The sequence below is a fragment of the Sinocyclocheilus grahami genome, unplaced genomic scaffold (genome assembly GCF_001515645.1).
Source record: "Sinocyclocheilus grahami isolate Dianchi unplaced genomic scaffold, SAMN03320097.WGS_v1.1 scaffold45.1, whole genome shotgun sequence".
Taxonomy (NCBI): Eukaryota; Metazoa; Chordata; class Actinopteri; order Cypriniformes; family Cyprinidae; genus Sinocyclocheilus; species Sinocyclocheilus grahami.
The window spans coordinates 2,219,362-2,290,341 of record NW_015505224.1 but is presented as its reverse complement, the minus strand read 5'-3'; the positions used below and the strand labels follow the sequence as shown (position 1 = coordinate 2,290,341).

The 70,980-nt window shown below is 37.9% G+C and overlaps 5 protein-coding genes across 7 annotated transcripts in view; 3 read left to right on the top strand and 2 right to left on the bottom strand.

The window, feature by feature from the left end:
- Nucleotides 1-12,034: 12,034 nt before the first annotated feature.
- LOC107582557 (sideroflexin-5-like) lies at nt 12,035-20,954 on the bottom strand. Its single transcript, XM_016268450.1, has 7 exons — nt 20,802-20,954; nt 18,687-18,713; nt 18,373-18,435; nt 16,275-16,365; nt 13,280-13,410; nt 12,360-12,485; nt 12,035-12,256 (listed from the first exon to the last, which is right to left on the bottom strand). Exons 1-6 carry the CDS (start codon nt 20,856-20,858, stop codon nt 12,408-12,410), a joined length of 447 nt encoding a protein of 148 aa, XP_016123936.1. The 5' UTR covers nt 20,859-20,954; the 3' UTR covers nt 12,035-12,256; nt 12,360-12,407.
- A 1,090-nt stretch (nt 20,955-22,044) lies between these two features.
- LOC107582533 (uncharacterized) lies at nt 22,045-44,318 on the bottom strand. Its single transcript, XM_016268427.1, has 6 exons — nt 43,888-44,318; nt 36,311-36,822; nt 31,564-32,299; nt 26,181-29,114; nt 25,012-25,132; nt 22,045-24,233 (listed from the first exon to the last, which is right to left on the bottom strand). Exons 1-6 carry the CDS (start codon nt 44,262-44,264, stop codon nt 23,976-23,978), a joined length of 4,938 nt encoding a protein of 1,645 aa, XP_016123913.1. The 5' UTR covers nt 44,265-44,318; the 3' UTR covers nt 22,045-23,975.
- Nucleotides 44,319-57,472: 13,154 nt separating this feature from the next.
- Nucleotides 57,473-58,671, top strand: LOC107582566 (probable G-protein coupled receptor 151 protein). Its single transcript, XM_016268459.1, has one exon. The coding sequence runs from the start codon at nt 57,493-57,495 to the stop codon at nt 58,669-58,671; it is 1,179 nt and encodes a 392-aa protein (XP_016123945.1). The 5' UTR covers nt 57,473-57,492.
- A 2,468-nt stretch (nt 58,672-61,139) lies between these two features.
- LOC107582532 (flocculation protein FLO11-like) lies at nt 61,140-68,205 on the top strand. Of its 2 annotated transcripts, XM_016268424.1 has the most exons (6): nt 61,140-61,655; nt 64,535-64,599; nt 65,348-65,478; nt 65,593-65,773; nt 65,859-66,541; nt 66,695-68,205. In XM_016268424.1, exons 3-6 carry the CDS (start codon nt 65,356-65,358, stop codon nt 67,466-67,468), a joined length of 1,761 nt encoding a protein of 586 aa, XP_016123910.1. In that variant the 5' UTR covers nt 61,140-61,655; nt 64,535-64,599; nt 65,348-65,355; the 3' UTR covers nt 67,469-68,205. The 2 variants fall into 2 exon arrangements, with proteins under 2 accessions (XP_016123910.1, XP_016123912.1); XM_016268426.1 differs by lacking the exons at nt 61,140-61,655; nt 64,535-64,599 and adding an exon at nt 64,966-65,049.
- Nucleotides 68,206-69,064: 859 nt separating this feature from the next.
- The window catches only part of LOC107582531 (pantothenate kinase 3-like), a 5,458-nt gene continuing 3,542 nt past the window's right edge, over nt 69,065-70,980 (top strand). Inside the window, exons 1-2 of one of the 2 annotated variants that reach the window (XM_016268423.1) lie at nt 69,065-69,146; nt 69,291-69,524. In XM_016268423.1, coding sequence (XP_016123909.1) covers nt 69,296-69,524 — 229 coding nt within the window. In that variant the 5' untranslated portion in view covers nt 69,065-69,146; nt 69,291-69,295. Of the gene's footprint in view, nt 69,147-69,290; nt 69,525-70,198; nt 70,272-70,415; nt 70,650-70,980 lie in introns of those variants that run through there. The other variant, XM_016268422.1, reaches the window with a different exon arrangement.

Here is a 70,980-nt window from a genome sequence, read left to right as displayed (position 1 = left end):
TATATAATTATTTTTATTTAAATAAGTACATTGCAGGTGTTTCAGTCAACCCATTGCCACAGGTGTATAAGATCAAGTACCTATAAGCAGTCTGCGTTTACAGACATTTGTGAAAAAAGGCATCGTTCTGAAGAGCTCAGTGAACTCAAGCATGGTACTGTGATAGGATGCCAACCTTTACAATAAGTCAGTTCGTGAAATTTCATCCCTTCAATGATCAACTGTAAAGTTGGAAAATGGAAGCATTTAAAAACAGCAGCAACTCCAAGACCACATAAAGTCACAGAGTGGGGTCAGTGAGCTCTGAGGCTGCTGGTGTGTAAACGATGCCAGTGCTTTTTCTGATTCCATAGCTGAGGAGCTCTCGACTTCCACTGGCATTAATATCAGCACAAAAACTGTGCGACAGGAGCTTCATGGAATGGGTTTCCATGGCTGAGCATGCAAGCTTCACATCACCATGTACATGTATCAGATGCAACCCCTGGACTCTGGAGCAGTGGAAACCTGTTCTGTGGAGTTACGCTTCTCTGTTTGTCAGTCTGATGGGAGAGAGTCTGAATTTGGCAGATGCCAGGAGAACATTACCTGCCTGACTGCACTGTGTCAACTGTATAGTGTGGTAGAGAAGGGATAATGGTATGGGGTTGCTTTTCAGGGTTTGGGCCCATTACTTTCTTGTGAAGGGAAATCTTATTGCTTCAGCATACCAAGACATTTATGCTTCCAACTTCATGGGAAGGTGTTTGGGGAAGGCACTTTTTCCAGCATGACTGTGCCCCAGCGCACAAAGCAAGGTCTATAAAGACATGGCTGGATGAATTTGATGTGGAAGAACGTGACTGACCCACACAGAGCCCTGAGCTCAACCCCATCGAACACCTTTGGGATGACCTGGAATGGAGATTGCGAGTCGTATTATATTATGGTAACCATATATTATATATTAAATAGTATATTTTGTAATATATAATACATATTTTAAGTTTAGTCAACCCGTGAATGTAGTTTTGGATGATAAACAAGCTCTTCAACACGTTGTCCAAAATCTTTGCAAATACAGCTCACTTACATAAGGGTTCCATATTTGTGTGTCATAGTGGTTAAGTTCTCTTGGTTTTTGGATGTGTCTTGCTTCACTCAAGATATCCCAGTTAACAAATCAGGGAATGGGAGAGAGAAAGTGAGATCGTGTTTGCCTCCTTTAAAACGAATCCTTTTGGTGAAAGGTTTAAATCTGTCTCTCGTCCTCCCATCTCTCTCTCTCTCTCTCTCTCTCAGCATGGTAGTTTTTAATTCTGTGTTTGTGCAGATGGCTGGTTGCCCCATTAGCATTCATTACAGATTCCTTGAGCACTTAATTATGGAACAAGAGAGAAGAGTGGCAGACGGAAACATTGAGGAGTCTCTCTCTCTCTCTCTCACTCTCTTTCCCTGTCACTTCATTGCACCTTTAGGTCCATGTATGGCACAGATATGAGCGATGAAAATTTTTCTGAATGCCTGTATGAATTACTTATGTTCATGAGAAATTATATAGATATGAAATATAAAAATGTAATTTGTGTGACAGTGCAAATTATGATTTGCTGCTCATTTTATGCAATGCCATGAACATAGCTCTGTCAAAAAGGCTGAGCTAAAATGCCGAGAAGGTTTCTGGTACAGTAAAAACTCAGCAGGCATACGACTCAAGTATAATAATAATAAAAATAATAATAACTAACACTTAAGTAATTGTTATAAATGTGGATACGAATGCTACCACCTTGATTTCAGATGCTGAGTGTATCTTTAAGTCATTACACTAATATTGTACACCGTTTTATGCCTAGCTACAGGATACACTCTTAAAAATAAAGGTGCTTCAAAAGGTTCTTCAAGCGATGCCATAGAAGAACCATTTTTGGTTCCACAAAGAAGCATTCAGTCAAAGGTTCTTTAAAGAACCATCTCTTTCTTACCTTTTTATAATCTGAAGAACCTTCTTTCGCCCCAAAGAACCTTTTGTCAAACAGAAAGGTTCTTCAGATGTTAAAAGTTCTTTATAGAACCATTTAGACAAAAAGGTTCTTCTATGGCATCGTGAAGCACCTTTATTTTTAAGAGTGTACAACTGACAAAAAAAAAGTTTACAACTGCTGCAGCAGAGCTCCATTGTCACTTGTCCAATAAAGATACTAAATGCCTAGAACAATGAAAGTACTGGACTCTTAATTTAGTGTAATTTAGTGCAAGTTATTTAAAGATTAAAATAAACAAATGGTATGTCTGCCTTGAAAACAAAAAGAGTACATTTGATAATACTAGTAGATAATTATTTGTAATAATTTGCTAATATTTAGGCAGCTAGCCAATACATCAATGAAGACTCTGTGCAATATTTATAATTGGCTATAGCTTGTGTTTTGACGTACAAAAGCAATAGCGCGCGCGCACGCACACACACATAACAATATTTACAAGAACCGTTTGGAAGCTATTGTTACTTACTGATATAAAAATGCTATATGATTTCAATATGAAGCGTACAATAATGGTAAGCACGATTTGGGGCAAAATAAATGAAAACACATAAGCACAACTAGCCTTCAATCTTAAATGTATAACCTTGACGCAAACAACAAAGGTTTGAATTATAATAAACAAGTTTAATGCTCTGATAGTGTGTAGAGGTCCGTCTTAAATGAAAGCATGACTGTGCGCATTCACGGGTTTTTGCTTTCTAAATAGGCGCTCAACATGTTGTTCTGCAAACTGTAATTATTTTCTAATGCGCACTGGAGTTAACGAGCCTGTCAAACATTTAGCCTAATCATTAGCTTTAAAACACAACATGAAACGGTTGCTGAACAGCCCCTCAAGATAAATATGCATCGGTCTGTAAATTAATAGCGAGGCAGGAGTTCTTGAGCTATGTAGCTTGAAGCCTTCTTCGCAATGCCAACACATAAAACTCTTATCAAACACTGAGACGGAATATTTTCAATAATTTACCCGCTCAGTCGTGTAGGCTAGACCTCATAATGCCGTCTTGTAGGCCAGTCCGCTGACCGGCTGAGTGATCGGAAACAGGTGCAGCCTGGCCCGCCACGAGATGTTATCGAGGTGCAGTTCTGGAAATTTACGCAGTGAAACAAGTTAATACGTTACTGCGTAAACGGGTCAGCGACTCCTCGTTATAATCGACAGGCACTGCATGGTTAAAGACTAAAAGATGACTGTAGTAGATTACGGTTTGGATAGACAAAAAAAGTCATCACTTTGACGAAATTAGTTGTACTAGGTGTCCGTTTCATTAGGCTATGTTCTGCTGATTGTTTTGTTTTTTTCAAAATAAAGTGAATTGTAAAACTCTATAGTTTTAATTACAAGTAAAAATGACAACAACAACAATAAATATAGGCTCCCATGCGGTCTGGCAGATTATTTTTATTGTTATTAGCCTATTACTATTGTTGCTGTTGTATTAGACCAGTAAAAATAAAAAAAATAATAATTATCTCAAACTAGGCTACTTAATTGTTTATCTAGAAAATAGCCTATTATCGGTGGGTGAAAAATGAAAATAATTACTAGAACTCATTGTAGGCATAACTGTCAGAGAACCAACCAAATGCTTGCTCTACTATACACTCTTAAAAATAAAGGTTCTTTATTGGCATCAATGTTTCCACAAAGAACCTTTACCATCCATGGAACCTTTTCATTGAAGTGAATTGTAAAACTCTATAGTTTTAATTACAAGTAAAAATGACAACAACAACAATAAATATAGGCTCCCATGCGGTCTGGCAGATTATTATTATTGTTATTAGCCTATTACTATTGTTGCTGTTGTATTAGACCAGTAAAAATAAAAAAAATAATAATTATCTAAAACTAGGCTACTTAATTGTTTATCTAGAAAATAGCCTATTATCGGTGGGTGAAAAATGAAAATAATTACTAGAACTCATTGTAGGCATAACTGTCAGAGAACCAACCAAATGCTTGCTCTACTATACACTCTTAAAAATAAAGGTTCTTTATTGGCATCAATGTTTCCACAAAGAACCTTTACCATCCATGGAACCTTTTCATTCCACAAAAGGTTCCTTACAATGGAAAAGGGTTCTTTAGATTATTAAAATGTTCTTCACACTAAGAAAAAAAATGGTTCTTTTAAGAACTGTTCACTGTGAAACCCCTCTTTTGGAAGAGTGTAATGAACTCTAAACGCTAAAATTATGAAGATTTCAAATTTAATACAGAACGTATGTGGGTTTGTGTTACTCAAGAACTCATTTTTGTTTTCTTGGAAATATTCTTGTAATTTGTCTTTGTAATCGATGCCGCAACAAAAACATCCACGTCTTACTAATATTCTCACGATTTATGAATAGCTGAAGAAAAAGTTCAATGAAGAAAAGTTAAAAAGCAAATTCTCCTTCAGCTAGTATTAATAAGGCTGGAATAGACCGCAGATTGTAGTAGCCTACACCCTGAAGGCTTGCGTACTGCTAGACGTGTGACAAGGAAAATCTCCCCCTCTGTTTTTGATTCTCTACAGCGTAGGAACTGACCTGTTGGAGGCAGCCCCGTTGAAGTGAATGATCAAACTAATCGAGTTCATTATCTGACCCAAATGAACGAAGGACCCGCCCACCGCCGGAGCTCTGTGCGCCAAGGGCTTTCATCCAATGAGTGCAAGTCTCAGACGACACTGTGTGGCGCCCCTCAAATCCAACTCCATGGGTCTCGAGTTTATACTCTCACTTTTCCTTTCATGATTTATGGACACTCGTGGATCGATGGATTACTGAGCAATTGGCCAAAGTAGGGAATATTAAGGTGTTTCATATTTAGTTTCTATCTGACTTCTCTACAATGTCTTTCTAAAATAGTGCTGCTGACAGAGGTCACTAACAGGAGTTTATCAACATCATCTGCTGGACTGTACCGCTACCGTCACGGACAATGTTCTCGGCAACGGGAAAGCGTTGTTTTACCATTGAGTCTTTGGTGGCGAAGGAAAGCCCCTTAACACCAGAAGACCCTATTCGCCCTACCGCCCTAAGCTACACGGCGCCTGCTGACTGCTTTCTTAACGGCTATCAAAGCCCCGCAGGCCGCGCGCTCTATCCAAACCCCGAGCTGGTGTTTTCCGAGACTGTGAACCATGCACCTCTCAGCATGCACCCACACCAGCTTGGCAGCACACACCTCCAGCACCCGCACTTCTTTGGCACGCAGCACCGTGAACCACTCAATTTCTATCCGTGGGTCTTAAGGAACAGGTTTTTTGGCCATCGGTTTCAAGGTAAGCATCGAACACGATATTTGCATCCACCGCGCATTAAACAACTTTTTTCACCTAAATAAAAATAATAAAATAGCATGCGTATGTAGGCTGCTTTTCCAAGAGTGTTCAATAAAAGTAGCCCGCGCGTGCTGCTGATGGCGCGTTTCTCTGAACTTATCTGACATATGTCATGAATGCACGCTTGCGGCTACAGGTTACTTACTACTGTGGAGCGGGATAACACTGATGGTTGGAGTTTGTATTGGAAAGTAACGCCGGATAAACTGCAAATGCAAATCACAAATGATATGCTTACAGCTTTGGCCGTGCCCTGGGGCGATACTTAAAGCGGGACACAGATTTAGACCAGGCTGTCCACGCACAAAAGCAGGATTGTAATATATAATAGCAGGATTGGAGAACAGTTCTGATAACAGTAATTGCTTGATCTTGAATTCAGAATTTCCACCGGTTTCATGTAGCCTAGGACAAAATGCAGTTTAAATTTATTCAGCCTTAATGCCGTTTGTGAGTTATTTTTATATGGTAGGCTAAATAGCCTAACGTACTCTCTAAAAAATGCTGGGTTAAATACAACCCAGTGCTGGGTAAAATAGGGACAAACCCAGCAATTGGGTTGTTTTGACCCAGCGGTTGGGTTACTACCCAGAAGGTTGGGTTAAACATTTAACCCATGCGCTGGGTTAAAACAACCCAATTGCTGGGTTTGTCCCTATTTTACCCAGCACTGGGGTTGTATTTAACCCAGCATTTTTTAGAGTGTAAGATTAGGCTAACTCTTTTTTCCGAGTGTCCAAGATTAAATGTAATTGTTTAATATTTTATTCGGCTAGTTGACAGTTACTTCTTAACTTATTACTCTGTTATTAGTAATATATTATTGCACACTAATCACTGTCGAGCTAATGACAGATGACGAATCTACTCTGATGAACTCGTTACAGCTCCTCATTATCACAATGTTATTTTCATAGCTCACTGGATGATTTCTTCTCTTCTGGTGTCGAAGCTTTTGTCTACAGACTATTAAACAAACGCATGAACTGAAAAAAAAATTTAATATAAAAGGTCAAATATTGTTAATTAGCTAAAAGTGCTAATAAATTAGCTAACAGTGATAATGACCTTTAAAGAAGAGTCTAGTTTTATGAGGGTAGTACACTGAAAAAAATGATACTACATTTTTTTTAAGGTAAGTGGTTGCAAAAAATTTATTTCAGCTACATTTAAATAAAAATATGTTGAAAGTTAGTCAACTAAATTTGTTTATATAAATGTAGCTAAATAAATGTTTTGCAATCACTCACCTTAAAAAATTTAGTCAATTCAGTGAATCATTTTTTCAGCGTATATATTCCTAATAATTAAAAGTATAGGCCATTCTTAATAATTAATGCCGGATTTTGTTTGCTGCAACCTTTTTAATTAAGAACATTTAAAATCGACTGACCCTGCGATTTTTTTGTTTTGTTTTATATGCTAGTCAATCATCAGGTTAAAGGTTAGGCTACAATGCGTCGCTTATGCGTAATGGGTGTTAAATGCAAATTACATGGCTATTAATGATAGAAAGTAAAAAAAATAAATAAAAAAACATGCAAACATGTGGCATGGCTATTCATTTCAATTCATTCTTATTTTTTGGACTTTATATTTTCTAGACAAATACATTTAAATAGAAATGACCATGGAAGGGTCATATAGAAATACTGTGATTGCTTTCATAATTTCTCAGCGAGTTATAAATACATCCCTAAAACATTATTCCGTCATAAAGTCAGATAGAGAATACAGAATTACTTCCAAAAATCAAGTTCAAGCGTTTGAAGAGGTGACTCAAAAAGCGCCCAAAACAAGCTGCAGTGCGTTAACAGCTGAAGTTTATTCTAAAGTATTCTACAATTATAAAGCATTAAATAGCATATACTATTCCAACAGATATGTAAATTAAAATAGTCATTAAAGCAGTGCACATTTTCGACACTTTAAAGTGGATAATTGGCGTTGACATCTGTTGAAATCTATAGGCTAAACGAAGAGAGCTTTTAAATGATAGTTTAATTCCTGGGTTTAATGAAGCTGTCCCGTGTCGTCTATATGCAATTTAAACTGCCTATTGTCATTATTATTATTATTTCAGGAAGCGAGGTCTCGCAGGACACGCTGTTATTACACGGACCATTCGCGAGGAAGCCCAAGCGGATATAATAATAATGTAAAATAATATGATTATTAACATCGCTTTATTTGGTAAAATATGGCTAACACATAAAGCCTAGCCATATGTGATTTAAAAAATATTTGTTTTTTTTTTACTTTAATTTCTAAGCGTAGGCCTATGTTTTATGGGAAATGATTCACGATCTCGTGATCCGAGCATCTCGTGAATTTGTTCAGAAGTAAATCAAATAAAAAGTAAAGGTTAATCATCGTTTTTTATTTCACCTTCTGCGGGGTTGTTTTTGGCTATCCGTATGTTTCCCTTAATGCGACTATTTATGGCGGTAAGCATATATTGCTTTCTTGAAATGTGTGAAATGTACAGTTAGGCTAGAAAACATTTTTTTCACTATAGAAGGAGAAACAATGAGAAACATTAAATGGCTACTTCATCTTTGCAAGATCTTTTAGTAAATGTGCTTAAATCCATTTAAAATATATAACGTATTCGTGTTTGTTTGGATTTCATATGCAACAAAGTTCTGAAACAAATTAAAAATGGACAAAAAAAAAATGCAACAGAATCAATCGAACGTCTTGTATGGACCGCGTGTCAGCTGTGGCGTTGAAACGATTCGATTAGAACACACATGCGTTTGAACTGTGCTGCTAGGCTTTAATCACGATCTGTCTCGGTTTATCACTAGCAGTGACAGGCTAAACTTGTCAACCGTATAGACTACTCACCAAAACCTTAATGACACTGGTGTCCTGGTCTTCTGCTCCCCTCAGGTGAAAGTGTGGTTCCAGAACCGCAGGACCAAGTATAAGCGGCAGAAGCTGGAAGAAGAGGGCCCAGAGTGCACACAGAAGAAGAAGGGAAACCAACACATTAACCGCTGGAGGATTGCCACCAAACAGACCGGATCTGAGGACATAGATGTCATGTCTGACGCCTAAGACCAACCTAAACACTGCCCAAATGAACACACAAGACCAAGAAAAGCACTATTTATTTAATGTTATTAGTCATGATATCCTAACTGCAGAGAACCTAACCACGTTGTGAGTTAAGGATGAATTAAACAGGTCTACACCCAGGACTGAACACTATAGTTGTTTAACATACCTCTGCTGGAATTATCCAATGTTTCAGACATGCATCACCTGTAAGAAGAAATCATATTGTGTCTTTCTCTTGTTCTTTTTTTTTTTGGAAGAAATTGTATTTAAATCTTAACAATGAAGTTCATTTTCACAAGTCAATATTTTTCATTCTGATTATTTTGTTGTTTCTTTGTATAGTCGGTTACTAAAATTGACATTTTTATTCATTTCAACATGATGTTGCCTTCATTTATCAAACGAATACGAAGTTCCAAATGCTTTAAGACATGCTGATTAAACTGGTGGCAGATTTAGGTAATTATAGCAACTAGATTGAAATAAGTTAAGTGATGTGAGGAATCAGGTTACCAGCCAGTTTTAACATGAGCCATCCTGTACCCACTGCATAGAGGCAAGGGTGTATGTGTCTGTGTAAATAATGGTCTCTGTATCTAAAGGAGTGTAGGAAATGGTGTTCGAGTGTAACGGGATGAGTGTGTGTGTGTGAGAGTGATTTGCGTGATGTCATTCAGTAGGCCTACTGGTAAATACAGGCTGATGCAGGTTTCTCTGTAACACTCATAAACTAAAGCGAATGTTTGCCAATTTACACATTAGCTTCTTTATAGTGTTCATTCATCTCATTTTCAAGCAAAACGTGATCAAAAATGTCCATAATTAATAAAGATGTTTCAGAGACGAATCTTATTAGCAGCTCACACCTTATTGTCCCCCATGCAAAAATATCACAAAAACTGATTGTAAATGGCCTTTTTTTATCATACGAAAAACAGTTTACCCTTTTAAAATGTTTTCTCACACACACACACACACACACACACACACAAACACACACACACACTCAGACAAAGGGATAACGCCTGCCGGCAATTTTCCTCTCATCTCACCGTGCTAACTTCCTGTCAAAAGAAACCGAGGAAGATTGTGTTAAATGAACCCGCAGGTGACCTTTCACCTCAACATTTGACCCTGAGCCTGCAGTGTGAGCAAGGGTTGTGAGAGTGAAACGCACAGACTGATGACACCCGAGTATCACTGTCAAGTACGACAAGAGTCTATTGAGACTGAGGGAGAAAAAGATTGTTTTGGTGAGTTTGTTTTGAGGCCATCAGATATCCAATCCTCTGCGCAGGTGCACACATCACATCCTCTACAGCTTTACATCACACATTCCATGCATTCCCTAAAAGCACTCTTTCCTCTTTGAGAAAGGAAAGAGATTGAGAAATAGATGGGTGGTTGTTAATGCACGTGAAAGACTAAGAACTGTGTGAATGCACATTTCATTTTGTAAGACTGTACAAACTGTAGCTGCACAGTCTTAGCGAAAATGATTGTCAGTTTAACGGTAAAAGACTAAAAATGCAACAATAAAAACCTGTTAAATGGTAAGTAACTTTGCTATATATGATCTAATGAGAGATTTCATTTCATTTTAAAGTGAAATACGTAAAAGAGAACAAAAGTTAAAAAAGAACAAATCATCTTATATTTTAGTGAGGGAAAAAAACATAAATTGGCATTCCCAGAAATCTCGGTTTACACCTGAAGGTTTTTCATTGAAATGAAATGTTTGTTGAACAATGAACCGTTTATTAGTGTTTTCATATCAGTTATGTACACTAGGGTTTTATTTGACATCTTATGTTGTTAAATTAATATGTATTCTGTTATTTTAGTGTTGTGCCTGGGTTACCATAATGGTGTGCATCTTTCTATATATATTAGTATTTACCTCAGCTTATGGAAAAGCTACTCGTGATGAACTTCATTGATTCATTATGTGGCTAAAAACGCCTCTGTTTTTAATATGTTTGTCAGTTTATTGCAAACAGATTTGAGTAATTTGGTACATAAACATTATTTCAGTGAAATAAATATACATTTTTACTGTTGATTTAAGTTCAATCAATAAAACTTGCTGCTACCAAATTTGTTATGATAAACAACCACATCTTACAGCAATTTATTTTGCAGTGTGAACTGCTTTAAGCATGTAATGGTGTAATGGAGAACCTATGCTAGGTAAACAGAAGCTTGTTGATGTAGAGTGGCACTCTAGTGGAACATACTTGGCTGCTTGTTTTGAAAGGAACCTCAATGACTTCTGGGTTAGGGTACTATTATATTAAGTCATCAGCCATTTTTTGTTGCAAACCTTTGTTTTCATATAAATTAAAGACTTAAAAACAAAATTTTTCTTGATTTCGAAATTAAAGAAAAAGCTGACAGAAAGGAAGGTATAAGCAGTAATGTTACCCTCATTAATGCGGTCATGTGCATGTTGTGCAACAGTGTATGGCAGTCCTGCACGGTTAATGATTCGACATGCGGCTTCATGTCATGTCTCCCCTCACTACTGCCCACTGTGATCTGTTCCCGTGACAACCAGGTAGAAAAACACACAGGTCCACTCCCTCATTCTAGCGATGGATCTAACGATAAAATAGAAGTTTACAGGAATCATTTTACAGTCCTGCCAAAGGAACTCAAACACATCCAAATAAAAGCAGAGATACAATCATCTATAAACAACAGAACAAATGGATGGAAAAAGAAGAAAGCAGGAATTGCACAAATGTGTACATTGTTTCTGTTCATTAATTCATGATAATAATGTTTTAAGGGATTTCTGTGTATTTTCTTGAACAAAGCAAAAGAGAAAAGCATTTGATTTTATCGTATATCTGAGTGTGCGCTTTTTGCAGTGTGCAAATAAAAAAGAAAACCAATGTCAAAAAGGGGAAAAAATCATTGTAGATGAAACTGAGCGAGTCTGATCAATTTTAGTTAATACTGACTTATAATGAATAATTTTTCTGTAACAACAGTGTATGTTATATATATATATAATTTTTATTTTTTTAAAGATTTAATAAGATTTGGATGTAATACATAATAAAATATGTATAATGATAATGACAGTTCTACAAAAATGTAACAAATAAGATTTAAGTAATATAGATTATAACGTATAACATATAGAATATATACTGTAAGTTATACATCTTTTCCACATGGGAATTATAATTTTTTTAAAATTACAATTTAATTTGAGCATTATTTGGGGTTTGCAAGGCATTTAAAGAAAATAATACAAAAGCATTTTAATTCTGTGTAAAAAAAAAAAAAAAACATTACAATTTTTACTGGTAATTCATTATTATTTTTAAATTACTATTTAATTTGAGCATACTTTGGGGTTTGTACAGGCATTATTTGAAAATAACACAAAGGTAGTTTAATCCTGTGTTTAAAACAAACCCAATTACAAATGCTACTGCAATCATTATTTTTTAATTCCTATTCAATTTGAGCACGATTTGGGGTTTGTAAAGCCCTTTAAAGAAAATAACACAAAGGTGATTTAATTATGTGTAAAAAAAAATCAATTACAACTGTTTAAAATATCAAAACTGATTGTTTATTCATTGCTTTAAGACAATTACATTTATTTTTCAGTCTTTTGTAGTCAGATAATACAGAACTGCTTGAATGGGAAGGCTGGTAATTATGTAAATTTAAAGTACATCACAGGGAAATTCAAAAGAATACTTGTTTTCACTGCTGTAAATATCCTGAAATCCTCTATTTCCAACTTCCACGTTCAAGTGCATGGCAAGAGGACGATTAGCGCTGGTGTGAGTCTGTCTCTGTGTGTGGCTGAGAGAGGATTCACATTCACACACAGCAGGAGCAATCCAGTGAGATGCAATCAAAATTTGTAATGACGCTTTGCATTTTTCTGTTCACATTAGAGTTTTACCGTGAGGGACAGCGACATTAGTTGCTGGGTGTCAAGCATTCTGACTGGTTAAAGACCCTTGTTGTAAGTCAGGATCTTGCACTCTGTTGCAGCAGCGATCTCTGGCTCGAGCTCTGACACGTGGATCTGAGAGACAGGAAACAGGTGTGGTCAAAATATGACAAGTACATGCAAACAACCATATACACGGACAGCATTTATAGCTTCATTAACCTCTAACTATTAGGTTCATTTAATTTAGCTTTAGTGGTAACAAACGTGCCAGGAAAAGATTGTAACATAACATTTTCTCATATATGATTCCTCTGCTTTGATTATGGAGTGTTATTTTTATACTGACATTAAGATTCAGATCTTTTGGCTACAGTGAGATAACCATTCACAGCAATCATTAAGTCATTAAGATGTTTAAAATGTTTCACCAAATGAGAATTCAAAGTGTGCCATGTCTTTCCAGGCTCGAGCATTTTTCACAGTCAAAACTGACACTTCAGCCATCATAAAAAGCTCAAATGAAACAGCGAGCACTGGTAAATATCCAAACCAGGGCCAAAACTTGCAATATTTTGCTCAGAAACAGATGGCGATGAGTGTGTGAGTGTGTGAGGCAGAATCTGAAACAGACATCCTGTGGGGTGTGAAAAGGTGGGGGGGGACAGGAGTGGAGTTTTTTGGGAGCGTTCGTCTGGAACCCTCGGAAAAGTGTAAAGAGGGAGCGAGAGAGTGAGAGGAGAGGAGGAGGGGAGGGGTGGGAGAGGAATAGAAGTAGTTGGCAGCACATATGTCTGCAGTTCAGTAACCATATGGATGAACAGCTTAATAAACACCATTTTAAACCATAACCGTCTTCACGGCAGACAAAGAGAAGGGGACGGAGAGAAAGTGCGAGCGGATGGAGGGAGGCGTGTGCGAGTGCTCACCTGACTGTTTTGGGGGAACAGGCTGATGGCAACAGGCAGTGCTAGGCCGAACGTGCAGAGACACACCATGCTGTGAACAGGCAGCCCGAGACGAGGGCACTTCTGCAGCAGAGGGAGCCTAACGTACAAACACCCACAAAAATGCATACGTTATTGGCAAGGCCGTGAGCATTCCCGCCATTTTTGTTATCAGAGGCGCTCGCGGACACTTTCGAAGAACTGCTGTGCGTGATTGCTCCCTGACACCTCCCCCTCCCTCCCTGGCTGCAGTGCGTGTGGGGGGTTGTGGGATAGCGTGCTCTGCAGGAGTCCTCCAGAGTAGTCCTGCTTTAATGAAGGCAGCGACTGCCTAATGATGACTTCATCAACACATACGCATGATGAGCTTTAATTGGCCACCAGAAACTCTCTCTGTGTATATGTGTATGTTTGGGAGAGGAACGGAACAAGGGAAAGGATCAAAGTATGTTAAAGACCTTTTATCGTGTCCGTCAACTGCTCTAACTAAATCAACACACTCATCCGTCACTCTCCCGTGAAGAGGCCAAAGCTGAACTCAAGTGACATGTAGTAAACAACAGTTGCTGCCTTTAAACGAAACGTATCCTATGATATTATGGATGCACAATATTTATTTTCATGTTATGACCAATAACCAATGAAAAAGCAGATATTACAATTCTATAAAAGAATCAAGAAAAATATAAAATCCATTTACATTTAGTTTGTTAAAGATTACATTTAAAAGTGTTATTAAATTATTAGTTTTTTTTATTAACTTTAAGTGGGTGTTAGATGACAAAGGTAGTCTAAATGTAATTTTTTTTAAAGCATTTATGTATAATGCATTATAAAGGCATTCATTATGTAATGCATTATACATATTTTCAAAAATAATTGTAATCAAAGCTAAAACTCATAATATTTGTAGATTCCTTGTTACATCTGAAATTGGTTGTTTGTCATGTATTTTAAAGCATTAAAGATGCAACAATGAACAGATAAGTATAGCGTATCATAACGTATCATTATATGAACAATTATTCATGAATCATACTATACATAATAGGGTGCATTAGAAGGCATAATTTATGCATTAAAACACTTTTAAAATGCACTGTATATAAAGGTTTCAAGCAAAGTGTTACTAATGTTTTATATTACAAAAAAAAAAATCTTGACGGTACAAATCACTACATGACATAATGCCAGTTCCTGTAACAATCCTTATAACAATAACATTTGAAAGAAGTTATTAAATTCATAAACATCCTTTTTTTTATTTGTAAAATTTCAATCAGCAAATAAGCATCATAGTTATATTTGCTTGGTTATGTCTAAAGCTCATTTAAATGTCCTCTAGATCACTTCATGTGACACTGTTGCATCTTGCACGATAGTCTGAAACCATTTTCATACTTTAATGCAAAAACGGCGTCACTGACTGTTCAGCAAAGCAGCTGTCTTCGTTTTCGGACACAGCTAGAGAGACAGGTGAAAGGTTTAAGCACCACACATATATCACACAGACTCCTCTCAGCGCTCTAATTAATCAAGGATAGCCCTGGCCCTCAGCCCCACCCTCAAAGCAGTGACCCTCCTGCAGCCCTGTTCTTGCTCCATTGAGAGCCAGTGAGGGTGAGCTGACAGGCAGCATAGCAGAGGACAACTCACCATTTACTGCCGCTCACACACAGACACACACACACATAGCCACACACACCTGCGAATCAAGAGCAGGAAGAATTTGAGGAGGTTGCGACATAGTCTAGGAGTCATAAAACCCATCGAATTCTGGTGAAGAGTCGATCCCACTCTTCAACAGAAATGTGCATTTTGCATTTTAGAATTTGATATAATGTGTGAAAGAGAGAAAGAGAAATAAAGAGAGCCTGAAGCATTTTTAATTTACAGGCCTTGTGTTGTGAGTTATCAGTGTTCAGTGCTGCAGTGTTGTGGGGATGAGTTAATTGGCTGAGTAAATAGCTATTCACCTCTGAGGGGTTCAGACCCAGGCCAATTAAACACACAGACACACACACACACACACACACACACACACACACACAATCAAAAATGGAGAACAAAGAAACATAAACAAATGCATACTAAATTTTATATTAAGGAGGTCCTGCATTAGGTCATCCATAGAGGCAAAAACCATTATGAAAATCCCTTTATAAAGGTGCTAAATTCAAGATGTCATTTTGAGGTTAACAAAAAAAAAAAAGATTAATTTGCATTTTACTTAAAATGTATATAAAATGCTAATAATGCAAAATAAAATCAAAGGCAAATTTCAAACACTTTGTCTCCACTGCGTTCCATTAGCTACATTTAATTGCCATAACTAAACACTAAAAAACAACAACAACATGGCGGCCTGGAGACAGGGAACTCAGTGCTAACACAGAGAGCACTTTAGGCCTAATTAACCAATTAGAGAGCGGCAGCCGAGAGCTAACAAGGTCCCGTTACCCCTGCCCAGAGAGGTGAGGGGGAACCTGCTGATTTAATTAAAGGGGTGGGGTGGGGGACGAAAACAATTTAATTACAGCCAAGCATCCCCAAGGCATTGTGGGACAGTCTCCCTCAGCCCCTCTGGACCTGTTTGAGCCTCAGAACGCTAATGGAACACTGAGATTACATTTCAGCAGCAGCTCCCTCTGACAACAGGATCAGTCAAAACACAACGCGCTAATACACAACAATAAACAAACGCTTGCGGTTTAATGAAAGTCTGAACAAATGCTCATTTAGAAATTGAGTGTCATTACAAATGCAAAGACGTGAGCTTTCAGACAGCAAAAGAGCGGACTGAAAACTGTAGGCATTAATTAATATCGTGCATTACTCAGTCGTTTTATGCTTTAATAATCAGCAATTTAGCAAGACCACATGACAGGATGCTTGATTTCTGTCATAGACACAACAGGGCAGATTATGCCAGAAAATCACCACATACATAAACATGCTCTCACATACATGCACATACCAACAGCAGGGAACGGGATGAACCTCTGGACCAGGATTCTTGTAGCTGGACTGAAATGCTCAGCTCTTTTAATAAGAAGATTCAGCCCCACCTGTGCACATGTTCAATTACATTTAATTTATTTAAAATAAAGTACAAAAAAAATGTTGTAATGTTTTTGAAATAAACATAAATGTATACACACACACACATATTATATATATATATATATATATATATATATACACATACACACACACACAGTTCAAAAGTTTTTTTCTTTCAAAGATATTAATATTTTTATTCAGAAAGGACACATGAAACTACCAATGTTACAAAAGTTTATAATGTTACAAAATATTTCTATTTCAAATAAATGTTGTTCTTTCAAACTTTCTATTAAAAAATCCTGAAAAAAATATACTGTTTCCACACAAATATTAAGCAGCACAACTGTTTTCAACACTGATAACAAAAAATGTTTCTTGAGCAGAAAATCAGCATATTAGAATCATTTCTGAATGACAGATTAAAGCTACACACACACACACACACACACACACACAGCTTCATTGTTTCATTTTCACATAATTCATAATAAAGACTGGAGTAATGGCTACTGAAAATTCAGCAATATAAATGACATTTTAAAATATATTTAAATAGATATTAGTTATTTTAAATGGTTATATTTCACGCTATTACCGTTTTACTGCATTTTCATCAAATAAATGCAGAATTGGTGAGCATAAGAAACTTTTTACTGACTTCAAACTTTTGAACAGTTGTGTGTGTGTATGTGTTTTATTATAATACTTCATTTTTTAAATTTAATTCATTTTTTCATCATTTCTTTCTTTAATGTATTAGGAAAGCCCAGACAGGAAAATAGGTGAAGAGAGGGAGGAAATTTGAACTGTGTGCCCATGAGCGCAGCAGATTTACACGTGTAGAGCACCCGCTGTGCCACAGCTATGGCTTTTTATTACACCTATCGGTCCTTTATTTAGAGAGTGACATCTCACATAATCATAGAGCATGACAGTTCTAATATAACTGATCTAATATAATAAATATAACCAATGAAGTCAAAAATGTTATGGAGACAATACACATTTGTTTTCATAGTGACCTTAAAAGCACGTAACTCCCAGTGGGCTTCATGACAGGTCATGACAGGCTATGCTAAGTTGTTTCTCATCTTGCCTTGTGGGTCTCTGGTCATCTCTATGAGCTCCAGTTAAAGGCTCGTCTAACAAACATGTGAGAATCAAACCCATTCACATCCCTTCCCTTCCCAGCAGGGGTCTTCAGAGGGATTGTAGTTTTAATTAGTGCCCCCCTCCCATATTTCTCACAGGCATGGGGCCATTTGTAGTTGTCGTCACCATGGTTCTGCTTGTCATGCCCCTGGGCATCAAACTGCCACCCAGCAGGGCAGCTAATTGGCTCTAGAGGGCTCTAGAGGTGACTAGAAGGATATGCAATTCAGCAATGTGAAATACAGCAAAGGGCTCTGTGTGCCTATGTGATGCTATCAGCCTCCATCTGTTCACAGAGCTTATTTTCTGCATTAATCCAAAAGCATATTGGGTTTTTGTTGATGGAACCAGGGTGATGCAAACGTCTGAGTTGGCTTATAAAAATACATCACTGTAGCACTTTTCTTCATTGCTTTTTAATGATAATTTTAGAATATATGTGAACATAAAATATGCCATGCCTTATGCACAGGTCAAAAATTACCCCAGCGACTTAAGACTGGTTTTGTGGTCCAGGGTCACATTTATAAAATCCTTATTACTCATAAAAGATAGCATGGTTCAGAGGCAGCCATCATAATTGTCTATCTGTTCTCTCTTTATCTAGTGGTGTTAAGAGAAGACTAAAATACTATACAATACTATTTCTGAGTGGCCCAACAACACTTCCAGACAGCAGGAGGGAGAGAGGGTTTAATCAGAGCCCAGCTGAGTGTGACCTTTGCCAACAGATCGGTCCAGAGAGACCCCCTACCACCTAACTCCAGTCTCCAGAGCTGGTAACAAGCAGAAAACTGCCTACCACCCATGACACAGACACACACACACACACACACACACACCGAAAACACACTCACACCCTTACCTGACATGCGAAAGGGCATGGGGATCTTCTCTCCTGTGTCTGGATGGATGATGGCCTGAGGACATAATGAATCCACAGACAGCAGACAGGATGACGAGGAGGAAACGAGAGAGAAGAAGAGGTGAGAGCGAGCTGATGGGAGAATTACCATGCTGAGGTTAGCCGTAATTCTCTTCTCATTACACCACTATACAGAACTACAGCTTGTGAGTGCGTGTCACACTGCGCACGAAGATGTTGAGTGATTTAAGCAGGTTCTTTCATCATAGCAACCTGTAAAAGGCTTTCAACGCTGTTCACACTCACCTGTTTAATCTTCTGTGCCTCCCAAAGCTATTGTGAAAAACAGAAACATGCAAAAGAGGGAAATGTTTACGAGTACTTTTTTTTACTTTGTTTACTTTGATTTTGTTGTGTAACTGACGTTACCAAGAAAACTGAAGTTCTTTGCACAACACATGTGAATTTGATTGGCTGATGTTTGTTCCTCTGCTAACATACTACTCACATTACCTTCAATACACTCTTTAAAAAAGGCTCTTTATTGACATCTGTGGTTCCATTTGTTTTCGCACGCCAGGTGTGTCCGCCTCATTATTGGTGCACACCAACTGTCTGCTGGCTGATCTGTAGACCTAAAAAGTTCTTCCAACGCAATTAAAATGTTCAAATGTGTGTGTGCATGCAAGGAGGAATGCAAGATTTTAAAGCAGCACGCAACATATTCTCTGTTTATCACATCTAACAGACGGTCCTTTACATGTATTAAGGACGGTACCGCTGGAGCAATAACAGCAGATGTGAATCATCTGCTTTAAAAAAAATAAATGAATGAATAAATAAATTATCTCTTCCTTTGAGGTTAAAGTTATTGAGTCACTAATGCATACAAAATGGTTTAAATTGTTTTTTTTGTCGCAGTGAATGTTCCCACATGTTTCAATAGGGAACAGTGTTGTTAATGAACTAGCTTTGGCACAAAATAGTTTTAACGACATTTTATCTTGATTCTGAAGCTTGGAAATAATTAATTGAGGGGGTGCTAATTATAGGGGTCTGTAACTGAACCCCTAAAGAATGTCAAAAAATGTTCTCAAAAGGTCTCTAAAGTATGTATTCTTCACATATCCTACAAGTAAATATATGTTTCAACAGATCCACAAAAGTTAGATTGAAAGTAACGTAACGAGGTAACGTTAACCATAACAACAGTACGGCGCTAGTTACATGAAACTATTTATCAACATGTTTTGATCAAATATATGTTAAAATATAGGCCTAACCCGATCTCATGGATGTGTGCGTTAATGGCACGATTTTCTATTTCTATTTGGCGTATTTTTATGCAAAAATGGACTTTGGGGTGTATAAGATATGCAATTGGTAGGTTTAGGGGTGTGGGGTAGGTGCCTATATGTAGGCTACGCCAAAATGCATATTATATGCACGCCAACAAAGTGTGCATGCATACAAAACCCGCGTATTATATGCACGTCAAACACGTGCGTATCGCATGCACGCCAAAGTCGGTTTCTGCGTATAAATAGCACGTAAAATGCCAACAACAAAAAAGTGCTATTGATATGCATTTTCATGAGACCGGGCTCCATATATGACGTTTTGGGTGTAAGTAGCCTTAAGAGAACTCGAACTTTTTACTTTTTTTTTCATTTGAGGATTCCTTTAAAATGCTGACCCACCGGTTTAGGCTATACTATTGTAATGGACTTTGGGGTGTATAAGATACGCAATTGGTAGGTTTAGGGGTGTGGGGTAGGTGCGTATATGTAGGCTACGCCAAAATGCATATTATATGCACGCCAACAAAGTGTGCATGCATACAAAACCCGCGTATCGCATGCACGCCAAAGTCGGTTTCTGCGTATAAATAGCACGTAAAATGCCAACAACAAAAAAGTGCTATTGATATGCATTTTCATGAGACCGGGCTCCATATATGACGTTTTGGGTGTAAGTAGCCTTAAGAGAACTCGAACTTTTTACTTTTTTTTTCATTTGAGGATTCCTTTAAAATGCTGACCCACCGGTTTAGGCTATACTATTGTATTTCTGCCAATAATCTAAATAAAATGTGCTTGATTTATTCTAAGCAACTAGCAACATTAATACTTATCACATTTTACAAAGCAGTTAAGTCACCAACAGAGGTCACTGTTAATGCGACTTAAACAAGGAGTGAGGGCGGAAGAAGCAAACACTGCAGTGAACTGTTTGGTTTTGATTTGGTTTTAGCGAGAAAAGTCAACTGGATCACTTTTGAGCAGCAAAAGGCGATTCCTCTCAAACAATTCAGCTGAAATATTCAGTCTCCAACCCCGTCTGCAGTAAGCCTAGAGAAATCAAGCAGACGCAAAAGCACAAGTCTCATATTCGTATGCACTGGGTCCGGCTGTTGTTTACCTGATCAAACCGAGACTCGCCGAGTCTAAACGGAGGGCACTCAGTCGATGCAGGCATGGCAGGTGTTCCCAGATGCACAGTGCAGTCAGTAAGGCTGTTTTACTGAGATCTCAAAGTTACGCAGAGTTCCCTCAGAGTGGTCGAGTCATCCGTATCGATGCATTTTGGGTAATGTCGTTTTCTAACAGGTCAAAGGATATGTGTGATGAATTAACTTTAAAGAGTAGCTTAAAAAGTTGCCATGAACGTCAGTGAATCCTTTTATTAATAAATTAGGTAATTTCAGCCACCTTAACTATATCATGTGGTTCAGTTTAGTCATTATTATGACCTTGTTGTTACTGTACAGGGTGTGATTTGATTCATACCCTGTAATGTATTTACCCAAGATAGTCATTCCTCAAATAGCTTGTCTACATGCTGTGCAATATTAATTTTGTTGTAAATTATGTTCTCCTATTATATGGTCTAAAAATATCAGAAAGACCTAATTCAGTGTGAGCAAATCTAAATCGTTTTAGCACATTTGACTAATAGTGTGACTGAAAGCTAAATATGTCATCTATTTATTACAGAAGCAAATGCCATTTGGATTTAGGTTGAAGTAAAATCACTAAAACAACTATATTTAATGCTCAATATACTAATGTTGAAATAGTGGTTTAATTTTGAGACGCATGAGAGCTTTGTCTTCACGTCAAATAAGGACAGTCAGAGATGCATCCCAAAGTGAAAAGTTTATTTCATCAACAGAGACCTTTTCTTAGCAGAGATGCTTACCAGCACACCAAAAGTCGACTGAACATCTCTCAGATGAGGTATTTGATAAAAAAAAGAATACACCACAACTTCCAGTGGACACTCATGTTACTACACCCTGAACATCCAATCAAACAGCTCCTCAGGGAAGCACTTGGTATATTTTGCACCTAAAACAAATGGTTCCACTGAACACACCCTTCATGTTCTGTGCTTAAATGCTACTTGATACGTGAGGATAATTTAAGCCATTCTTATTTTGATTGTGACAGGAATCCACTGAAATTTACACCAAAGGAGGAAGAGTTGAGCCTATAGTCTTAAGAATGAGGATTCGGGCATCAAGCCGCTTACCGATGCATTTCTACAACTTTAAAATAAACCCTTTGCAATTCTTTAAAAAAATATCTAGGTTTTAAATTACCTTAAAAGAAAAAAAAAAGACATTCCAGACTTCTAAAAAATAAAATGAAATGTAGTATAGTAAACAAAAGTATTTATTTGCAAGTTCCAGAGTTTGTACTACATAAAATGTAGCTTTGATTATCATCTTCACCATTAAAAGCATACAAATCTTCTTCTACACACACATCTCATGACATCTCATGATAACATTCAGCCAAGGGCACTTGAACACACCTTCTTACTAGGCTGCAGGCTGTGTGTGTGTGTGTTGGTGAATATTTATATAAACTGCTGTTCAACACAGTGCCAACCTAAGCACATATTTCATATTACATTCCATCTGTTTAGACCTAAAAAAGTATGAATCTCTTAATTTCTGCAAAAGCCTGGCCTTCACATCTATTGCTTTCTGTTACTACTGACCTTAATAATCACGAATCAGTGTACACAAACAGCATTTAAAGGAAATGAGAAAATAAATGAACTGATTGTACAGACCTTCAGACCACCCAAAAGAAAAGATGACAAAAGACCTGACCACAAAGCAAAAAAACAAATAGATATTTGTATGATTAAAATGTAACACATTTTTGAAAAATTGTAAACTTTTACATTAAGCCTTAATAAATGAACATTCATTAATCCACCTTCAACAGTCCGAGCACACGAGTCCTTAAGTGCTTCTACTCAGAAATATGTTATTGATAGATCTTGAGCTTTAGGGACTAGCACTGAAACACCATGAATATCCTGTTTTTAGAGGATGATTCGTTTGTGCAGTGAACGTGTGCATTTGACTATGTGCACTTCCTAAGCTGTTGAGAAAGAACGGTTGTAAATGCCTAAGTGTGAGGTTTAAAAGTGCTGCGGCCTATGCCTCTATCACACATCTACATATAGTGCTACATTGTACACAGACTGTGGCAACACTGATAGTGGCGACACCATAGAAACACCAGAATTACATTACAGTAACATTAACAGAGCCGTTGCGGTATTTAGAATACTGTAACGTTAATTTAGAGCAAATCATTTCTGGCATTTGCTGTTTTCATGGCTTTCGTTCTCTCTTCAGATCCATTTGTTCATCTCGATACCTAACAGTCTTGGGAAAGTTTAACTTGAAACACTCCTGCGCCATTAGTTTTGTAATATAATGTGCAATCTAATTAAAAGTGACGAGTTCAGCGAGAACAGAATGGAGAAAATACTGTATGATAAGGCAGCATTTGGCATTTTGTCAGAGTGGCATATATGCAATGAATACAGTATATATCTCATTCATTACACCTGAAAGCACTGGCAGCGATGTACGTGCATTGGCTCAAGCAAAGGAAGGGAGAGGAAGGACACTGATCTACAAACCGAAGCGAGAAGGTCAGTTGGTGTGAGCCCTTAAGCTCTTAAGTAAAGTGCGGAAGACATGTAGGGAGGCACAAGCAGATTCGAAACTGGCTGATTCTGCTCTCTTTCCTGCTTTCTACGTCTCACGCTCCCTCTCGCACACTTTCAAGTGATCTCAAACACCCCAAACTTTTGTTCTCGGTTCAAGCAGCTGAGGGCTACATGTTAGAAAAACGTGATAGAAGAAACAAAAGATAAATCGATGTTTTTCTTCGTGCATTAAAAACCATTCACACGAGCACTAGAAGACTGGCATGTCACAGTCATGCCTTCCTTTCGATTGACAGGTGGTTTTGGTACATAGCTGGACTGGCATGTGTCTTAGTGACATGTCTAGTGAGTGAATATTAGCTGACACATGTCAAAATGGATCCTACCAGCTTTGAAGTTTAGCAGCAGAGTGCCGACCTTTAACCATCAAATGCAACCTGCAGTCCATACGGACCCCAGCATAGACCCAGGTATTTCTGGACACAGTTAAGAACATCAAATCTATACCCTCTCCTCCATGCCCATAGCTCTCTATATTTATATGGTTGCTGTAGCAGTGCAGGGTTGTGACGTCCACCCAGGATTCGTGGAGGGATAGTGGAGGCGTTTGTTGTATCATTTCATCATAGAGCGGACCTGCAGCAGCGTGGGGGTCTGCTCCATGATGCGTACAAGAAGCGTGTCGATGTAATCCTCTAGATCTCTGATCAGGACCTTCATCTTCTTTAGCTCCGTCTCGCGCTTCTCCAGCAGCGCCCCTCGCCTCTCGTACTCCTCCCGCTCCTGCCTGAGCTCAGTATCCCGCTGGATCAGCAAATTCACCAGCTCGCTGTGGTTCAGGTGATAGTACGTGCCTCCTCCCTCCACTAGCTGCTAAAACGAGAAAGACAAAAAAAAGATTTACTTCACAAAAATATTCTGGAGTTGACAAAAAAACAAAAAAAAACAAACAAAAAAAAAACCCTTCTGGATTATGTTTGATTTGTGATCATGTTAATGAAAGAATTATTAGAAGCAGTGCTAGTGCTACTGAAACAGTAGATGCTAGTTTAATTTGATTTATATTTAAACATGGTCATTTTAGTAAATTCATTTACTAAAAATGTTCATCAGTCAAATTTTCATTCCAACAGTAATAAGAAATGCACCAAATCATCATATTAGAATGATTTCTGAAGGATCATGTGACACTGAAGGCTGGAGTAATGATGCTGAAAATTCAGCTTCGCATCGCAGTAATAAATTACATTTAAAAATGTGTAATAATATTTCACATTATTACTCTTTTTGCTTTTTTTATATAAATGCAGCTTTGGCGAGCGTAAGAGACATTTTTCAAATATATATACTGTATTTTTTATTAAAAGCCAACCTCAAACTTTTGAACTGTAGTGTGAATGTGGCAAAATTATATCTAATACTTTTGAGATAAATAGAGCAGTAATATTGCTTTAACTTAAATAATGATCAGAGTCGGAAAAGGTTGTAATTGCACTGTATTTAGAAGCCAATAAGGAGATCAAGTGCATGACAAGTGAAAGCTGACTAAATGATTTCAGGTTCATCAGTGTCAATGAATTAAATGCGATCTGGTTACTCAAATAGCAAATTTATTATCTACAAAGCAGACTGCTTTATACTCATGCAATACCTTCTTGTCAGCATCCTGGCCTGTTCGTCCTGAGTGGATGGTGGATTTAAGCTTCTCTAGTACTGAGCGACCCTCTGACCTTTTCTCATCAGGAGGTGTCAATGGCTTCACTGGGTGTGGACTAAAAGACATAATGGACACAGCAAGATTAGATGGGAAAGAGTGCTATAAACAATGGTGACAGCTTCATATAATGAGTCAATGAATTTATTCACAACAGCACACCAATTAAGACGTTTTCATGAAAAGTCCTTAGTTTTGAGAGAAAGGAGATCTCAAGAATGCAATAAATGCTATCTTCGTTTGCCATCCTATAACCCCTTAGACCAGATGCATTAAGGATAACAGAGACAAAAATATGCAAGAAACCAAGCCAAGTCCCCGAAATCATAGAAACTTAAATTTACTTAGGCAAGCTTCCTGTGTACTCAACAACACACACTCACAGCTCACTAGGTTAACACCTGCTAATTGAAGCGAGGCTCCCCCATCTCTACTGTAGGATCCACAAGAGAGTGTGAGCCTATGTGTGACTGTCCATGGAGAAATCAGGAGACATGCTGCTACCACAAACAAATTAACACAAGAGAGAAGATGTGGACGAAGGGGAAGAGTCACCCTGCAACCCGGGAAAGTGAAGCGCATTGATTGCTGCATATAATAAGACATCCCAAAAGACACCTTGCCCAACCCATAACACCATTTTCACAAGAAACATACAAAAACAGGAAATCTGTAGTTATTGATACTGGCAAGATATCAATGGTAGATGCATGCAGAACCTGATGCAGTTTGAGATGCTGTAGCCCTTGTGTAGTCCAACACCAAAATAATTTATGGACATATATGGACAATATACTGGTGGTCTTATGTGTATCAGCCTATAAATGGTGCTTTTTAATGGTATCGATGCAATACATTTAAACTAAATATAAATAATCAGTTATTAGCACTAGCCAAAAATGTTGGTTCAGCACAAATTTCTAGGAGTTTCAATAATTACAGATTTTACCTTTAAACATCACTGAGTGAAGACAACTGCAAAGCAGAATGAAAGTGACTGGTGAGCCCAAGGAATTATACCAGTGAAAAGTTCAAGTGCAAGATCAAGACCTTGAGGAATCAGCCTCGGTCTCATTTGACATCTACAACAAAGCTGGAGACCTCACCTGCTCTGATGATCAGATGTCTGTGTTTTATCCTGGAGAAAAGGATTGTATGCTGTAGAATTCACAGCCTGCATAGTAGGAAGAAGAGCAGCAGGTTCTGGACGTGGCACCTCTGAGGTACGGGGAATTGTGGGGAAGGGGAATAGCTGGGGCAGCGCATTAGTGTCTACTGCTACATGTGGTGTTGAGGAAGCTACAGGTGAAAGGTCGAACAAAGAAGATGTAAAGTTAAGGCTACGATCATGCCTTGAAGCCAGCGATGGCTGGTCGAAGGGTGAAGGGGCTGATGGCTGGGATAAAGTGGGCCAGTTCACTGGAAATAAGTCAGGTGTCACAGAATTTCGAACAGCTGGAGTTGTCCAAAAATCTATTTTTACGTCTAGACTATCTGTTTGTTTAGGATTTGGTTCCGGGTCATTGTGAGTGTCTGCAGATTCAGGGTTTGCAACCAGACCTTTGCTAATACTAACAAGGTGCATTTCAGTTGGCCGGGGTACAAAGATGTTTTTCAGGTCAGAATCAGTTATGACAAGGTCCTGAGTGATACTGGAGGTTTGTTCTGATGAACAATTGGATACAAACACATTAGAATCAGTCAACTGGACTAAATGCAAGTTGTTCTCTGATACAATTCCAAAAGGTTCTAAATTAAAGGATCCATCTTTTGGGCAGATTTTACTCTCATCTAACAGACATGTGTCTGTATCTAATGGTGCAAGCTGAGCCTCAAGTTCTGCTATCATTTCTGAGGTAACAACAATTGGTGACATATCTTTGGGAAAGTCGGATTTCTCAACAATGTCCCCTGAGGGGTTGCACTGTAGCACTGCTTCATCAAAATCTAACTTTATCATGTTCTCAGAGGAAGTACTGATTGAGGGGGCTGATTTGGGGGAAAAGGTATGCGTTTCTGGCAGGAGGTCCAATAGGGAATTATTTGGTAGAACATCCAGAGGAGATTCTTGTTTTGGTAAGGCTTCTGGAGAAGGATTAATGTTTTCTGCTATGACCTCATCTCGCTTACAACCCATTTCTGGTATGCCTTTTGCAGATATGTCATCTTGTTGCACAACATTAGGGATATGGTTTGGCAAGTATTCAAATTTTGAACTGTCTTCCTCAGAAAGATCATGTCTTGGTTTCACTTCCTTTGTGAGCTCTAAGCTAGGGGAAACTGGGAAATCCTGTTGAGATACACAAGTAAGATAATGGTCTGAATCTGCACTCTTGTACATGCTGTGGAGAAGAACGCTACCAGGTGAGAGCACTGAGTTTAGATCTGATGCATCCTCCTCTGTCCCTGTTCTAATTCCAGTGGTGGGATGGAGATGTTCTACAGGAAGTGTCGGTCCATTAGAAGGCATTACTTCTTCCTCTTCACTGATGGTGCAGAGTTGACTTACCAGGTTATCTTTCTTAAATGGACTAGTTGGCAATTCATTGACTTTCTCTTGTTTGTCCTCCTGCATGTCATTAGATATGGATTTTGAGAGTACTGGAAAGGAAGGGTCATCAATTAGGTTCTCAGGAACAAATTCTTCAATTTCAGAACAGATATCTTTACTACGGACACCCTCTAAGATAACATTTCCCGATTTAATCTGTAGCATGGTGTCCATACCTGCATCCGTTTTCTCTACATTCTTGACTGGCAGAGCAGTTGATACTAGGGAACTCTGTCCTGATTGAACATGGAATACTAAAGGTTCAGTGGCTTCAACTAGGGACTTTCCACTTAACGCCACATTTTGAATGAGTGGGGCATTTGATCCCCAAAATTCTTCATCGGATTGTGTTATATTACTTTGAATGATGTCAGACTGTGGAGAAAGACGGTGCTCAATAGACTGGTGGTCTAGGTCTCCACCTAAGGATTCAGATATCACTGTTGACTGTTCCAGGATGTCACCTAAGTTGTTGTCTCCACAGAATGGCATATGATCTTCATGGACTGTCCCAGATTCAATATCTTTAGCAAACTCTAGCATTTCAGGCCTCTGTGATGTTTCAGGACTCACAGACACCCCCTCTGAGAACTCAAAGGAGATACTAGGAGGAAGTTCAACAGTGTCTGCTTTTGATACTGATGGCTGTGTGACATTTTGTTTGGTCTTTGGGTGGCCTTCAAGAGTTGTGTCATCAGCACTGTCTTCATTGTTGGAGTGAGGTGACAGTGCAGGATAAGGGCATGCAAGTGTATTCAGTTCAGAAAACTCTAAACTGGAATTTTCAGGCAAGGAAATTTCAGATGAATTGAGATCAAATTCTGGGAAGACATGCACCCCATGAGCAGTGAGATCAGGCTTGTTAGAACTAGAGCAAATATAATTAACATCACTTTCTGAAACTTGAGGTGTGTCAGCAGCAGTTTTCTTAGATGTCTCTACAGTACTTGCTGAAGCAGTTCGTTCTAAATCAGTTGGGTAATTTGTATCCGACACCATTAAACCACCCAATGCACCTGAGGGCTCTTGATTATTTGTTTTCATGAAGAGAGCAGGGGGTGTAACCAAATTTGTTGTTTCATTCACCTCCTCGGATTTCAATCTGTCCTTAGCTAAATGTTTAAAGTTATCCTTTTCTGTTGGCCCCTTGAAGTGAGAAATTAAAGGATCAAATGAGATATCCATTTGGGAAGGTCCTTTTTGGTTTCCAGTCCTTAGCAAATCTGGGGTGGCATTACCATCAGACTGCGAGTGGGTTGAGCTAAAGAGAGAGGGCACATCAGGAGTTAAAAAAGCAGAATGACGCTCCTGAATGAATGGATTCTGCTGTGTGTGTGGGAGGAACGGATTGGCATCAAAAAGGGGTAGGGGAGAAGTGAAGGGATTAGAGTTTTTGTCAGCCATACTCTGTGAAGGGTCATTAAAGGTCAAGGGTACAATGGGACAGATTGTACTGGTACTTGAGTCTGACTGAGGAGACACCAGCGGGCTGTGAAAGGAAGGTATATAAAGTACACACCATTAGTGACCGTGGCCTCCATTAAACCCATAATAACGGCGAGAAACATTGATGGCCATAAGCAATGACCAGTGACCTTCACCGTCCAAAATGTGAAATTCTTCAGACAAGAGAGACTAAACAGCACTCCCACAGCACTGCATGAGTACTAAATGTGCACAATGCTATTTTAAACAATAATAATAATAATAAAATAAAATAATATAACCCCAAAACAACCAAAATAAGAAAAACCAAACAAAAAAAAAAAAGACAATTAAAAAAATAGAATGTCTAAATAGAGGCCATGTTGTGGTCGAAATACTATACTATCATATTTAGCAGCGTACATACTCTGGATAATATGCTTTTTTATGTGAAATATGCAGTATAAAATCAGAGCGCACTAGGATCAGGTAGATTCCCCAGAGTGCAATGGCAAACATAGGTCATATGATAACTTCTCAATATACTACAGTTTAATACATTTTGTCTACTGTTTCTTTTGCTGTTCAGAGAAATACCATTGCAGTAGTGCCTTGTCATGTGGCAAGCAGTATGATGTAAGATAATATTTCGAACACAGTGTCTGGCTAGACCTGCTTTACTCTGAGAAACGAAGAAATGCTGAGTTTGAAGGTCATGACAATCACCCAACTATATCAGAGGGAGAGGTGAGAGGCAGAAAAAAGAAAGACCGAGCAAACAAGATAGACTTCTACAGCGTGACATCTATGCCCATATAGTTAAGCTCACAAACAAAATCACTTTTTGCTTTAAGCAAGTAAACATAAGAGCATGTGATTGGTTGGGGTATTTGACATGTTCCAGTAGTTGGAACTTCAATGACATTTCTATGAATTAATTTGAACTGGATGTCGCAGAGATAATAAAAGCATGCTAGAAGCCAGTTGCTTGGGGAAAAAATTTACAATAGTTGTGAGCTAAACGGCATTGTAAATGGTGATTGTCAAAATAACACTGTTTTTATGTTAGGTCAAGGCTTAATCTGTATCCATTTAATAGGTCATTAGTCATAAAGATTTAGCCTGTTATGGGACATTTCAAGGGTGAATAACTCGATCAGTATAGATTATATTCTCTTTGGTCTATTTGTGTAAACACATTTATCTCACTTCCATCAGGATTATGAGGGACACAAATGATTGCATCGCAGAAATAGCACTGCTATTTTCCGAATTATTGTGTTCTGATGTGTAATCCTACCATAAATCATAGTCTAAGCATTTAATTTGAATCTCTAAATTATCAAGAAGCAAATTCCAAAAGGTATTTTTGCGTCTTTGACAGACGCAAATATGGTGCATATTGTAGGGTCATTAGAAACAAATGTAAGCAACTAAATACTGCCAAAAAGAGCCAAGAACTTTGCAGTTTATGATAACATGGTCTTAGAATAGATAATTTTCAAGTCTGAGGTTGTACTAATTTCAAAATCCAAGACACAAAAGGGCAATACTGGAAGCATAAATTGTATTCGCTTGTTTTTTGACTAATAGGATTTAAAATAAAGTGTAAGTGACGTCTTTGCACATGTACCAAATGTGCAGATATGAGCTGTAATGCTGCTCTCTTCTGAGTAATCTCACTTCAAGTGCCCTACAGAGTGAGTACAACATAATGATGCTCACTGTGGAATTTGCTCCAAGACATCAGCAGGAAACTTCAACATGAGATTAATTCGATACGCCTGGAATTCACAGATTTAATTAGCTAAAATCACTTTCTTTTCCCCCCTTCACGTTTACGTTTTTGATGAAAAATTGAAGATGTGACAAAATTGCAAGCTCTCCCAATTAACACAGGGATTTGATGAATTTGCAAAATCCTAGAGGGTCATGTATCTGTTTATGATCACGTGTGTGTACGTATCAGTTGACGCAGCATGAAGAGGTGTTTCCCTGCTTTACAAAAACCCAAATCAAAGCTCTGAAAAAATAGAACAGAGTGTGATCTACCATCACCCATGAAAAAAGAAAATATTTACCAAACAATGGACAGCATACACACCTACAACAGAAACAAGAATGCAGTTATACTGGTTTAGGTCAGTGACAGAATTAAACTGAGTGACTTCTCCCATTCATAGCGAACACAAACACTCCCACACACATACAGATCCATCTGTCTGCAGTGCAAAAATAGCACTTGCCGATTAAAATGGAGAAATCAAATCTTGGTACTGAGGGAGAACAAGTGTGAAAGAGAGAGAGAGAGAAAGAAAGAAAGAAAAAGAAAGTTAAAGGAAACAACTCAAGATTTCAGGTTTCCAGGCAACACCCCCCTCTGCAATGCAGATGCTGAAACTAGATCTATGGCTGCATGTCACAATGTTCACTCTCACTGAACCACAAAAACACACACACACACATGCTTCTATTTAGCATCTCTAACATAAAATCGGCAAAGATAAATTTACCTGGGTTTACTGTGTGAGTCCTTGGAGCTGAACCATCCTTTATGTTTGACTTCTACAAGTGGTTGAGCACGTTCTGCTTCCTCTTTGCTCAAGATTTGTCCTTTCCTAGCCGAATCACCTTTCCCATGTGAGAACAGGCCCCTCCTTTTCTTGCTCTGAGTCTCTGTCTCTCCAGCAGGTATCACTGTTTCCATCTCGACCTCATCTGTAACTCTTCCAGCTTGCTCTAATGCTTGAACGATGGCGGCTTTTTCTTCCTCTCCGGGTTTATCGAAAGACCAGCGACGGCCATCCACAGGGCCGCCGCTCTGCTTGTCTTCCCCACGGCGAGAGAGGTTCTGCAGGGAGAGGGAGAGAGAGGAGCCCTTCTGAAGCACCCCCAGGGCTGGGAGCAGGGGCTCGGGCCTTGGCTTTGACTGGGACTTGGGTAGCTGTGTCTCTTGGGATTTCGGCTGAGCTGACAGGGTTTTCTGGGACTTGGCTGGCAGCGTGGTTGCCTGTGGTTGACCTGACTGAGTTACTGGTTTGGTTGACTCTGGTTGAGGTTGCTGTAGTACGAGTGACGGTGGGTGGTGAGTAAGAGGAGACGTTTCCACCGGATTCCCGTTCACCCACACTGAAGGAAGGAGAATAGGGGTGTCGTTCTCTGACGTCACAGAATGAGGCACTGGTAAGCTGATGTCATACATCACATGTCTGACAGGGGACACCTGTGGTGAGGGAGCCACTGTGTGTTCTGAAAGAGAAAGAGCATTGTTGTTTTCTTAAACTTGTGATGTAATAAAAGAAACAACAGACTTTAGTCCCACTTTATATTAGGTGGCCTTAACTACAATGTACTTAATTAAATAATTTGTTCATATTGTCTTGCAAAACACTTTTGCTGCTATTGAGGCGGGATACAGGTAAGGTTAGGGACAGGTTTGGTGGTAATGGTAGGTTTAAGGGTGGGTTAAGGTGTAAGAGATGGGTCAACAGTGTAATTATAAATGTAATTACAGAAATTTATTACATATGTAATTACATGCAGGTATTAAAGAGTTAGTTCACCCAAAAATGAAAATTCTGTCATTAATTACTCACCCTCATGTCCTTCTAAACCCGTAAGACCTCCGTTCATCTTCGGAATACAATTTAAGATATTTTGTACGCAAAGAAAACAAAAATAATGACAAAAATGCGCCTGACACAGAATAGCATACACTGTTTGTGTTCAGTGGATACTCTCCAAAATGGCACCAAGGTGATGAGGAGGAGACGAATTGTTGAATAAAGTCGTTATTTTTGTTTTCTTTGCGTTCAAAAAGTATTCTCGTAGCTTCGTAAAATTACGGTTGAACCCCTGATGTCACATGGATTATTTTACCGATCTCCTTGCTACGTTTCTGGACCTTGATCGTGGTAATTACATTGCTGTATATGGGAGGATCAGAGAGCTCTCAGAATTCATCAAAAATATCTTAATTTGTGTTCCGAAGATGAACGGAGGTATTACGGATTTAGAATGTAAATTAATGACAAAATTTACCGTTTTCAATTATCTATGCTAAGCTGCAGCTAAAAGTGCTACCACCAGACCCGGAGATCGGCTGAATGGATTCGAAAATGGTAAAACTCAACTGTTTAACTCTAGGGGAGTTGGAAAATGAGCCTATTTTCAAAAAAAGTGGTGCGTTCCTTTAATACTTCGTTTTTACCTTTTTTCCTACACTGCTTTCTCCAATAAATGCTCAGACGATTTCCTGTTTTTATGAAGCCCATCCTTCAGAAATACGCGATGGGCTCAGATTGGCTAGTTGGCCCAGTGTGTTGTGAATTGCTAAACCGCCAGTGCGCATCTAAATGTCAAGCCCCTCACCACGGCATGCGATCCGGTTGTATTGTAAACTATTGTAAACATCGTTATTGCTTATCAATTTGAGTCATATCAAATATGAGATATTAATGAAGAGGATTGCGCAGAACCTGTGCAAGCACACGGCTCTTAAAGGGGTCATATGATGCGATTTCAAGTTTTCCTTTCTCTTTGGAGTGTTACAAGCTGTTTGTGAATAGATAAGATCCTTAAAGTTGCAAAGACTAAAGTCTCAAACCCAAAGAGATATTCTTTATAAAAGTTAAGACTCGCCGCTGTTGTGTCAAAGTCTGTTCCCCCTAGTTTAGTGTTCCCGCTACGCAAACAGTGTAGAGAGCACGTGCGTGTGTTCCTTCCAGGTTGTGGCTAGAAGAGATACAGCAAAAACCGGAAGCTAACAATAAATAAAATTTTCTACCTATTAGATTGTGTTTTATTAACACCTACCCCAACCCTAAACCTACCCCTTACAATAATGCAAAAATAGTAATTACTGTTGTACAGTGTGAGTGTGTATATAAAATATATAATACAATAATATTTTATTCTGTGCTTTTGGAGGTATGTGGTACCTATTTACTGCAAAATTATTCAACTACATCATTAGCTTGCATAATTATTATGTTTTCATATAAAACAATCACTTAAATGATGATCAAATTTAAAATGTAAATTGAGTTGTATCAGTGCACAGGAACAGTGGAACGAGTTCTGTATGCTGTTTGTGTAGCGGGAACGCTAAACTAAGGGGAAACATAGGGGGAACAGACTTCGACACAATGCCGCCGCCATGTCGTGGAGTCGCTGTGTGTTTCGTTGTGAAAGCGAAACTACTTTGTTTGGCCTTCCAAAAGAGGACACAATTAGAAATCAGTGGTTAAGTTGTATTTACAACACTGTTCCAGAACAGTTCAACCCAAATATTCAGATGTGTGCAACGCATTTTACGGAGGACGAGGACTGTTTCCTGGGAGAGTAGCATACAATGCCAGTGTTCGGACAAATAATGCTGACTCACAGCCTGTAAGTACGTTCTCATATTTAAAGGATTTGCCACTGACGATTCAAACGCGAGTTTTGAGCAGTGTAGAGTAGCGCTTGTTGTTTGTCGTTTCTCCAATCACAAATGCAGACATGGTTTTATGTTTACGCGGCTCGATACTCAACGCAACGCATAAAAAGACAGTATAAGTCATTATAATCAGTAATTATGTCCCCACTGGATGCTACAAATGCCTCGTTTGTAATGTAATTGTCTCGTCACACCGGGACACGGCATCACAATATGGTAAGGGACGTAACATTTCCGTCCCACGCTTGAGGTATTCAGCCAATCACAACGCACTGGATAGCTGGCCAATCAGAGCACACCTCACTTTTCAGAACGATGAGCTTTGTAAAAATCAACGTGTTTCAGAAAGGCGGGGCATAGAGGAGAAACAATAGTGTACAGTATGTGGAAAATAATGTGTTTTTTTAACCTTAAACTGCATAAACACATTTCATTACACCAAATACACAAAATAATGTTCTTTTTAGCAACGTCATATGGCCCCTTTAATGGTATGTTTATTGTTTATTGTTGTCTCATACTTTTAGATACGCTGTTATTTGTAAATGCTACTGCTTCGGTTAGCTTTTAATATACGGTTTTATCCTGATTAAAGCTTTAATACAACACGGCAACCGCATGCGTGTCCATGTTTAACGCTTCTCATAGCTATGTGAAAAATATCTGTCTATCTATACACAAAGTGTATAATTGGAACACAGTTTATTGGAGCTGATGATCAGGTGAGAGAGAGAGAGAGAGAGAGAGAGCAGAGCATGTGCAGAGCAGGGGGACGTGAGGAACAGGATTAAGAACCGCTGCTTTAGAACATTGATTTTGAAACTTGTGAATCCATTAGAATCGTAAGAAGACAGAATCATGATTCATATACGAATAGAGTTTTTCGTGCACCCCTAGTTTTGACGGCATGGTAACAACTCTTCTTCTTCTCTAAAGCAGCACAACATGGCCTCGCCCCCTTTCTTGCATGTTCCTGGGGGCGGGGTTTATCAGGGTTTGTGATGTCACAAACCCGGGAAGTAACTCGTTATAGTTCCTACGAGCCGTTTTTGTAGGCATTAAACTGCCATCATTTTAAAAGACGATATCTCTGTTTGCATTGAACTTTCAGCATCGCAACTTTGCAGATATTTGTTTATGCTCAAACAGCATTTTTTAAAAAACATTACACACTAAATAACGCTAAAAAAGTGAAATCGCAATCAACCACCCCTTTAAGCTCAGTCAGCAGCACTTGAGACTTTTTTTTTTTGAAGAAAATGAGGGATCAGTCTAAATTTGTTTTTAATTTGTTTCTTGAACTTTAAATTATGTAAATATGTTCTAGCAGACTCCAGAAATAAAATTATCAACTTGAATAAGCATATTATGGGCACTTTAATATGTGTATTATTTGAAAATGTTTAAAATCAAAATTTTTACAGTCATTTCAGTGTTTTAGGATTTACAACATTACATTGTCATGACAGCAAAGTGGTAAAACTGAACAGGTTAATGAGCAATTTTTTCCACACTAAAATCATGTTAACATAAGTTTTGTTTTGTTCCTCAACTACTGAAACAGAAAGTATTCTAATGTTTATAGATTGACCCCATTCATTTCTATTGCAAAAACCTCACTGTAACCCAGATTTTAGCTTTTTCTATTATTATTTATTTATAGATTTTTTTAAAGAAAAGCAGTTGGAAATTCATTTTTATATCAATTGAGTTTAACTTGTACTGATCATGGAATATATATTATAAAAATATAAATATTTATATATTTAAAAAATATATATTATTTAAAAAGAAAAACACCCAGATTTTGATGTGCATACCTGGACTGTTGTCTGCAGTCAGGTTGCTGCTGTTACTCGGAGAGTTGGACAGATCTGAGACCACCACGCTGATACCTGCCGTCGGGCTGAGGCTGCCGCCCCGTGATGAAGACTCGCTGCTCTCGGAGCCCAGTGACGTGCTTGAACGCGTGTCTGAAGACTTCCTCAACCTCCCACGCAGGAAAAAACTTCTCATCTTACTCCTGCGGGTCTCCCCGCCTTCATCATCCTCGTAGTCTTCCTCGCCGCCCCCATCACTCGGCAGCCGCCCCCGCATGCGTGCCAGTGCTCCGTATTCACCAGGGACGATGGCGGAAGAGGAATCTTCTTCGCTAGAGCGCTTCTTAGCTCTTATGCGTTCTCTGAGCTTATCGAAAGCAGAACGAGGTTTGTCTTTCATGGAAAGGTCATACATGCTGGCTGTCAGGTTGTGCCGAGTGAACTGTACGGTCAACTGAAGCTCCCCTCGTTCTTTCTCCTTTTTGCCAGTTTTAGAATGCAGCCGGTACCACCTATGAACAATAATGAGTTAAGAAAACTGTGTTAAAGGGATGCACAAATTAATGTAAGCGGAACTACATCATCTAACTGTTTAAAGCAGGGGTCAGCAAACTTGGTCCTGGAGGGCTGGTGTCCTGCATAGTTTAGCTCCAACCCTAATCAAACACACCTGAACCTGCTAATCGAGGTCTTGCTAGGAATACTTTAAACTTCCAGGCAGGTGTGTTGAGGCAACTTGGAGCTAAACTCTGCAGGACACAGACCCGCCAGGACAGTGTGGGGTGACCCCTGCATTATAGTAAACAGTATTTTATACAAGAGAAATACAATAAAGGGGATCAACACAATGCATCAAAGTATCAGCCATCAAGAAAAGCATATACATTTAAGCTGCTAAGCTAGATGTCATTTCATCTATGAATGCCGACCTTGCATATCTTTTTTGCTGTATTTTTATTTAATTTGTACATAGTAAAACCTTTCCTTTTTCTATATTCAGAAATTAGCAATTCTTTATACAGTAAATGTTAATGTTTTTAATATATTTCCACTTGAAACCAAAGCTAAACTTAGGAAGACACGTATCTAGATTAAAGTACAAATCCTGGAAAGAATCCGCAAAAAACATTGTAAGGTTTGGTTCAAAGGAGAGCCTCAGGGTATCTACACCAAAATTATATTAACCTTGGCTCTATTTTATGATTAATTTTTTAGCAATGCACAAGAAATGCAGATTTACGATATTGGATATTTAATTTTGAATGCTTATTTCCTCTATTTTTAACATTTAGATTACCTTTGCCATCATCTAATGGTCACAAAGTTAATCTTTAAAAACATAAATAATCTAAGCTAAAATAATCTAATATAAAATGAAATCTTCAAAATCTCAAAATGCTCAAACCTAACAAACAACACTGGACTGGACTACATGGAAAAAATAGCATAGGCCTACACACTCAAAATATATCATCTTCAAATATATATTCATGTTTGAAACAAGGGAAAATTATCCATTTAAAATGAATGATTTAGATTTCTTAAGGTGTTTTATTTTAGACAAAATGCACAGAATTTTAATACCGGCCATTTTTCAGTTATTACAAAAATATGTGCATTTTTTTTATACATTACACCAAAAATGTATCTGTCTTTTGGATTGGTGGAATTGTGAGTGAACCTTTATATTTCTAGCAGTTGGTGAAGGCTGAAGGATAGTGCCCTCTCCTCTACATTCACACTCACACATACACTTCTCATTTTCAAACACAAATACACAAACTTTATGTTTGAACTTAGATCACAATGCAAATGGGCTTCCTGCTAAATTAAATGGAGGATTTCCTGATACTCAATTTTTTTCTGCTTCATGTAAACACACAAACTCACACATGCTGACAAAGGCAGAGCTGGAAGACAAGAAGGTCAGCTTTCCTCCATCAGCATTATTGCTTTTCTAGACACTTCACACGACAGCAAGGCACACACATACACGCACTAATAATGCAATTTTCTTATCGTTAGAAACTTGGCTGTTTAAACAGCTCTTTGACAACACATTAAAAGAAAACAATTAACCAATTAACAGATGAACAGATAGGCAGATCCACCCACACAGGAATGTCTATTAATTATTCACATTTACTAATAAACACATTTGGCATTATTCCAGTGTTGTTGCTATGGCAGCATCACATTGATGAGACACTGGGATATGTTGTTTCACATTGCAATTAGTAAAGGTGATACATGAATTTTTAACATTAAAATAGTTCCTCCTGTTCAAGTTTAATATGCAGACAAAACTATAGGTTTGGTGAACAGGTATCACTTCAGTTTTACTTGGACTATGGGTTGAAATGGGGGTAGTTTATGTTCCAAATCAGATTAAAAAGCCATCCGTGCATCTGGGAAACACACATATTCACACATACACAAACAGAAAAATATATCAGCCTTGTGATCTTCATGGCAAAGTATCAAAGATCATCAGCATCATCACAATCTCTCACAGCAAATCAAACATTCTCCTTCCAGGTTGTACATCTACAGCCCTAAACACAGCGCAAAGTCACTTCATCCAAAAATGAACACCCTTGACAATTATAGATGTGCAAGCATAATTAAGTACCTTCACTTCTCATCTTTTGAATGCCTAATCACTGTTGATGTCATTTCACTTTACAGTCTTTAAAAGTCATATATTTCTCTGTAATTTTCTTAAATTCATGCATAGTTCCATTGACCAATTTATTCGCAAGTGATGAATACTATTATACCCACACTCAAAATATGCCAACAGGACACTCTCAAGGTGCAAGAAGGCCTAAATGATCGGCATGATCAAAACTTTGAAGAACAAACTGTTGTAGACAATTTACTACATACCTTCTATCATCTAATAGTTTATACGTTTAGCATGTAAAAGGCTTTTTAATGTAATTTTGAAAACGTTCACCTTCAGGTTGTGGTACATGTGTCTTTTTGCTGTTAAATCTTTAATTGTCTTAATAAAGTAAACATGGAAAACTTTTATATTTCAAGATAAGCGCTTACTGGACTGAAGTAATTTGATTTTCCATTTCCATATAATTTTTTTTAATCATGTTAAAATGTGGGTATCAAATACTGCATTATGTTTTGTCTCCCACAATAAAACTTGATAAAAATAAGCATTTAAATATTATTGTATTAAGAAATACATTTGGGAGACACATAGTGACAACTAATATTTTTATGCATTTGTAAGTAATCTGTTATGTTGTATTAAAGACCTCCTTGAGTTACATTAAATTTATCAGAATTTCATCTTACTTTTTGGTTGTAAATATCAGCAACTGCACAGCATTGCTTATTTTTGCCCAGTTTCAGCTGCTAAATAAAACTCAGGTGTTTTTCCTCCTTAAGCCCCATATTCTCATTAAATCATAGTATATAGTCTGATAAAAGTCTGATGCATCAAATATGATACAAAAAAAAAATCTTAAAATAATTGTTTAAAATGTTCAATAAACTGAAATTTCAAATAACTTTAGTTTCATGACTATTATTTTATGTCAGAATTTACAGGGTTAAGTGTCTTAGATTAATGTTACATGATGTTTCTAAACAACTAAATAAAACCTCTTATCTCTTTAAGTAACACTTAGTTACAAGAGGTAATCACATGTATTGTAGCAGTATGTATTATGTACAATGGTGTGCTCAAGCAATGCCTAGTCCACTAAGAAACAGAAAAGCAACATAAACCTAGTAAACTAGAAATTAGTAACTGAATATTTTGCCTAAATTTACTCAGAGTTGTGTGGGTGAAAAACGTAATGTGCAAAATGTGACTTTCTGTGTCTTTGAAGAGCTTAAGATTCAAAAGCAATTAGTCAGCAGCAAGTCAAATGAGTCATTTTCACTTTCACTGTTTGTTTTCTTTGTAGCATCTTTTATAATCACCACACCAAACCAATGAGCACAAAACACCCACTAGTTCCAGTATCAATCTAAATAACCCAGATTCAGCACTACAATCATTTCACTTCTATGTGAGGTGAGCAGCAGACTCCTGCCCAGTGTGGTTAGATGTGGGCTGTATTGCTCAGCATCCAGCAGAACAGGCACTTACACAGTGTGGTCCTTTCGAAAAAATTCTGTAAATAGATGGAAACACACATTTCGTGTCAGTATAGAAAAATCTGACAGTTTCCCATGATCTGACTAAATGCTATAATCATGAAGTGCAGAGTCAAGAGTGATCTAATCATTATGTCTTACAATGGTAATTTGCCAACCCACACACTAACTACATGATTCATCTGTCTACCCGATTCACCCCACCTACACAAACAAGGGGATATACCAACACGCAATCTGGAAATCACCAGGTACCAAGAAGTGAGCAACACATTCAGCAAATATCAAACCCTCAGAGCACTTGGTATATGAGGGACTACCTGAGACTGATGGGACCCAGAGAAACGATCAGTTTTGGGCCAGGCTAAAGTGCTTTTCCATGTATAACTTTGGGTTTGTGTCAAATGGGGATTGTAATTAATAAAAAGAATGAATAATCTTCAAATCTTCATTATTTTTTTTTTCTCTTGTATTTACACACAAACTTCAGAATCTGTGCATCAGGGACCAGCTTTACAAGTTATAGCCTATAGTTTTGATATAAAGGGGCAACTTACAAGGTTACAACTTACGCACTACTAAATATTTTTGTGTTGCACCATTAAACATAGCTCTTTATATAAACTAAATATTTACAGAAGTCTCTGACCAGAAGTAATGGTTGGAATAAAACAGCTGCATCAATAAGCTCATTTACCTGACTTCAGTCTTTAGACATATATCATAATGTGAACATTTACTCTTGATTACATTTTACTTTGTTAGCAGTAATTCAACATGAGCCCAACCTACACAACTCGCCTCTGTGAGCATGTCAGTAAAATCAATAATAATAAATAAATGCCATTTTTGTTTTTTTACTTGTGCGTGTGTGTCAGTATTTACTTATTTATCCTTATTCATCTCAAGTTACTGTTATTTTCATATAAAAATTACATATGTTATTCATGATTATGTAGTCATTTTTAAGACTAACTAATGGTATAAGTTAAAATCAAGGATAAACTGAAATTCACAGCACTTCAACTTCTGCTTACGTATTTGAAGGAAGCTATTGGATCATTTAGGGTAAACATCATATTATGCAAATAAACATTATTTTACAGAGAGCATATGGCCTACTAGCTATATGTTCTGCCTTAAAGGCATAGTTCACTCAAAAATTTAAATTTGCTGATTTGGAACACACACAAATGTAGCATTACATCACTTCGAGTGGTTAACTAGGAGACGTCAGAATGGGTGCCGTCAGAATGAAGGCCCAAACAGCTGATAAAAACATCATAATAATCACAAGTAATCCACAAGAGTCCAGTCCATCAATTAGCAGCTTGTGAAGCAAAAAGCTGTGTGTTTGTAATTAACAAATTATAAATTGCTCCAAATCTGTTCTGACGATGAAACAAATTCATCTATAATATCTTCAAAATTTCCAGCACATTTGTATTTTTGGGTGAACAGATGGTGCAATGGATTACTAGTGTACACAAAGAGGAAATATAAAAGAAGGGTGAGCGGTTTAATTTATTTATAGCGATTTATCGTAAAATTTGATAGTACCAGTTGAGTTGAGTTACAGAGTCTCATTTAGGCTACCATTTACTGCCTGTGTGTAGTGCACGCCTCTAATTGGCTGGATTAGGCCTTTCACTGCAGTGTACGGTTGCAAAATAATTGTAACTGTGTCACATTACCAACTCTTGACCCTGTCAGTCTCACTTGTCTCATAAAAAAGGAACTTCTTCACATAAGTTACACACATCAATTCCGGTTCCATCTCTACAGAAGTGATACCAGAAGAGCTAGAGAGCAGCACTGAAGAGCCTCTATATAACACAAATAAATGATTTCTTATTTGCTTGCCTGTTACAGGAAGTGGGGCGTATACAGAGAATAAACCTCTCACAGCTGTAGTGTTAGAGTCTAGATATAGAATCTCTCACACCCACAACTCAGGAAAACGTATTTCCTCAGAGTTAGAGACATAAATGTATGCACAAACACTCTACTAAAATACATCTAGAAACACTTTCCTTTGCATGCTACAATGAAACCGATAAAAATATGTTTTCTTTTGCCCCAGGACGAACGAGAAATTAAGAAGTCGTACTCCACTGGTCTGATCAAACGCCCATCTTGAGCTATTCTGAGCTTCTGATATCTGTTATCTAGCACCACAGCTGCTTCTGGTGTCACTCAAAAACTATTGGCTACTTCTGGAGAACAATATCTTAATATGAACGGCCAACAGATATGACAGCAAACCTGTTTAGGTAGATGATAAATAACATGGACATTACAGTTTTATTCAAAACCAAAATTTTGTATATGTCTATAGGTTCTCTGGTCACCATTTATTTAGGCCATTTTTAAAGCCCTTTTTTCCTTTAATAATTTATTTAAATGGGCCTGCAATTTAAGAAATTACTTTAAGTATAAAAATGCTTTTTCAAATGGATTGTGATGCTTCATAGAGTCACACATCACAATGCAGTGACACTGCAGTCAAATCATGCCAACTGCCCAACTATTGTTGGTGGAGTGGTAACACAATTAAACAGTGCGATGCTTTCATTTTATTATTAAAGTTTTATCTTAACCATCTTTGAGTTAATAAGATTCTAGTATAACCTAAAGAAGAGGTTCTTTGAGCTCCCTATTTGTATATGCTTTATTTTGTAATGGATCTTAATTGGTGGACCTATGAAGTCAACCTCATCTCACAAGAAAACATTTTGTATGCAAAAACATGCAATTTTTTGAAAAAAAAGATAGCATGAAGATCCCCTCCTAAACATAACCGTCACTGTGGCAGACTGTACAAAAAACATATGAATGAGATGGTACGAATTCATACAAATTAGCCAAAATGTTAATGTGAAATATGTGTGAACTGCAAAGAGACTGTGTTGGTGAAGCACAAAGACAATTACATTTAAAGAGAAAGCAACATGATCCAAGCCTTCATTTTCCTGCTTGTACCTTAGTGAATGTATTAGTATTTCCACTGGCTCTTTTCGATTTGACGAGTATCGCATAAACAATTACATATTCCACACTTTGTCTGCAACTTCCGCTACCTAAATCACAGATGTGAAAAATGTAGACCATCACAGATAAAGGAGGCCCCCCAGCACTACACATTTTGGAACCTCTACTAATGAGCTCAGGAGTGTTTGATGAGAAAGATGTGTACCACTGAGAGGCCTAAGGAACAGATACGGGAAAAACACTCAAGAAAAATCCCACTTTCCCCTGTCGTCCAGGCCCATTTAAGAGGGCGTGACTGCAGAGGAGAGATTCCAGCACGGAGTAAGACACATCCGACTGTGCTAATGACACAATATTAATTCTCATTCCTATATCCAGAGTAAAAGAAGCACACCTTCTTCTTTAGGCTGACACTAATAATAATAATAATAACAACAACAATAACAAAACAGCAAACTCACTCATTTTTCATGTATTTCCGTTTCTGAAATGCTTCATCTAGAGGTATGACAGCCTGGCCCAGAAACACATCCAGTCCTATGAGAGCTCGGTGCATCACGGTGAGGGTCAGGTCGCCAGCACCGGGTGGGTACGCGTCTCGCCCTCCCTCCTCCAGGACCCCCGGCTGCAGCTCGAAAGAGCACTCCTCGCCCCATTCCGGGTCCGTGGTCTTCTCCATCACGCAGGTGGAGTATTTCTCTTTGCCCAGCTGGATGATGGTGTAAACGTCGCTGGTGCCGTGTTTACCCTTCGCGCGCAGCCCTCGGGCCCGTAGCACAGTTACCTGCACGTGCGTCGGCACCCATCGCTGCTCCTCATCACTCTTCACCAAGGACATGGTCACCGGTGCACCGACAGTGGGGCAGCTGGTAACGGCTGTTCTCCCGGTCCAGCGTCGCCTAGTAACCGCCAGCCTATCGTCGTGGTCCACGGCAAAACATTTCGGCACGCGCGAGACGTCTGTGTTCGCGCGCCGGCGTGGGTCGTTTCTCTCTGCGGCGGTACAGCCGCCTTGCAGACCGGTCCACCGACGTCACTGCTTTCTCCTCTCCGCAGGACAAGGAAGTGACTCGAAGCGGTACCCGGACTACAGCATACTGCATTCGTGTTGCTCTAAAATACGCGCTCTTTCGTGTGCATTCGAGAAAAACAGCTCCACTAGGCAGCCTCCTATTAAATAAACAGTCGCTCGTTGTTGGACCGCTTATGATGAATGCTAAACTTGCACCGTGGTCGAGCTACCGCGCGTGACAATCCGAATACTGCCTTACGATTACATAATTTTGCAGATAAGGTGATGCGCGGACTTTAAACGGGGAAGCTGCTGGTACACGGCAGGGTTTAACCCTCGTGTTGTCCTCAGACACTTCACAAACTTGTCAATTTTGGTCCACATTGAAAACCATTAAAAATTCATGAATTTTTAATAGTTTTCAATGTGGGCCAAAATTCATGAATGAGGTGCATTAGGGTGCAAATTGGTCAAAAGCCTTTACTCGTTTTTAAGGAAAAGGTGTTTGTCATGTTGAAAACGGTGTTACGTCTGATGTTAAATTATGTTAAGAAGGTAAAGCACTGAATGTTAATAGAAAGAAATGTTAAAGGCTCAACTTGGTCTCTTCCTGGTTAATAACAATAGTTTCGTTATATGTATTTAATGCCAATGTATGTACAATTCATGAATGGTGTGCATAATTTATAAATAAATCTGTAATATAAATCCACTTTGTACATTTCTCACAACAAATCCACATTATTTTGCGCATTTATCAACAAATCCAAGGGCTTTTAGCCCATCATGTACCCAGTCATCAGAATTTCCAATCGCTGGACTATCGTTTTTTCTCAAATTTCACTTTAAAATTTCATACTTCTTTCTCTCCCTCAGATATATCTAGCTGGAAAGATGGAAAATATTCAACTACCCATGGCATGGTAAATAGGAGGCTACAGCTTGAGCCAAAATGAGAGCGTTAATGCTTAGCTAGCTATAACTATAGGTAATTGACACTTGAAAACTTTTTTTATAGGTTTGGCACAACTGAGATTTTAGATTAAACTTTACATATAGGTATAAGGGCAATACTTTTTTTTTTTTTTTTTAAGTTTCATTTAATCAATTCTGATTCAAAAACTTTAAGGTAGTTTTAGATGGAGTGTATTGTATCATACCACAGACTGTCACTCTGCAGGACTCTTGAAACATTGTTTCTAACACTACTCTCTTCCTATCTTACAAGCGTGAAAATGTCTTACTTCCTGTTGGGGTCCTGATTTGCAGCATCAAGGATACCCAAGAGATTGCCCATTTAAAAATGTATTTTGTGAGGCTTTCGGCAAGACTCAATCATTTGTAACTTCAATAAATTTTTACATTTAATGCGTAATGAGATATAATGGTAAAATGTACATTTATAGCCATTTTTGAAATTAGACCCCAAATAGATAATGGCAATATATGTTATTGATAATACTTCTATTCACATTGTTAATTTTCTTATGCTGCCATATTTTACAGTTCACAATAAGGAAGGACACAAAAGAAAAACAAATAGAAAAACAGAAAAAGTACTGGTAAATGTCTGCCAGGAAATTTGCACAATTCTGCATTGTGTTGTGCGTTTTAACCCCGGAACACAACATGATGCAATGCATAATTCAAAATTTGGGTTAAAGACCTGTGAAAAAATCAATACAGAACATTCCTTCATATCAGCACACCCTATTTTTACAGACTTTTCTTAGAATGCAAGACAATTTCCACATTTTACTTGAACAAAAACAATAACAATAAAGCAAGTATAAAAAAGTACATGCTATTTACAGTGTAAATAGTGGTAGGTCCTGTTTGCACTAAAAAAAAAGCACCAAACAGAATGATGTTTACAGTAAGCACAGTGATAGATGATATTCACACAAAGTGTAAACAGAAGTAGCGTGCTATTTGTACTAAGGTTACATTGAGCACTAGTAGGCGGAGTTTGTGAAATGTGCTCTATATGCGCACTTAATGGACATTAAAGCAAAAGGTTTATTCAAAAGCAAAAAGAGTTATTCAATGGCCAGTCATGAACTGAAAACCTGAAGTAGTCAGGGCCTCTGACACAATGAGTCTGGAAAGAGTCTGAAGCAATGCACTAAAATAGCACCTGCCTCTGATGTGTGGAGAGAGAGGTCTGCCATATGAACCACAGCTTTGACAACTCTATCTCATGTCTTTTGTTTTCTGTAGCTCAAATAGTAGAGCATTACACTATGGCAAGGTCATGGGTTTGGTTCCCAAAAGCAAGAACTGTTAAAATGTAAAAATGTGCACATTGAATGCAAAGTCGCTTTGGATAAAAGGCCGCCAAATGCTTAAGGGCCAAAGACAAGATGTACCAGTTTGGGTGTATAGAAATGCAAGCAAAGTGTCTACTTTAATGTTTCAAATAACTTTTGTGAAAATGTCAACATATGGGTGAAATCATTTTCCATCGTCATTCAGCGTAACAGATATAAACAACATACTTTAAAGGGATAGTTCACCCCAGAATGAAACTTCTGTATTTAATTACTCATCTCATGTCGTTCCAAACCTGTAAGACCTCTATTCATCCTCGGAACACAAATTAAGATATTTTTGATGAAATCTGAGAGCTCTCTGACCCTCCCATAGACAGCAATGCAACTGTAATGTTCCCAGGTCCAGAAACGTAGGACATCGGTAAAACAGTCCATGTGACATCAGTGGCTCAACTTCAATTTAGCGAAGCTACGAGAATACTTTTTGTGCAAACAAAACAAAAATAACAATTTATTCAACAATTCTTCTCCTCGAGTTACCATCTTCTACCATTTTGGAAAATTCCACGACGACGCATATGCACTTTCCCTGAACATAATCGAGTATTCTTGTAGCTTCGCAAAATTGAAGTTGAACCCTTGATGTTACATGGACTATTTTATCGATGTCCTTACCACTTTTCTGGGCCTGGGAACATTTCATTTGCGTTGCTGTTTATGCAGGGTCAGAGAGATCTCCGATTTCATCAAAAAAATCGCAATTTGTGTTCCAAAGATGAACGGAGGTCTCTTATGTTTGGAACGACATGAGGGTAATTAATGACAGAATTTTCATTTTTGGGTGAACGATCCCTTTAATCTATTGTTACACTGAATGGCATTTTAATCTTCTGTAAATCATGGTGAAAATATATGACAGTCATTATTTTTTGCTCAGAAAAACAATCATTTTAAACAGGACACATTCTAATCTAATGTATGGGGGGGAAACTCAATTTAAAACTTTCATTTTTTTTATGCTTTGGTGCTATGGGTCTCAATCAAAAAAAGAGAATAATCTGCCTCCCTAATGACTAGGTCTTACTTTAAACCTAATTAACTTCTAACTATGCTATTCTTAGAGGTAAGATGTCAATCACATCTTATGAGCTTCTGGAGCCAATTCTCTGTCCACAAGAATCCCTCACATGTATTGTCCTCAGTTTGATCAAACATTCTCACTAAACACTTGTGCGCGCTTGCTAAATGATAGTGGAGACAGAGGTGCAGCTGACATTCATAAGCACACTATCTGGGCCAAGAGAAACACACCGCACACACACTTACACTTGGACACTCACACATACTAATCTGGAAAGGGTTCAATTCCAGCACCAAAGTGCAAATAGACCACTTACAGTCTAAACTGGGTAATTAGATCCTTAATCAGGGATCAGAACCACAGAGAGGCTTCTACGTAATGAAATTCCTCATTCAACTAAACTCATACACAACCTGACCCAATCTACTTTTAAGCATGCTGCCCTGAACAGCTGTGACTAACACACTCCCTGTCACTCAATCAGACGTTTAAATAAACACAGATTATTTCCATGATCTATATGAGCATTTCTAATAACATTTTATATAGTTTGGCAAATACGAATTTTCAGCAGCATTATTTTTCATACTCACATGATCCTTCAGAAAACATTCTAATATTCTAATTTTGTTGCTAAATAAACATTTCGTATTATCATTGTTGAAAACCATTGTGCTGCTTAATATTTTGTGGAAACCCCGACTTAAAAAAATGTAGACTCCAGATCTGGTTCAGCACTGAAAAAAGTAAATTTTTGAATATGTGAAAAATTATAATACATAAATCACAATAACTATAAATCAATAATAATAATAATAATAAATTTTAATCAACACTCAAGGACACTTTACTGTATAAAAACAACAATTAAACAAAAAACAAAAGCATAGATTTACATGAAAATAAAATAAAAAAGAACACAAGAGTAACCTAAAACACGTTTATCAATTATATAAAAATAGATCATTTGAACAGATGTTTTAATCTGAGATTTAAACTAAAATGTTACATGCGTATATAGTTACAAGTTACATTTACAAAGTTGACCCCAAGACAGGCCACCTGTGACCCACTACAGTGTTCAAAATCTTAAAACCACATTCAAATTTTAAAACAACAGCAGATTGTAAACACCAAAGAAAAAAACTGATTTAATGCAAATATGGCCTTCAATATTGAGAATAAAAAGAAAAAACAACAAATATGCACAAGGCATACTTATGCACACTTTTCCAAGTATCTCTGTATCATTCTATGACAGATGTCCCTTTAGAATAGCTCACTTAATTTCAATCACGAATGATCTTTTGAAAAGCAAAAAGAAAGATTAGAGACTGAATTTGCTTTGGGGTTTTGAGCTAACTGTGCTGTGGAGTTTGAATGAGGGTCCGTGTTTGAATCATAATGGTCCAATCTGTCAGTGATCTTCAGTGTTTATCTAAAAGCTTAGACAAGGCAAATAGACACTTGGGTTTGATCTTGAGGTCTATTGTGATTGGACACCACAATGAGCAGACACATTTGAGCAGGTTAGAGGTGACAGGTCAAGGGTCACCGGGTCTGTGGTCATGATCATGGGTGGCATATCCCCACAAACATCATAAATTGTGATCCTCCTGGCCATCTGTGTGCATTTATGTGTAAGATGACTGAGTATAACAGGAGATAATTGGAAACAAAAAGCACACAGCAACCTTCCTCCTCGTCTCTGTTTCAAGGTCTATTGTCATGGTCACTGCAAGGTCAAGGGAGATGAACATCAGCAGAAAATACTGATTATGAAACAGTTAAAGATTCTTTGCCCTTGAGCCAAGGAAAAATATTTGGTTAACCGATAAATAAAGATATATATAATCAGGAATACAGCAAAACGTTTACTTTTTTAACTTTTACTTTTCATCAGAAGTATTCTTCCCATGTTCATATTGACCCACAGACATGCTTCACTTCTGTGTGACCCTGGATTAAACTCGGGAGCTAATCGAAGAGCGTCTGCAGGTTTAGGTGTGTCATTTGTTTAGTGGGAGGCCATCATCTCTGCGAGCCCCCACACTGTGTCAAAGCTCTCTGTGCATTAATCAAAAGGATTTTAGTTCATTTATGAACATGCTCGTCTGGCATCACTGTTTTAAACTCTGCTTTCTTAATCTGAGTGAATTGTGGATCTGCCATTGCTTTGGTCTTTGCCCTTGACTGCTGATTGATTTGTGCTCAAACAGGTCGGTATGATGCATCTGCTAGCGGTATGAAAGCTAAACGTCATTAACCTATCTATCCACGGCCTTCGATTTTTAACTGAGCATAATCTCATGACCACAGAGAAAATGTTACTGTTATTAAGACAGTCTTTTTGCGATTATAATCAAAAATTTACATTCATTAAACAAAAATGGGCTGTTATGTAGTAGTACCATAATATACATTGTGGACAATATATTGGATAAAATATCTCACAGTTATAAAGATGAAAATCTTATTAGTTAGTTTGATTTTAGCACAATGAAGTGACCACAGAGGTAAATTCTGAATTGTTTCTTCGGTTTAAGTGCATGGATTTTGATATGTTGCATGGGATGTAATTTGCAACATAAAAAACTGACAATTTATTAAGAAATATTCTGTGTTTTTTTGCATTCTCTAATCAAAATGTTTCAAAGGAAGTATTTTCTTGGAAATTTTGATATAATTAGTAATTCTTTTATAGGTTTTTCCTGTGTGCTCTATTTACCGTCCGTCATTTTAATAAACAAAAGTTAATTCCTCAACAGTTCCTTTCAGAAGTGAGCATCCCTTGTCCTATTCACTCTGAAGGCCAGAGTCATTGAAGTGGGAACTCTGAAGAGAACGGAGGCAATTGTGTCTCATAATGTAGATGTTTGGAACACACTTGGCGAAAGGAATAATGAAAAACAACATCATTCTGGAATGACCCTTCTCGTGCCGTCCCCTTCCCGAACACCAAACACCATGATTGTCCAGGCCTCACCATCTTCCAGGAAGTGACATTTTTGTTAGGAAATCTACAGGACCAACACAATCAAGCATTAGCAACGTGATGTTTTGTGCTTGTGAAGTTGGTTCGCCTCATTCCAAAACATTCCTTTCCTTTACATAAGAATTTCAAATGATATTCAATCATACAGAATTCTAAGTTGACACCCTGTAAACACAATAAAATAACTGACAATCATGCTGGCAAACTTAAGATCTATTTCTATCCTTTTAAGTTCCACACTGTTTGGCATCCTGTTCATTTTCTTGCCATTATGCGTAAATAAACAAACTATAAAGTTTAAGTGCCTGTGCTTTACTACAACATATTCCTCAGTGTGAGGGTGCTATTGTATTATATTATTAGGCTAATATGGAAGGGGAAAATATAAATATCAGCATAAATCGCATGGTTCACAGAAAAGCCTCTGTTTTTATATAGGGGACGTGTAAAGCAACAATCAGAGAACATTCAGGAAACGCTTGCAGAGTGCTTAAGGGCAGAAAGCAACAGGACGGAGCGCAGGAAATGACATTTAACTTGTTAATATTTCTAGCTTTAGATTAATGATAAACTGTCTATTATTTTTCCTTAAAAGAGAACGATAAAACGGGGGTTTGGCCGAGGGCCCAAGCGCCGTTCGTATGCAAAGCGACAGCCAATTAATGAGCGCCGAGTTGGGCTAATGACGGCATGCCTTTCAGCGTGGAGTTTGGGGTAATGACTTTCCAGTGAATCTGCTGATTGAAATGTAACTTGCCTGGCCTCCGGCGAGCATCTAGAAATGGCTAGAACAGAGGCAATCAGAAGATGGCCGATGGACAATATATTGGATAAAATATCTCACAGTTATAAAGATGAAAATCTTATTAGTTAGTTTGATTTTAGCACAATGAAGTGACCACAGAGGTAAATTCTGAATTGTTTCTTCGGTTTAAGTGCATGGATTTTGATATGTTGCATGGGATGTAATTTGCAACATAAAAAACTGACAATTTATTAAGAAATATTCTGTGTTTTTTTGCATTCTCTAATCAAAATGTTTCAAAGGAAGTATTTTCTTGGAAATTTTGATATAATTAGTAATTCTTTTATAGGTTTTTCCTGTGTGCTCTATTTACCGTCCGTCATTTTAATAAACAAAAGTTAATTCCTCAACAGTTCTTTTCAGAAGTGAGCATCCCTTGTCCTATTCACTCTGAAGGCCAGAGTCATTGAAGTGGGAACTCTGAAGAGAACGGAGGCAATTGTGTTTCATAATGTAGATGTTTGGAACACACTTGGCGAAAGGAATAATGAAAAACAACATCATTCTGGAATGACCCTTCTCGTGCCGTCCCCTTCCCGAACACCAAACACCATGATTGTCCAGGCCTCACCATCTTCCAGGAAGTGACATTTTTGTTAGGAAATCTACAGGACCAACACAATCAAGCATTAGCAACGTGATGTTTTGTGCTTGTGAAGTTGGTTCGCCTCATTCCAAAACATTCCTTTCCTTTACATAAGAATTTCAAATGATATTCAATCATACAGAATTCTAAGTTGACACCCTGTAAACACAATAAAATAACTGACAATCATGCTGGCAAACTTAAGATCTATTTCTATCCTTTTAGGTTCCACACTGTTTGGCATCCTGTTCATTTTCTTGCCATTATGCGTAAATAAACAAACTATAAAGTTTAAGTGCCTGTGCTTTACTACAACATATTCCTCAGTGTGAGGGTGCTATTGTATTATATTATTAGGCTAATATGGAAGGGGAAAATATAAATATCAGCATAAATCGCATGGTTCACAGAAAAGCCTCTGTTTTTATATAGGGGACGTGTAAAGCAACAATCAGAGAACATTCAGGAAACGCTTGCAGAGTGCTTAAGGGCAGAAAGCAACAGGACGGAGCGCAGGAAATGACATTTAACTTGTTAATATTTCTAGCTTTAGATTAATGATAAACTGTCTATTATTTTTCCTTAAAAGAGAACGATAAAACGGGGGTTTGGCCGAGGGCCCAAGCGCCGTTCGTATGCAAAGCGACAGCCAATTAATGAGCGCCGAGTTGGGCTAATGACGGCATGCCTTTCAGCGTGGAGTTTGGGGTAATGACTTTCCAGTGAATCTGCTGATTGAAATGTAACTTGCCTGGCCTCCGGCGAGCATCTAGAAATGGCTAGAACAGAGGCAATCAGAAGATGGCCGAAGACAAAGGATAGGCCTACTCCGCTCCTTACAAATCAGTTTCTCTCTATAGAGCTGCAGCCGATGTTGTGAATCTATATGCATATATTATATTACGCCATAGACTGCTTGCAGCAAACATGCATTAGCATATTCATAGTAAATATGCAGGCTATTTACGATAATAAGGTCGGATTATTCAATTCGATGAATGTTAAATAGATGAGCAAATAGTGTATGCGTTATCTACAATGACTTCTATTTATTCTTCATCTCTTCCCAATTGAACTCTTCATTTCATTTAACTTTTCTCCTTTTTAATTTCAGTCCATTTCTGTTTTTTTTTTCTTCAATAACGTCCGGGAGAAAACCCGCCCTGCGGCCAGAGCGCGGGATAAGCGCTTTTTATTATAAACCACACAGATAACGGAGGAGATTAGTCGCGCGAATGTTATGCATAAAAGTATATGCGCGTGAATCAAGATTAAAAATGATGCTATTTCCGCGCGTATGGTGTCCCACTTTCCACAGTGTCCCACTTACTCTGCGCGTGTGTAAAGTTTTAAAGCAGGGGTGTTAAACTCAGCTCCTGCATGACCGAAGTCCTGCAGAATTTGGCTTCAACTCTAATTAAACATACCTGATCCAGTCGAGCCTTTCAGAATTGCTTGAAAAATATGTGTGCAGGTGTATTGGACCAGGCTTGGAACAAAATTGGCTTTGGAGCCGAGTTTGACACCCCTTTATATATATATGTATATGTTCTCTTGCTAGACAATGTCGCTAGGATATGGAAAAAGCGCCGTGAGCTTATAGCTACTTCTGGACTGAATATTAATGTTCCAAGAACATTCTCTTGTGTGTGAAACAACTTGACTCAGAGCCATCATATTAACATTAAAAGCTGGGGATCTCTGTCAGAAGACAATGACCCCATCATTTAACTATCCAACATAATTTTCACAACATAGTCTCTCTTATAATTACGTTGTATTATAATAATAAGTATTTTCTTTTTTAAGTAGTTATGGTATTAAGCTTTATGGACTTTGCTGCCCTCTTTCGGATAAACATATGTATTACTTTTTTTCTCATTCAGCCCATGGAAAATTGAGATTTTATACTGTACATTCGCAAATTAATGAATATTTTTGTGTCATTTAACTTGTTACTGATGTATTGGTATTTAGTTTGTGTAATTTGATATTTATAGAACTGTTGAAAAATGTTACGTAATTATATGGAACATGATTTTCAAATTGCATGAGAATTAGTTTATTCACATCGTTATCTAAAAAAATGACTTAATTGTTTATTTGTTAATCATTTAGAGAAAATAATGAAACATTTAGTTGTAAAAACATATAGACATTGAAAAACACCCTCAAACACATTATAAAATCTAATACATTACAGAATTACAAAATAATAATAATAATACTTCACAGTCTGAGTTATTGTTTAGCTATATGAAATTTGTGATTCTATTTGACAATACAAGTAAAAAATAAAATGGTAATACTAACTATACTATATTCTAAAGCTAAATTCTAAAGCTAAAAGCCAGGGTCATTCGCCATTTTCAAGTGAGTTTACATGCCACTTCAGATTTATTTTATTCAAACCCTGAACCATTTTAGTTATTGTAAACATTACTACTAATTCAATTTTGGGATGGTAGCATTCTGTTGCAAATGTTGGAAGTGCAGTCCCCGGTTATAGATCACCTTTAACGTAAGACAAGTGAGAAAAGTGCCATTTAAATCAGTTAATATTACAATGCTCCATGCATAGGAAGTATACACACTTCAAATTCTATTTTGCATTGGAAAGAAAGTATATTTAAGCCCTGCAATGGACTGTCCACCCATGCAGGGATAGATTCCAACATCCCTGTCACCCTGCATAGCAGTTTGAATGAAGGGATGGATGCAAGGTTTGTTTATCTGTATGTTTGTCTCAGTCAGAGATCATATTTTGATGTTTTCCAAATGAATAAGAAAATTCTCACTGATTTTCTGCTGAGATTTCACTCCATCGAATATGCTGCCCTGATTTTTCACATTGTTTATGTCAAAGAGTGTTATTAAGAGATTTCTAATGACCCAGGGGCATGCAATACATGCGTCTAAAAGCACTGGCTGACAGCAGAGAGAGAAAACAAGATTGTGTGTGTGAATGCCACATTTTCTATAAAAGTTGATCCCTCAAGTAAAAACATTACTTTCACCGTCCGGGAAATTCTCCAAGAGAAATAAAAATAACCGCTTCGGCTGACCTGCGCACATTAAGCATACATTTTTTTGCTCTTTCTTTGTTGTTAGAAATTGCGAGAGCCAAGCCAAGGGCACTATGTCACAACAAGAAGAAATCACATATACACACTGGCCCAGAAAAAAAAGCAGGTCTGAGAGAGTGATTACAGGGTCTCTGAGCCACGAGATTCTTGAATACAGACAGAATAAACATATTAATGTACTAATAAAATAAACATATAGGTGTACTAACAAGGCACTTTTTTGATTTTATCTTTAAATTAAATACAGTTTTAAGTTTCCCCTAACTTAACAGTATGCATATTTATTAATAATTCTTAATAATTAATCAATTTATTAATACGTCTTTTAAGGAATAGTTCACCCAAAAATTTAATTTTGCTGAACGTTTTCTCATCCTCAGGCCATCCAAAATTTAGATGAGTTTGTTTCTTCATCAGATTTGAAGAAATTTAGCATTACATCAGTTGCTCACCAGAGTCACCAATGGATCCTCTGCAGTGAATGGGTGCCGTCAGAATGAGAGCCCAAACAGCTGAGAAAAACATTGTAGTAATCCACATGACTCTAGTCCATCAATTAACATCTTGTGAAGCAACAAGCTGCATGTTTGTAAGAAACATCGTCAAGACGTTTTTAACATAAAACTGTTACTTCCGGCTAAAATAAGTATTTTATTCATAATATTGTGACTACAGGGTCTCTGAGCCACGAGATGCTTGAATACAGACAGAATAAACATATGAATGTACTAATAAAATAAACATATAGGTGTACTAACAAGGCACTTTTTTGATTTTATCTTTAAATTAAATACAGTTTTAAGTTTCCCCTAACTTAACAGTATACATATTTATTAATAATTCTTAATAATTAATCAATTTATTAATAAGTCTTTTAAGGAATAGTTCACCCAAAAATTTAATTTTGCTGAACGTTTTCTCATCCTCAGGCCATCCAAAATTTAGATGAGTTTGTTTCTTCATCAGATTTGAAGAAATTTAGCATTACATCAGTTGCTCACCAGAGTCACCAATGGATCCTCTGCAGTGAATGGGTGCCGTCAGAATGAGAGCCCAAACAGCTGAGAAAAACATTGTAGTAATCCACATGACTCTAGTCCATCAATTAACATCTTGTGAAGCAACAAGCTGCATGTTTGTAAGAAACATCGTCAAGACGTTTTTAACATAAAACTGTTACTTCCGGCTAAAATAAGTATTTTATTCATAATATTGCTTTATCCAGAGAAAAAGTTGTCTCATGTGAATCTGGAGACAAATGTGCATATACCATGCACCATTTACAAGCCAAGAGACAGTCCAAAACTGTTCTAAACAAACATGTTGGTGGATTTAGAGGACAACAGGGGATGGCCTTTTTCATTGGAGGAAGCATTATTATGGATTATGAACACATATTTTGGGACAGTCTAAGTTTTAAGTTAAAATACCTTAATGATAGATTTGTTATCACTTTACAAGACTTTACTGATGGACTGGAGTCATGTGGATTACTTATGGATTATTGTGATATTTTTCTCAGCTGTTTGGACTCTCATTCTGACGGCACCCATTCATTGCAGAGGATCCATTGGTGAGTAAGTGATGTAATGTTAAATTTTTCCAAATCTGTTCTGATGAATAAACAAACTCATCTACATCTTGGATGGCCTGAGGCAATCATTTTAGCTTTGGTTTTTTTTTATTCCTTTAAACAGATCACATAAAAAATGTAAGTGCAACAATGTGAACTTGGACAAACGTACAGAAGTCATCCTCAAATTTAAATGCATCACCTCAATATCTTGGATGGCCTGAGGGGTGAGCACATTTTAGCAGATTATACATTTTTGGTGATCTATTGTAAGTGGAGAAGTTCACAATGAGACATGTTTTGATAATGATCTGAATGGTTATCTCACATATTTTGTATTTATGATTAATGTCACCATTTGGACTATAGCAAAACACAATCCAGAAGAAGTAGGAGAAGAAGCTTTTTCCAACTGTAGTTGTTGCTTGTTTACTTCATTCAAGCGGTGCTGTGGAGAAAAAGGAAGACGCCATTATATGCTTTAAATGCACAATAGACAAATCTGGGTTTGTTTCCCTTCAGCTACGATGACGTTGACGCTTGACGACACTGAATGGCATCTCTTAAAATATCTGCAATCAAGCGTGCGCAACTAAAGGAATTCAGCACAGCAAAGTGCATCCACATCAGAGTAGTTCCCACTGGATTGCGTCTCATGGAGTTCGACATGGCAGTGAACAGCACATTAGTGAGTTTTGATGGTGGCATTCAACAGTTAGAAGGGGAAGATACTAAAATAATCGTACCAGCTATTCTCAGCACAATCAGTGGGCTTGGGATCGGTGGGAATGTTTTGGTGCTTGTGGTACTAATCTACGTTTTCGCCAGCCAGAGCGCATCCGAGGCTAATGTGATGCTGGCCAACTTGAGCGCAACTGACTTGATGATACTCTCTGTGTGCGCTCCGGCACGCGCGGTCACATACTACAAGCGCACTTGGACACTTGGACTACTGGCTTGCAGAACTACAGAGTGGATTCAGCACAGCTGTTTGGCAGTAAAAGCATTTACATTGTTAGCTACGAGTCAAGCACATCACAACTTTTCCAGTCATCCCGAGGAGCAGTCGAATTTTCGTCAGAAAAATGTTGTGATCACCTTAATGATCATATGGACGGTTGCGCTCGTGTTTCCAGTTCCTGATATCGTTTTTTCCAGGTTAAAAGAAGAGGGAAATATCAGTCTGTGTGTATCCGAATTAACTTTTCACTCCCAAGATGCAATGCGAGTTTTCAGTAAGATGCTACCATTGGGCATCTACGTTCTTCCCATCATCCTCTCTGCTGTGTGCCACATCAGGACCATCTTCCTCATCAAACCGAGTTCCCACGAGGAGTCTTTTCTTGCACGTCAATATGAGAATTCTTTGATGTATTTATGCGTCATCGCCCTGAACACGCTGATGACGCTTCCCGAGTGGGTTTCTTGGGTGTGGATGCGCCATAGATCCGGCGAAAGCTGCAAACCGTCAGTCGGTTTGCTGGTTTTTGCTCAGGTGTGCGTTTACTTGAGCAGCATGTTCTTTCCCGCCATTCTTCTGACCATGCATGTGCCCCTCAGAGAAAGTCTTAGCAATCTGTGTTCACTGTTGGCTTGTCGACGTGATAAACACAGACTAAAACTTGAGGGGAACAGAAATGAGATGCGCACAGTGGTTATGAGGGTGTTGGATGAGCGAGGATGTGTGACCATAATAGAGAGGCATTCAGATGCATCCTGTCAAACTCTTCCAGATCTCGAGCACTTTTGGAGCGAACGGCGAAACACTACAGTCACAGAGGATAATGACCCGTTACCATGGGAACGACTGAATCAAAGCAACGTTGAACTCTAACCTTTGACCTCTGTTATATCTGTGCTGGAAAATCCAGTTTAAGATGCTAGCTGTATTTTGGAGAATGATAGCTGAATCTAAGCTGGTCCAAGCTTGTAATAAACTGTGCAGTCATGTATTGACTAAATGTATGTATTGAATATGAAAACCTTTTCTGATTGCCCTGTGTAGTTGCACAAGGCCAAAAAGGTTACTTTTCTTTTTTTATGAAGTAAATAATCTTAATTTCACTAGTCTGCTTCTGTTTTGTCTGTTGTATATTTAAATAATGTATGTTCTGACTCAGAATCTGTTTCACTAAGAAATGTTTTAAGTATATCTAAACAATAAACATATGCTTGAAAAATTTGTATTTTGTAGTCCCTTTTTGGTTGATTTCAAATGGAACCTAGAATGTAGGTGCTAATATTTCAAAACATTTTGAATGTGATTTGTTTACAAATGTTTCATAGAAATATGCTTGCAAGCTTTGCATTTTTTACTATATATACAAACTATTATACTATATATTTAATATATGTGTTTATTTGTATGTGGTATCAAAAGATTAGAGATTGAAGGAAGGACCATGGCTCACAAAAACCACGTGAGCATGCTATATTGTTGGTCAAGAGCGCACAGTGGATGCTATTTTAGTGTAGGCTCTATTAGTGCCAAATGAATGATTAGCTTTAGGTGCTTTTTGCAAGAGGTGCTTTTAAAAGATCACTGTTCTTTCAACTAAAAGCCTGCTTGGTTACTACAAAATACCCTCTGACATTTAACGTTCTAGGGTGAACATACTGTGACATGCATGCAATATATAGGCCAGCAATGAATAATATCCACAAATGAGATTGGAATTCACAAGCAAATGCATATGTAATTTTTTACTTAGGAGCTTGTCAATTAGGGTCAATTAACTAAGCTAAACATACTTTGTACAGCTATCTATTACTTATAGCAGTAGTGCTGTCAAACGATTAATCGTGATTAATCGCATCCAAAATAAAAGTTTTTGTTTACAGAATCTATGTACTGTGTATATCTATTATGTATATATAAATGCACACACATGCATGTATATATATTTAAGAAAAATATGTTATGTTTATATATAAAATATTTCTAGATAAATTATATGAATTTAAATATAAACATGTAAATATTTGTAAAATATATACTGTATGTGTGTATTTATATATGCATAATAAATATACACAGTACACACATATATTATGTAAGCAAAAACTTTTATTTTGGACGTGATTAATCGCGATTAATCATTTGAAAGCACTACTTGGCAGATTTTTTTGTTTGCATAGCAAGTCTCTATGACATAAGCACATGATGCCACTAATCTAGTACATTCGCAATGTCTTTGCCTAAAGTATTTACAAATATAAAATGTACAACTATTTATACACTCAATATTAGGTAGCTATTTACTTTAGACTCAGAGAGTATGAAAAAGAATGGGTTTAAAAAGAGCAGTATTGTATTTACTATGTTTGAGCTAAACATAAGGCCGGTGATTTATCATGCACAGTATTCTGCTTTCAGTGGCCCATATACACACAAACACAAGAGATTGGCTGTAGCCTTAGGAGATATGCTCATATTATGTATTTTTATAGTATAATAGCCATTACCCGTGAAGAGAGTGAAAGATGCAGTCACCGTGGGAACTGAGGTGGATGGGATAGAGACAAGATAGTGAAAGAAAATGGGATTACAAATCCACTCTGAACAAACAGGACCATCTACTGGCCATTTAGAGAAATATACACTGGGGTGACTTGGTGAATTGGCCATTGATACATACACATGAGATGAGGGCAATTGCATATAGCCAAGGATCAACAGTTTCTTCAACATAAATAATCAAATATATTATTATTACTCTGCTGCACCCTCTTTCTATTTTTTTGCTTTAGATGACTTAACAAAATATCTCCTTTTCCGTGTAGCTGTTCAATTTTAGAAAGCTCGGGGCACAAAATAGGATCCATCGGGGCAGCGCAGTAAATTTGATAGTAGTTGTTTTTTGCTAATAAGGCTAATATATGTTTGCAAAACAGGCTGTTAACTCAATACAAGGACATCTTAGTAAAACAAGAATAAAGCGAAACACATTTGCTGGGAATATTTCCAATGTATTAATAGTGTAAACGGCTCAAAGCCTTTACTTTCCCAGATGATCACTCTCTGTGGGGTTTTCGCAAATTACTAAAGGATTTATTTTTGGGAGTAGACCACTTCTTTCTGTCATTACTGCAGATGTGCAAGTATATAATGCGCATGTCTGAGAACGCGCGCCTGCGCAGTGTGCACACCGCCCAACTCACACGCATGCATGCTACGTGCTAACTTTACAGAACATTTGAAAATCAATTCTATAGTTACTGTTGAAATTGGACACAAGATTTGTGCACATTTAATATTTATATTTTATTTTAATATTTATATTTTTCATGGTGGCAACATCATCGGGCCACAAAAACGGCGGCTTAGACCCATAAAATGAACTTAAGTAGCCTATGGCACATTCAGTATGCAGCATATCTCTCCCTCAGAGTTTTTCAGCTTCCAGTGGCGTCTTTATCGGTTTTTTACAACTGCCATACCTTTAACAGCTGTATAATTAAATAGGCAACCATGCATTTCAAAGTCTACCTGACCTAGGATAATTTGTTTATTTTCGACTTCATAATTTGTCCCCTACGCCCGCTGCACCTGCCAAAAAAAACGATACAAATAATAATGGTTATGTTTTTTTAAACTTGTCCTATTGCAAGACGATACGATTCCAAAATCATTTTTGCAACACGGAAATATGAGAATTCAGTGGCGTAATATTGTAACAAGTTGATACACAGTTTCGCGATCCAATGAAAAAGACAAAGAGCGTGTGATGGCTGGGGAGGGTTGTGCTTTAAACGCGCATATCGAAACTTAGTGCTTCAATCTGCGAAGGACCTCACAGACTGACCTTCCTCTAAAGGGTAAGTTCAAATACACTTCATATTTCTACAGTGTTCGTTGTTTTGTGCGTACATTATACTGTACTTGCGTTTCGTGTATTAATGTCTTGTCTTGCATAAAGCTCGCGCACCAGTAAATTCAGGTGACGATTTCACTTACAAACAGACGGACAGTCTCTTGAATATACGTGTTACAGAAATGCAAACTTTAATCATTTAAGACGTTTGTGTGCGCGTTTTGTATGCTTGTGACTCCTGCGACCTATTTTTCCTGGTAAATCGACTTGAAAAATCATGCTCAAATATCGGTTTTAAAATTTCGCCGATCTCTTCGTAATCACTTTAGCGTGGGATTCAAAGTTTGCTCTTCATCATTTACGCCAGGCACATGCAGAACATACTTTAAAGTATATGCTGTATATCAAGACGGGTAGGTGCTTCCTGGTCACCTCGAAGTACTTGACAATGTTTCCTTTAAGATTTTACAGGGAAATGGTGCGGTCGTTTAGAGGACATTCCACACGAGAGCAGGTTTGCCAGTTTCCTTGAACATACGCCAATTAAGCAGACTGCCATTGTGACCTTAACCTCGTGCTTTAAACCCTATAATAATTTATTAGAAACTGTGAATAGTCTTGGACTTGGCTGGCTGCACATTAGCTCTGAGCAAGGACAGCACCTGCCTACCTGTCTAGTTTAGTGTGGCTTAGGACAGTAAATGAACCCTTATGTCTGTTATCATTCAAGATGACAGATAATAACTCTGCTCCAGTTAAACCATTTCATGTTTGACCTTTAAGGGACGTGAACTATGGATTAACCTGCAGTGCCTTAGTTCAGAAGAGCAGTACTGTCATTGAATCTGACAACAGATTATAATTTCTGAGCTGTTTAAGTGAAAACAGACTAAGATGCAGACTAAAAACAGTCTCTGATGTTTTTTCGGGTCCTCCTTTTCACTATGAGATTGAAGACTAGATGTGCTGTGATTTGTTACTGCTTTACATGTGTAGTTATGTGGCACAGATGCAGGTGATGTTTGTGTGACTGTCTGCTTTGCCAATCCTGTCTAAGGTAAGACTGTGGGCTGAATTTTTGAGCTTGTTTGGTTGAGCTGGCTTTAGGGGGCATGAATATTTAGTTTGAATACACGACTGAATTTATAATTCTCATAATAGAAAAAGTAGGCCTAAATGCTTGTTTAAATGCTTAAAATGCAATTTTATGAATTGTGCAGTATAAACATCTGTACAAACAAACAAACAAAATAAATAAATTATATATATATATATTTTTATTTTTTATTTATTTTTTTTATGGATGAGTTGGACTTAAATTTTGTATGAAGAGTTTTGATTCAGCACTTTTTGAATCAAATTCATATTGTTTTTCTATTATTCAGTTAATATAAAGTTATATTATACTGTATAATTTTTCCTACTTTTCTACTATGGACAATAGCAGTAAAAAATAATGAGTAGATGTGTCATGGTAGTTTATGCCACAAAAATGTTGTATGGAGTGTATTGAATGGAAATGTTTCAAGTGAATAGCCGAACTGAACAGGTCATATAACAGGAATCCATTGAAAAGCAGGGCTTCGCCGTTGGCTTTTGGGATTTTTCAGTTTTGTACATGATTTCCCTCCTTCTGGGAACAGCAGATATATGTGTAAATGATCATTTTGAGGGAAAGAGGAGCAACGGTTGCAGAACAGCAGTAGTTTTTGCTTTGATCTTTGGAGATCATTACATTTTCAATCAGCAGGGTAATGTCCAGTTCACATCTGTTTTGTACTCTGTACCATACAAAAATACTAAAGTATACACTCATGTCAGAATCACTTTGTTACAGCTGTGATGTGGTGTGTTAGATAATAGGCCTACTGTAGATCATTTTAAGTGCAAATTATTTAAATGTGCAACAATGTCCTGTCAATATGGTTAATTTTTAAAATATTATGAATATGAATTAATTGATACACAAGTTGATACATAGATATCAAAATCAGGTGAGGAATCACACCAGAAGACCACACAAAAAAAGGTTTGCGATCTAGGTACACTTTGGCTCATTCTTCACAAATTTAAATGTTTAAGACAAATGAAAATTATTTACAAATATACTGTACATGAACTCAGAAGCTTAGCATACATATTAATTGAATAATATTATATGTGTCTGCAGGAAAGCAGCTCTGATCTGTCTGTCACCAAATAAAAAATGTAGCCTATGTCGTCATTACATGATTGCATGATTTAAAAATACATTAAATAAGACCTTACAATCAAGAACATCAAACAGTTACATTATACAGTCATTAACACATTAGCCAAACCAAAAATGGACAAAGCTATGATATATAATGAACAATGTAGTACTCCTGTGAGTTTGGGAAATAATGTGAATCATTAGAAAAAACTGAAATGCATTAGACATAACTGGTGGGACAAATGTTTGCGGATATGAAGAATGCCCGTTCAGGGACATCCCCAGTATTGATGAGTCAATGTTGCAAAAATGATGCAAAATCTGCATTACGTTCCTCATATCCGATTTTACAAACATTTGTCACACCAGTTATATCAAATGCATTTCTGTTTCATCTGTTGTTTGAAAGTGTTTCCTAATGAAGGCCAAATAGAAACTGAAGGATTTCCCCAAAATTCTCATGCATACACCAGTTTTCACTTTCACTTTCACTTTCAAGGCTTCCCACATCCAGAAGTGCTGAAGCAGGATGGATTATATGAGATGATGCGATCATATTTCTAGCATTGTCAGTAGACTGCACTCTGCCTAGCTGATTGTCTAACATTCTAATTCAGTTTTAATGATTGATAACCCTCTCAAACATTTTACTTTACATTTGCAATAATTTTCTCTAATTCTTTTCCCAGGTCTGATTTGGAGTCCAGATTCAGGGACACAAAGAAAGGCTGTTGAATTTTACTATTTAAAGAAGGTAGTCATTTTCAAGTATGTGTTTTTATTTAGTGCGTCTGATTTGGAGTCCAGATTCAGGGACACAAAGAAAGGCTGTTGAATTTTACTATTTAAAGAAGGTAGTCATTTTCAAGTATGTGTTTTTATTTAGTGTAAGGATTTCCCCAAAATTCTCATGCATACACCAGTTTTCACTTTCACTTTCACTTTCAAGGCTTCCCACATCCAGAAGTGCTGAAGCAGGATGGATTATATGAGATGATGCGATCATATTTCTAGCATTGTCAGTAGACTGCACTCTGCCTAGCTGATTGTCTAACATTCAAATTCAGTTTTAATGATTGATAACCCTCTCAAACATTTTACTTTACATTTGCAATCATTTTCTCTAATTCTTTTCCCAGGTCTGATTTGGAGTCCAGATTCAGGGACACAAAGAAAGGCTGTTGAATTTTACTATTTAAAGAAGGTAGTCATTTTCAAGTATGTGTTTTTATTTAGTGCAGGGGTGTCCATTCCTGCTCCTGGAGGGCAACTGTCCTGCAGAGTTTAGCTCCAACCCCAATTGAACACACCTAAACAAGATAATCAAGGTCTTACTAGGCATACTAGAAACTATCAGGCAGGTGTGTTCAGGCAAGTTGGAGCTAAACTTTGCAGGACAGTCAGTGGCCCTCCAGAACCAAGTTTGGACACCCCTGATTTAGTGTGATTAATAACAATAAACCACTAAATAACACTGTTTTTCTGTAATTCTCTCTTTATAGGTGCAAAAATGTCATTTACACGCGAGCAATTTTATAACGAGGCAATAAGGCCGAATTTGGCTCGTTTTTCATCAGTGGTCAAAGTGAGAGATATCTTACCTCACCTGCAATGCCTCACATTCACTGATAGGGTAAGCAGTACTACATTTAACTACAGATAACATCACAATTATATCTAGATATGCAAAAGTAAAAGACTTGGGTAAATTATTTTTTGTTTACTAATTCAATTTGTGTTTTTGCAGGAAGAGGTCGAAGCCAAGAGAGAAACTTCTGGAAACTTCACTGCTATGCAGATACTTCTAGATAATCTACGCAGACGCGAGAAATGGCCTGATGAGTTCATCACTGCACTCCGGAACTGTGAACATAGGGAACTGGCTAATGAGATGAGCGCTACTTATGACAGGATCAGGGGCATCACAAGTAAGAGCTTTCTTGCTTGTGTACAAAACAAATTATGAAAAGGAGGGACGTTATTTTATGAATGCCTTTTTTTCTTTATCTATAGATAATGCTGCTCCTACACCCAGACCAGCACCTGCTCCAGCTGCTTCTTCTACTTCATCTGGTTCCACAACAACCACAACCACAGTGACCGTTCATGCAGTCCCAGCAACCACTCCTCCTCTGCTGATTCCACCCTCAGGGGGAGCCCCAACAAGTTCAACTGCCTCTTCCAACACTGCAGCCCCCAAACCATCTCTTGCTCCTGTTAAACCTCCTACTCCAGTTCCAGCACCTTCTCCTGAACCAGTTTCCCAAGCTGAAGTAGCACCTCCTGTTGTAGCTCCTTCCCAAGCACCTTCCCCTCCTGAAGTCTCAGTTTCTAAAGTGTCTTTACCTGTTCAAACCCTCACTGGGGCAGCTGAGAACAAAACACCTGCTTTAGATAATTCAGATGACTTGGCTTTAACAGACCGAACCACCATCTCCTCATCAACTGGTGAAGCTCTCCTCTCCACCTCAAGTGCTCAAGCATCCTCCTCAGACACTTCCACTTCTCAAAGTCAAATAACAAAGCTTTACACCACCTTCCAGACTTCTCCGAAGTCAAAGAAGACCCAGGTGCCAACAGCAGACATAGATATGGACCCTTCTGAGATACTCCCTGTCCAAGACACAAATCCCCCATTGAGAATGGAAAGGACATTTCAGGAGCCGGAAGAGATATCTGACCCAACTGCAAATGAGGTAATACTCAACCCAAAGCACTTCACTGTTGTTCTTAGGCAAATCTGTGACGTAGCAAGTTCATTATTAAAAGGATCTGGTCAACTCTATTTCAAATTTGTCCAATGGTTAATATGTTGTTTTCTGTGGCTTAATCTTCTGTTTTCTCTGCAGAGGGATCAGAGGAACAACACTGTTGGGTTGCCAGTTTTTAATAATGCTCCAACAAATTCTACCACAACAGCTCAGGCAACATCTTCTGCACCTGCTGAGGTGGTTACGCACTCTCCCTCTTCCATCGACCAGGAATGTTTCAGCAAGCCTGAAGTCCTTCAGCATCCAGAACCCCAGCAGAACAGAGCAGAGATTCTTCCTGTCTTTCAAGAGGAGCCTTGCTCAGTGGTTTCAGGTGACTTGGAGATCAGCAATGCAACAGACTCTTCCACAGAACTTGGAGAGTCTACTAGTCTTGCAGACCAGAACTCCGCTCCCTTTGCTTCCCTTGATTCTGCTACTCAGTCCTTTCAAGACTCTCCATACAATGCTGCTCCCTTGACCTGTAACCAGCCTGAGGAGGACCACTATGAATCTTTCTACGGGAGTCATACACCGATAAATGTAATCCAGTTTGCTGAAGAGCCATCTGCTGAAAATATGAATGGTCAGCCACCAAGCATCCTGCAACGTAGCACAGTCATCTCTGAGGACCAGCATACCCTGAACTATGTTGGCACAGGAAGTGCAGTTCATCTTTCTGAGCCATCTGGGCATGACAGTAAGAAGTCAACCACCATCAACGTTCGAGAGGAAGAATCCAGTGCTGCTAGGCCAGAGCAGAGAGGAGAGGGGCGCCCAGAATTATTCAGGATAAACAACTTCCACCTTATTGCTGCTGCAGGGATTGGTCTTTCTGCTGCATTATTGGCCTGGAAGTTCACCCACAAATGAAAATTTTGTCATCATGTACTTACTCTCGTGTTGCATGAAACCCCTATGATTTTTTTTTTCAATGAAACACAAAGGGACTTAAGTAAAATGTCCAGGCTGCTCTTTTCCATAAATAACAGTGGATAGTAACTGGTGCTGAAGAAAAGGACAAAATGTACAATAAAAGTAGTACAATAAAAGGTTTGTACTATATACTAGGGATGGGCATTCCAGGCAAAAATAATATTCGAAAATTGCTGGGTATTATTCGATTATTATTTGAAAATCACACCCCTCCCCCAACTGCATGCACAAACACCCATAAACGGAGAGAGACGGGATTCACGCTTTCAATCTGTATAATAAACTGTTTAATTCAGAAGCTAGGCTACCTTAACTCAAGCCATATAATGATTGTAACGTGCTGAAACATTAATATAATAAACATAAGCGAATGATGGCACTTATTAACATAAGAGTCCGTCGTTTAGCATGAATCAACTGCCCATAAGGCTAGGACATTCCATTTATAAAGAGGGAACCCCTAAACAGAATAGATACGAGATGGGAGAAAAAATATACATCAGTATCTTCTGTCGCAATTATATTGTTGGGTAATTATTCTGTCTATAAACTGTTGGCATCAGAGAGCCGTTATTAATATACGGGGCATTGAAATCGCTTATGAACCGCGTGCTAATTTTTTTACTTTCACTTTCGAGATTCGGCAGTACTTACCACACATTTTACAAGATTAGATGTTTGTCAGTGGTACTCAGGATCTGCAAATCATTCGCCGTCATCCTATCAGTCATCTCTCCTTACTCTGTTTATGTGGTAAGTGGAATGTTATGTACTGTAATGTAACAGGCAACCGTTAACAAGCGGCTAACCATGTCCCTTTAGTGGCTCCGTAGAACGCGTTATTTGTTTTCCGCACCTTTCTGAATCCGGATTCACCCACACCTCAAACCTAGTCAGGGGTGTTTGAGGTCCGCACAGAACTTCGTCCTTACTGTAACTGATATATGCTATGCAAATCTTTTTTTATGCCACGCAAGTCTATAGTGTGCGCTTGAGAAAATGTGTTCTTCTGTTGTCTTTGACAGTTTCTAGGTGCGTGATTGGCAGCGCCACCCTCTGCTTACATGAACGCATCACCACCGCATCTGCACGGAAAACATGGGGAAATTGTAAAGACAATAATCACACAACCTATTCGATATTCTATAATAAAATCAACTAATCGAATATTCGAAAATCGTGACCCATCCCTAATATATACACCAAGACTTCTATAACCATTCGATAGCTTGCTATGAGGAACGGACTGATATTTTAGTTGTCCAACATGATCTCTTTCGCCAAACTCTCTAGTGATTTTATCCTCATGTTAGATAAGTTACTTTATTTCAAGGGAATGTTTGTGCTAAACTGTTTTGCTTTTGTGTACTGCTCAATCTTGATCATGTACAGTCAGTAATGATTTCCAGAAATGTTTCTGAAATAAAATGTCCTACCTTGAGTCTTTTTCTGGTCAGTCAGAGCATAAAAGGCGGTAAAGATTGTGAACAAATGATGCTTGCAGAGTTGTTATGTGAAGCGCGCCATCTACTGTTGAAGAAGACAACGTATGAACCGAACTGACAATCTGATTGGCTCGTTGCGATTTCAGAGGACAGGAGAAGAGCATTCATTGGTATTTCGAGTAACTGTGCTGGTGTTGTAAACACAGCGACGTAAATATTTTCTGTGGAGATGAGAATGACAATATGAAATACAGACGATGCATTTATATATGTTAACTGTGATTTTTCTGCTTAACAATTGATATTGGTAAAAGACATAATGGAGGTGAATGGCTTCCACTGTGACGGCGAGGGATGTGCGGAGGAGCAAGAGGAAGAACCGAAAGCGCTCAGGCGGCCTCGATCAAAGACGGAGGCGTCATGTAGCATAATGGCTACACCGGGTGCAGACAGCGCAGCGGCCGGCGGCAGTGCACTCCGAGAGCAGCGGATGTCAAAATCGACACCGGCGATGCTGAGGCTCGATTCGCTGAAAAAGAACAGGCCGCGTAGGTGAACCATCTTGTTATGGCGCTAGGTAACAGGGTTAACGGAGCTGATGCCACAGTGAAATCACAGTGATAAAATGTCAGATATAACGTTATATAAATTAAACCAACAGTCATACGTTGTATAGCCATTTTTGTCAATTTTTTGCGTTCGCGGTTGGCATCATACTATTGACTAATATGCAAAACATAATATACACTATGCACTTAAATGTTTAGACGATAGATAACATTTAGCATTAAACATAATACAATTCATATATTTACTTATGGTATAGCAGTAATACTAAAGTCTAATTTACAGACGATTAATTTAATAAGCACTTAAGATATTCTTCAGGAATCTTATATATCAAAAGGCGACCCAGCACTGTACAATGGTACAGAGTAATAACGTTTTATAACCAAAAATTTAATATTTAAGTGTGTGACACTTGTCGTGTTGACTTATTCTTCAAACGCAACCATTTGCAAGGAACAAATATTTATTTTTGATTAATAAGAAGTGTTTTTTTATTATTACTTAAAACACTATTGTGTATTTGAATTCATAACTCTGTTACCTTTTATTTTGTCTTTTTCTGGTCAGTCAGAGCATAAAAGGCGGTAAAGATTGTGAACAAATGATGCTTGCAGAGTTGTTATGTGAAGCGCGCCATCTACTGTTGAAGAAGACAACGTATGAACCGAACTGACAATCTGATTGGCTCGTTGCGATTTCAGAGGACAGGAGAAGAGCATTCATTGGTATTTCGAGTAACTGTGCTGGTGTTGTAAACACAGCGACGTAAATATTTTCTGTGGAGATGAGAATGACAATATGAAATACAGACGATGCATTTATATATGTTAACTGTGATTTTTCTGCTTAACAATTGATATTGGTAAAAGACATAATGGAGGTGAATGGCTTCCACTGTGACGGCGAGGGATGTGCGGAGGAGCAAGAGGAAGAACCGAAAGCGCTCAGGCGGCCTCGATCAAAGACGGAGGCGTCATGTAGCATAATGGCTACACCGGGTGCAGACAGCGCAGCGGCCGGCGGCAGTGCACTCCGAGAGCAGCGGATGTCAAAATCGACACCGGCGATGCTGAGGCTCGATTCGCTGAAAAAGAACAGGCCGCGTAGGTGAACCATCTTGTTATGGCGCTAGGTAACAGGGTTAACGGAGCTGATGCCACAGTGAAATCACAGTGATAAAATGTCAGATATAACGTTATATAAATTAAACCAACAGTCATACGTTGTATAGCCATTTTTGTCAATTTTTTGCGTTCGCGGTTGGCATCATACTATTGACTAATATGCAAAACATAATATACACTATGCACTTAAATGTTTAGACGATAGATAACATTTAGCATTAAACATAATACAATTCATATATTTACTTATGGTATAGCAGTAATACTAAAGTCTAATTTACAGACGATTAATTTAATAAGCACTTAAGAT

Excerpts from the sequence above, each read along its gene's own strand:
- LOC107582532 (XM_016268424.1), top strand. The coding sequence starts at position 65,356 with ATGTCATTTACACGCGAGCAATTTTATAACGAGGCAATAAGGCCGAAT. Across the intron at positions 65,479-65,592 it reads GCCTCACATTCACTGATAGG|GAAGAGGTCGAAGCCAAGAG; the intron begins GTAAGCAGTACT and ends GTGTTTTTGCAG. Across the intron at positions 66,542-66,694 it reads CTGACCCAACTGCAAATGAG|AGGGATCAGAGGAACAACAC; the intron begins GTAATACTCAAC and ends TTTTCTCTGCAG.
- LOC107582557 (XM_016268450.1), bottom strand. The coding sequence starts at position 20,858 with ATGCCTGCATCGACTGAGTGCCCTCCGTTTAGACTCGGCGAGTCTCGG. Across the intron at positions 13,411-16,274 it reads CATCCCGTTCCCTGCTGTTG|GTTTGTACGTTAGGCTCCCT; the intron begins GTATGTGCATGT and ends ATTTTTGTGGGT. Across the intron at positions 12,486-13,279 it reads TGTTCCCCCAAAACAGTCAG|ATCCACGTGTCAGAGCTCGA; the intron begins GTGAGCACTCGC and ends CCTGTCTCTCAG.
- LOC107582533 (XM_016268427.1), bottom strand. The coding sequence starts at position 44,264 with ATGTCCTTGGTGAAGAGTGATGAGGAGCAGCGATGGGTGCCGACGCAC. Across the intron at positions 36,823-43,887 it reads CGGAAATACATGAAAAATGA|GTGGTACCGGCTGCATTCTA; the intron begins GTGAGTTTGCTG and ends TATTGTTCATAG. Across the intron at positions 25,133-26,180 it reads ACATCTGATCATCAGAGCAG|TCCACACCCAGTGAAGCCAT; the intron begins GTGAGGTCTCCA and ends TATGTCTTTTAG.
- LOC107582566 (XM_016268459.1), top strand. The coding sequence starts at position 57,493 with ATGGAGTTCGACATGGCAGTGAACAGCACATTAGTGAGTTTTGATGGT.